We start from the raw sequence: 70,992 nt of genomic DNA, 5'->3' as shown, positions 1-70,992 counted from the left end.
ACTCGGCTTAGTTATGGAGTAGAAGCCTGCAAACCCGGGTCACCAGCTTGTACGCTAGGGAACAATCTGGCAAAGCACCTTAGCCTGTGACCTACATCTTTCTTTACATGTTGTTAGAAAGCGGTTCCTTAAGCTAGTCAGTCTCATGCAACTTTCATTAAAAAAAAAAAAAAAAAAAAACAGAAAAACTCGCTCTTGGAAACTTCCCTGATGGTCTAGAGGTTAAGATTTGGCACTTCCAATGCAGGGGGCCTGGGTAGACCCCTAGTGGAGGAACCAAGATCCCACATGCTGTGGGGGCCAAAACAAAACACCAGTGAGCATCCACTGAAAAATATTCAAAAAAAAATTTTTTTAATAAAAATATTCTAGTTTTGTAAGAAATAACACAACAGCTCCTTGACCTGAGAGAGTTCTGGAGGTTATGAATAAGCTGGGAGGGAAATGAGGGGCAGGTTGGTGACCCTCGGAAGGGCTCCGTCTAGTGAACAAGAGCCCTGCACTGTGAGTTTAGGCAAGTCACTGAACTCTGGCATCCTCATTTCTTCATCTGTTAGAGGGAGAGATGCCTATGCCTTCCTCACAGGGATTAAATGCAGACCGGACTGATCTCTGAAAGGTGCTTAGCACCATGCCCAGGACCTGGTAAACTCCTGATGAATCATAGCTCAGAAAAGGACAGACAAGCTGAAGGCTGAGGGATGGGAATGTACAGTGCTCGTCAGGTCACCCTTCCATACCTGTAAAAGGGGGGCTGGCCTGGGCCCCAGGCCCTTGGCTGAGGTCCCGCTTTGCAGGGAGGGGATGAGGGTGTGTATAGGGGTGAGGAGAGAGCCAGTTCTGTGGGAGATGAGGGTAGACATTCCTGTTAGCTCCCCTTTGATGTTCTTGTCTGGGCCCCTCGACACCACTCAGTCCTGCCGTGTTCCTGCTCAGCCGTGATGCTGTGTCCGGAGCAGGACCAGGATCCAGTCTGATCAGCTGCAGAGTCCAATCTCAAACTCACAATCCAGGTGTCTAGGAGAAAACTGGGAACTCCCAGGGAGTAAGTTCCCCTCAAATTAGGATTCCTCCCCCACCATCTAGGTTCACGAGCTCAGACCCCTCATGGTGGCATCTGCGTGCTTTTGCTTTTCCAAGCTACGTATGTACGTATGTGTTAGCTCAGTCGTGTCCGACTCTTTGTTACCCCGTGGACTGTAGCCTGCCAGGCTTCTCTGTCCATGGAATTCTCCAGGCAAGGAGGATTCCCTCCTTTGATCCTCACGGTAGCCAAGTTAGGAAGGTACGCCTGGAACTGTTACCGCGTTTGTTAAGTAGACAAGTGAAAGCTTAAGGTCAAACAGGACACCAGTTGCAGACCAGGAAGCAGCGCATCCTCCTGGGCCAGGCTCTTCCTTCTCCTGGGCTGAGTCGGGGTGCTGGCTCTCCACAGGCCAGGGGGGTGTCCCTGCTGCCAGGCTGGAGGAGGAGGAGGAAGCCCTGCAGAGGTCAGCCCCCCACACTCAGGATGCCCCAGGCAAGGACGTGCCTATTTCCTGCACCATCTACGGGGAGAAGCGGCCGTCAGAGGCCCCTGGGGAAGGGACTGGGCCTATGAAAGCCTGCCAGCGCCCCAGCCCAGGAGCTCTCCACAAAGACAGGAGCCTGGCCTCGCCTAGACCCCAGCCTCAAGGGCAAGGGCCTCCCTTTCCTGGGACAGAGGGCAGGCTGGGGAAGAGGCCCTACTCTCCAGCCGCCGGCGAGCAGAAGAAGCCTAGGGATGTGGGTCCGGCCTCGACGGCATCTCCCAGCAGCGCTAACCCGGCTCGGGCCACATACAACCCAGGGCCTTGTGGGTTAGGCCGGGGGTCCTGCCATGTGGCCAACCTCCTCAACACACTGGCCCAGAAGAACCAAAACCTGGACCAGGAGAAGAAGTCCCCGGAAGTGACCTGCCAGGTCCGGAAGAAGACTCGCACCCTGTACCGCTCGGGTAAGTCCCTGAGGTGAGAGGAAACCAGAGGGACCTGGTGTCAATCTCTGGGAACGTGGCCCCAGGAGACGGGAGTGCAGTTAGCTTATGCATCACCTTGGCTGGAACGTCTCTTGACCTCTGCAAGGCCATGACTTCTGACCCTAAGAGGGAAAGTTTGCGTTTTCTTATCAGAACATGGAAGAAACAGGAAAGTAACCCACCACGCAGCTCCCTGCCACAAAGCCCAAGCCAGAGGAGGCCCCAGCCCACTGGGGGAACTTAGCCACCAGGCTGTGGGAGGCCCTTGGGTTGGGGACAGTGGTCCCGCCTGAAAGGCGTGTGTTTCTCCTCTGCTTCCTCATTACTGGTGTTCATCCTCAAAGCCAGTGTTTTCTTCTTCTAGACCAGCTGGAGGAGCTAGAAAGGCTCTTCCAAGATGACCACTATCCAGACAGCGATAAGCGCCGGGAGATTGCCCAGACAGTGGGGGTCACCCCCCAGCGCATCATGGTAAAGGGTGCTGACTCCCCCGGTCTAGGATTGGAGGGGAGCCCACGTGCCGGGACTCTGGGGGAGCTTAGCAAGTACTCAGCAGCTCCCCAACAGGGGCTGGAGTGAGGCCTCAGCCAGGGCTGTGTTCTTGCCTGTTTCCACCCAGCCTTGGCCTTAGATGACGCAGGGAGGTGACTCAGACCCCATCTAGATGAACCCTTCATACCAGTCTGAGTGGTGCAGGGACCTCCTCAGTCACAGCCATCATGGGCCAGCAGGCCCGAGCCTCAGGCTCTGCCCTGTTCCTCAAGCTCTTCAGGTGTCTCTTCCCCTACAGGTGTGGTTCCAGAATCGCCGGGCCAAGTGGCGAAAAATGAATGGGAAGGAGAGTAAGGACGCACCTGCCGGTCCCGCCCTTACCCCAGCCCCCGCCAGCAACCAATGCAGGTAAGACTTTCTCCTCTTCCTGGCCCCTTCCCGTGGGCAGGACGTGGGGTCTAAGCTGGGATCCTGGGGTCTAGAAGGGGGAAGGTGCTGGAAGGCTGGGCACATGATGGGGCATGTGTGTGTGAGTCGCTTAGCCAAGTTCACCTCTCTGCAACCCGAAGGGCTGTAACCTACCAGGCTCCTCTGTCCGTGGGATGTCCCAGGCAAGAATACTGGAACGGGAGGCCATTCCCTTCTCATGGGCTCTTCCTGACCCAGGGATCGAACCTGGGTCTCCCACGTCTCAGGTGGCTTCTGTACGGTCTGAGCCAGAGTTGTTGGCTAATATTTAGAGGGATTTGGACCAGGTGGGATTGGGACTTGCCAGTGGAGAAGGTAATGGCACCCCACTCCAGTAACTCTTGCCTGGAAAATCCCATGGACGGAGGAACCTGGTGGGTGTCTGTGTCTGGTGTCTGGTGGGAGCCTGGTGCAGTCCATCGGGTCGCTAAGAGTCGGACATGACTGTGCGACTTCACTTTCACTTTTCACTTTCACACATTGGAGAAGGAAATGGCAACCCACTGTTCTTGCCTTGAGAATCCCAGAGACGGGGGAGCCTGGTGGGCGGCCACCTATGGGGTCGCACAGAGTCGGACACGACTGAAGCGACTTAGCAGCAGCAGCAGTGCCTTGTAGGGAGACAGAGCTTGAACGTGTGGGTCCCTTTCCCTACATGGAAGCCCCATTCATAGACCAGGGACCCCTTGACCTGCAGTCTCTGATCTGTCTGCCTCCAGCTCTGTGGCCGAGCTGCCACCTACTGAGTCCACGATGCTGGAGCCTGGGACCCTCCCTCAGGATTCCCTTCCAGGTGAGCCGACCCCCTTCTGAGGGTTGTCTGGGGAAGACAGCAAAGTCAAAGGGCTCTATCTTGGAAGACCTGAGAGTGGCCAGAGCTCTCCATGGTTTTGTTCAGTGGAGCCCCTTCGGGGAGCCCAAGCCTCTTGCACTCTAACCCCCTCCAGCACTGCCAAGGCTGCGTCCCCTCCCCGTTTTCTTACTCTCACAACCCCCCGTGGACTTCTGTTCCCAGAGCCGTCCATGCTGCTGACATCTGACCAGACTCTGGGCCCAAACCTGCAGAATGAGGGCCCCCAGAGAAGGCCTGTGACCCCCCCACTCTTCAGCCCCCCACCTGTCCGAAGAGCCAACCTTCCCTTTCCCCTCGGCCCTGTGCATGCCCCCCAGCTGATGCCACTGCTGCTGGACACCCTGGGCAGTGACAGCAGCCACAAGGATGGCCCTTGTGGGTTGTGGGGAACAAGGTACTTGTCTGCCACTTCACGGGGGGCCGTATTGAGCTATCCCGGGGGAGGCACAGACGGAGGAAAGATGGATGGAGCTTGGGAGGTGAGAGGGTAAGTGAGAGATGGGGTTTCCCCACCCCCCCAGACAAGAATACTAGAGTGGGTTGCAGTTCCATCCTCCAGGGGATCTTCCTGACCCAGGGATCGAACCTGGGTCTCCTGAATTACAGACAGAATCTACCTTCTGAGCCACCAGGGAAGCCCTGAGAGAAGCAAGGAGTTAGTAAATGTAGTGAGGGTTAAAGGGTGAGGGGATGGGGAGGGAAAGGATCAGGACATCACAGCTGTAGAGGAGAAGAGGGTGAGAAGCTGAAGCAGGAAGAGGAGGAAGCAGCAGGCCTGGGGTTTGTGGAGAGGCAGGTGGTGGGGGAGGGCGTGGTAGGAATGAAACCATTGGAGCCTCAGGAAGTTCTTCTCTGTCCCCACAGCATCACTCCACCCCCTGCCTGCTCATACTTAGAGGATCTGGAACTCCAGGAGTACCAACCCAGCAGCAGCCAGCCAGGATCGTTCCCCTTCTCCCAGGGGCCACAGACCCAGTTCTTCCAACACCCACAGCCCCAGTTTCCATACCTGCACCCCTTCCCTTTGCCCAGCTCGCTGACTCCACCACTGCCCGAAGACCCTCTCTTTGCCTTGTCCTGTGGCCCCGGCGGGGGCTCATCCCAGGGCTATTTCCCAGGCCCTCCGTCGGGGCCCGTCCTGCTGCAGCCGCCGGCCGGGAATGTGGGTGAGTCGGGGCTGGAAGAGAAGGCCCCCCCAACCCCAGTGTTTGAGGAGGGTGAGAGGGGAGAGATCCCCAAGACGGGGCTATCTTGGTGAAGCTCTTCGTCCTCCAGTTTCCTGGAGGTTTCAGAGCAGAGTAAGAGAGAGCTTTGGGTGTGTGTTAGTTGCTTAGTTGTGTCCTACTCTTTGCAACCCCAGAGACTGTAGCCCACCAGGCCCCTCCGTCCATGGGATTCTCCAGGCAAGAACACTGGAGTGGGTTACCATTTCCGTCTCCAAAAGGAACTATAGAAAGAAAGAAAGTGAAGTCGCTCAGTCGTGTCCGACTCTTTGCGACACCGTAGACTGTAGCCTACCAGGCTTCTCCATCCATGGAGTTGTCCAGGCAAGAGTACTGGAGTGGGTTGCCATTTCCTTCTCCGAGAGAGAGAGCTTTGGAGGGAGGCAAAGCCAAGCATGGAGTCCAGCTCAGTCATCACTAGTTCTGAGCTTCCTGGATTCTGAAGTGGGAATAGTATTGCCATCTCTTTGAGGGCTTGGTGAGGACTAGGAATGACGGGCGTGAAACACTCGGTGCAGAGTAGATGGCAGCTAAAGGGAGTGTCCAAGGGGCCACCGGGACCCCGGATATGCTGGAGTTATCGTCCTAGGAGACTCAGGAGAAGAAGAGGGAGAAAGACTCTGGTTCCCGGGCTCCTTCCACATGTGTGAGGGGGCCCCAGCCCGACCTGCAGTGTGCTCTGGGTCGCTGTGCCCCAACCCCAGGCCCTTGAATCATGGGGGGCGGGTGCCTGGTCCTGAGGGGAGACCCACTCTGGGGTCCTGACCCGTGTCTCTGTGGAGCAGGGAGGGGCTCTGTTGCAGAGACCGCGCTGGGGCCCCTTCATGCCGTGCGCTCTGTGCTGTGTGCTTTGGCCCCACAGGTACGGTGCCCTGGGCCGACCCCTGCCTGCCAGACTTGCCATTCCCCAGTGCCTTCTGCCCGCAGTCTCTGGGGGGCCCCCCGGGAGGGGATGGCTGCTTCCTGGACCTGTTTGCCGCCCCCTACGCACAGGCTTCAGGTAGGCCGCCTTCCCCGGGCCTCACCCAGATGCCCGAGAGCACCCCACCTGCAGCAGGAAAAGCCCCGCTCAGCCAGGCCCAGGAGGAACCACCGGCTGCCCCCAGGGAGCAGCCCCCAGCCCCCGAGGAAGAAGACAAGAGTGGCCATGGCCCCTAGTCGTGGAGCCGAAGAACCAAGAGGCTGTCCTGCCGGAGACGGCTGGAGCACCCAGAGGAGACAGGGCTCGAAGTTGAAGGAAAGACTGGACTCCAGGGCTCATTTTGCCAAATGCTGACTTGAGGAGGAGGAGGCCTGGACCACCCGTCCTTCCCCCACAGCTCCAAATGGTGGTCCTGGAGAAATGGAGTGGGGCCGTGTCGCCTCTGACGGTTGCTTCCGTTTATGTTATTTGCTCTCCTTGCTACACAGCCGCTCCAGTGGCCACCATAAGCAGTAAACTGCCTCCTCTTGGGTTTCTCTCTCTGTAGTAACGTGTCTCCCTTCTCACGCTAGTGAAGACCCCCCCTGCCCTTCATTGCCACCCACTCAGCTGGGCAGCTGTGTACTGAGAGGCTCAGGAGGGACTGACCCTCTGGGGCAGGATCGTGTGGAGCCTGGCATCCTTCTGGGCCCCATCTCTCCTGCTGGGCAAGGAATGGGGCCTCCTGGGCCTTGTCTTTAGTCCTATCTTTAAACCATGTTCTCGTCTCAAACCCAGAAGTGAGCCTGAACAAACCTGAGCCTGGGACTTTTTCTGCAATTTGGGCCCTGCAGGGATGGAAGCTCTCAGCCCGTGAAGAATCTGCCTGCAAGGCAGGAGACCAGGGTTCGATCCCTGGGTAGGGAAGATTTCCCCCAGAGAAGGGAATGGCAACCCACTCCAGTATTCTTGCCTGGAGAATCCCATGGACAGAGGAGCCTGGTGGGCTACAGTCCAGGAATTTGCAAAGTGTTGGACATGACTGATGCAACTAACTCTTAACTAGGGATAGGATGATGAGAGAAGCTCAAGGCTGTTTAGGCCAAGTCTCTAGAATTGTGAACCATGATTTATTTTCCCAAAGCTCTTCTTTTTCTGGGTTAAGAAGGGATTGGGTAGGAATGAGGGGTGGGAAGACCAAGAAGAGGATGCTCTTATTTATTTATATATATATATATATATATATATATTTATGTATATATATTTAGTACCCACATCTGATAACCCTGCAGGCTTCCCTAGTGGCTCAGACAATAAAGAATCTGCCTGAAATGCAGGAGATGCAGGTTCGATCCCTGGGTCAGAAAGATCCCCTGGAGAAGGGAATGGCAACCCATTCTAGTGTTCTTGCCTGGAGATGTCCATGGACAGAGGAGCCTGGCAGGCTACAGTCTATGGAGTGGCAAAGAGTTGGACACAACTGAGCAACGAGCACACACACTTCTGATGACCCTACAGTGTCCAAATAACTAGAATTTCAGGGCTAATGACTCAAGCCACCATGCACTTGAGTGTATATGGGGTGTCATTCTGGACCTCCAATGCTATGATTATTGGAAAACACAGTTTTAACTTATGTAAACATAAGTTAAAACATAAACATAACATAAACATAAACACATGTATTAACATATCCATCATACTAGTTCTAGGGTCATGGCCCATAAGAACTGAAAAGGGAAAGTATTGAGAAATGGAGAGGAATCACCTTAGCTACACAAACACATGTCTGGGTATCTGTGTAGGATTTTAAAGAAATTCCATGGACAGAGGACCCTGGTGGCTATAGTCCACATGGTTACAAGAGAATCAGACACGACTTGGCAACTAAACAACAATTGTGATGTAACTGGGTCTTTTAAAATATACCTCTCTTTTGCTTTCACATTTGTCTCATGACACCCATGAAATGAGCAGGCTAAAAACAGTGTAAGGGGAAAAAATTATTCTACATAAGGGGTAGAAGACAGTAACTGTTCAATTCCATGCTGTTTTTCCTCTCTTGCCATCAGTTACCACAAGATACTGCTGCTTTCAAAGCCTGCAAAGAGGCTGGACATTTTCTCGTCCAGATCTTTACGGATTTAGGCTCCTGCCGCTGAGATGAGTAAGCACTTCCCTGGTGGCTCAGTGGTAAAGAACCTGCATGGCAATGCAGGAGATATAGGTTCCCTTCCTGGGTCTGGAAGATCCCCTGAAGAAGGAAATGGCAACCTACTCCAGTATTCTTGGCTGGGAAATCCCATGGACAGAGGAACCCCGTGGACTATGGTCCACAGCTCCTGAAAGAGTTGGGCACAACTTAGCGACTAAATGATGACAACAACTTAGATAAGTAATGCCCTGTACTTTTAGCAAACAGTAGATATCTAAAGCCAAGAACTGGAGGGTGATGGGCTTTAAGATCTGTGCTTATACACAAAGTCAGGCAGTCTAATAGTATACTGAAAACAAAGTGTGTGAATTGAGAATGAATGAAAGATCAAACCAAGGGAAAACGGTGAAAACATTTTAGAAGCACAGAATCCTGGGCTGACACGTCCAACCAGTTGGCAGATGCAGGAATGAGCTCTACACCACCCCTGATGGAGCATCATTCATTCTTAACTTTCCAGTGGGGCTGCAGGGTTGAGGGGGAGCTAACGCCTTTACATAAGAGCCTATAGAATGTTGAAAGCTTTAGTTGTAATGAAGTTCTTTCTTCTTCTAGGAGGAAGTCAACATTGTTTAACTGAATTTGAGTTTTGCTTTGCATTGTGCTACGAAGAATAAACCTAGTTTCACAAGAGCTGAGGACTGTGTGGCATTCCTCAGAGCCCTGGCCTCAAGGGGCCTGGTCTCACTCTCACCACCTTAAGTGCCTCTATTCAAGAGAATATGAGCTTGCACATGCTCCTTATAAGAGTGGTGCCCATGGAACAGGATAAAAAATCCAGAAATAAATTCATGTATGACAAAGGGGGTGAAGATATACAATGGAGAAGACAGTCTCTTCAATAAGTGGCTCCTGTAAAACCGGACAGCTACATTAAAAAGAATGACATTAAAACATTCTCTAACAACATACACAAAAATAAAATGGATTAAAGACCTAAATGTAAGGCTGCTGCTAAGTCACTTCAGTCGTGTCCGATTCTTCCCTGCCCCTGGGATTCTCCAGGCAAGAACGCTGGAATGGGTTGCCATTTCTTTCTCCAATGCATGAAAGTGAAAAGTGAAAGGGAAGTCGCTCAGTCATGTCCGACCCTCAGCAGACATTATAAAACTCTTAGAGGGAAACACGGAGAAGGCAGTGGCACCCCACTCCAGTACTTTTGCCTGGAAAATCCCATGGACAGAGGAGCCTGGTGGGCTGCAGTCCATGGGTTGCTAGAGTCGGACACAACTGAGCGACTTCACTTTCACTTTTCACTTTCATGCATTGGAGAAGGAAATGGCAACCCACTCCAGTGTTCTTGCCTGGAGAATCCCAAGGACAGGGGAGCCTGGTAGGCTGCTGTCTATGGGGTGGCACAGAGTCGGACACGACTGAAGCAACTTAGCAGTAGCAGCAGCAGAGGGAAACAGGCAGAACACTCTAATATAAATCACAGCAATAGTTTTTGAATCCACCTTCTAGAGTAATGAAAATAAAAACAATAAACAAATGGAACCTAATTAAACTCAAAACCTTTTGCACAGAAACACAAACCATAAATAAAATGAAAAAAAAAAAGCAACCCATAGAATGGGAGAAAATATTTGCAAATGAAGCCACTGACAAGGGATTAATCACCAAAATATACAAACAGCTCATGCAGCTCAATATATATCTAAAAAAAAAAAAAACCCAATTAGAAAATGAGAAGAAAATCCAGACAGTTTTCCAAAAAGCACATACAGATGGCCAACCAGTATAAGAAAAGATAGTCAACACTGTTAACTGTTAGAGAAATGCAAATTGAAACTGCAATGAGATGTCACTCACACCAGCCAGAATGTCTATCATCGAAAAATCCACGAACACAATACATGTGGAGAGGGTGTGGAGAAAAGAGAACTCTCCTATATTTGTTTGGTGAGAATGTAAATTGGCACAGCCACTATGGAGAACAGCATGGAGGTTCCTGAAAAACTAAAGCTAGAACCACCATGTGATCCAGGATTCCCAGTCCTGGGCACATATCCAGAGAAAACCATAATGTGAAGAGATACGTGCACCCCAATAATCACTGTAGCTGCTTACAATAGCCAAGATGTGGAAGCAACCTAAATGTCCATTATTGAGCTTGTTAAGGTAGTTTGGGGTCCTTACATAAAGTCGCCATATATTTGCAATTTGGTTCTCTCTGTTCAGTATGTTTTATGACTTTTATAATCAAGCCATTTATTATTAGTAAACAAGATACAAATAAATATGGAACATTTTGACTTAACTCTTTGAAAATATTAAGCATTTTTTTTTTTTTTGAGTACAGAGTTAAACTAGCTAAAATCTTCCTTAACTCTTGTTGCTATCCAGGGCTATCCTTTGCCATATCTAGGATTTTGGGGGAAAAATCTTTGCTGTATCAATCACTAAAATAAAAAAAAATTCTCTTTATAGCACCCCAATAATTTAATATCCTTGGAAACCTAACAACATTAATTAGTTTCACATGAGTCATTCATAAGGAACACCTATTGTCTTTTATGATTATTTTTAATCTAAATGTTCACAAACCATCTTTCAATGATCTCTTCTAGCAATTTATGAAAATATTGCATTAAATTAATTCTCCTTTAGTTTCTACAACTAATCTCTGAAAATTAGGGTGACTGCTTCTATTAAATTTTAGGCATCCTCTCCTGTTCTGCTCTGGAAGACATAGAGAATTGTTTAAATCAGCTATAAGCATCCTGTTTGGGTTTTAAGACAATCTTGTGTTTTCTGTCCAATCCTTTTCATTTCTAGAATGTTATCCTTTCTGGAGAAGCCCGGCTAAAGTGGGAGTCCTTTGTTTTTGCTTTCTCTGAATTCCACGTTTACCTGATAATGCCTGCCTCAAGAAGCATACTTATTTTTTCCTTTCTCCCTGTCCCAAGTTTGGTTGTATTATTATTGCCACTGTTGGTCTTAATGTTAGTATTGACTTTTAGCGTGGTTTGCAGCATGGAGTTTCTTCTGAACTCTTTGAACACTTCGAGATAATATCCTTAAAATTCCAGGATGTGCTTCCTTTTAACTTTTACATCTTTTTAGCTTTTTACCTTTTAGACGACTTCTTTCATTCTTTGTTGTAATTATCTGCGATTACACAGAACATCATAGTTCCACATTCCTCTGAGCCATCCCCACTTGGAAGGCTCTTGAGCAAGTTAGCTCTAGCTGTTGTTTTGGATCTGGGGAGAGTGAGTGAGCTGACATGGTATGCTGGGGCTCCAGGGCCAGGCAACTCCTCCTTAGATTTGCAGGACATGCGCCTGTTAGTCATGTGAGGGCTTCCCTGGTGCCTTCGTGGTAAAGGATCTGCCTGCCACTGCGGGAGAGGAGAGTTCTATCCCTGGACCAGGAAAATCCCCTGGAGAAGGAAACGGCAACACACTCCAGTGTTCAGTTCAGTTCAGTCGCTCAGTCTTGTCCAACTCTTTGCGACCCATGGACTGCAGCACACCAGGCTTCCCTGTCCATCACCAACTCCCAGAGCTTGCTCAAACTCCTATCCATCGAGTCAGTGATGCCATCCAACCATCTCATCCTCGGGCATCCCCTTCTCCTCCCACCTTAAATCTTTCCAAGCATCAGGGTCTTTTCCAAGGAGTCAGTTCTTTGCATCAGGTGGCCAAAGTACTGGAGCTTCAGCTTCAGCATCAGTCCTTCTAATGAATGTTCAGGACTGATTTTCTTTAGGATTGACAGGTTGGATCTCCTTGCAGTCCAAGGAACTCCCAAGAGTCTTCTCCAACACCACAGTTCAAAAGCATCAATTCTTCAGCGCTCAGCTTTCTTTATGTTCCAACTCTCACATCCATACATGACTAATGAAATACTCCACTATTCTTGCCTGGGAAATCCCACAGAGTAGATGACGGGCCTTAGGGGTTGCAAAGAGTTGGATGCAACTTAGCCACTAAACAACCACCCTCTCCCATCATCAACCCTCCCCAACCATCACCAACCCTGCCCCCCATCACCAACCCTCCCCCAAATCCCCTATTCTCTGGATCTGATTACCCTCCAACAGTGCAATCTCAGAGTGTGCAGCTGGCTGGAACAGAATCCTTCCTTGTAGACTCCAGAATAAAACTCTCCTATGCCTCAAGCATAGGAAATTTCCTTGGAAGGAAAGTTATGACCAACCTAGATAGCATACTCAAAAGCAGAGACATTACTTTGCCAACAAAGTTTCGTCTAGTCAAGGCTATGGTTTTTCCTGTGGTCATGTATGGATGTGAGAGTTGGACTGTGAAGAAGGCTGAGCTCTGAAGAATTGATGCTTTTGAACTGTGGTGTTGGAGAAGACTCTTGAGAGTCCCTTGGACTGCAAGGAGATCCAACCAGTCCATTCTAAAGGAGATCAGCCTTGGGATTTCTTTGGAAGGAATGATGCTAAAGCTGAAACTCCAGTACTTTGGCCATCTCATGCGAAGAGTTGACTCATTGGAGAAGACTCTGATGCTGGGAGGGATTGGGGGCAAGAGGAGAAGGGGACGACAGAGGATGAGATGGCTGGATGGCATCACTGACTCGATGGACCTGAGTCTGGGTGAACTCCGGGAGTTGGTGATGGACAGGGAGGCCTGGCGTGCTGCGATTCATGGGGTTGCAAAGAGTCAGATATGACTGAGACTGAGCGACTGATCTGATCTGATCTGATGCCTCAAGCCTGCATGCTCACAATGTTTCCACTAGATGGCGATCCACCACCACTGTAACCGTGGCCCTGAAGTATCCTGGCTGTACACGGTACCAAAACCCATAGTAATTTTTTCTCTAAAACACTCTAGAGCCACTGAGATCAGGTTTAAAGATACTCAGGTCATTTGGGTTGCAACTTAGTTTGCCAGATAAATATAGAGTGTTCAAATTAAATTTGAATTGCAGATAAACAACTAATTTTTTTAGTGTACTTCCTGCAAGAGGTGGGTGACCTCTTGCAGACTCTACTCTGTATTTTCATTTGCTAAATCTGGCAGCCCTAGTTGTAGTGCTTTCCTAGGGACAGCTACATCCACCATAGCTTCACAACTGAGACTGTGCAGGAGCCAAGAGCCGGGACCTGGCCTCTGTATCTCTATTCAGCTTTCTTGCATTTCAGGCTCTGAACAGTCCTGTTCACTTAGTATTTTCCTTCCTCCTGCCATCATAACCCTAAATACAGGCTCTGCACATGTCTGAAAAAATGCTCTAAAATCTTTTGGAATCCTGCTCTATTTTCTGATTCTGCTAGTCACATTATTATTCGTTTATATATTTCTGCGATAGTCTATTTGAATGTATTTTGAAATGCATATTTTAACATCACTTGTACTCACAGAAGACAGGAAAATGGGCTGCAAAAGACAATTTGGCTTTTGTTGATGTCATTCCAATTCATAAATGGTCTTGACTAGTTAAGAGTAAGTCTTTCTTAGAGGTGAAGACTTGCCTTCATTCACCTAGAAGTGGTATCATTTTAGGCCAGAGAGAAAATCTGGGATAGTTAGCATTCTTATACTTGCATTTTAGTGTATAATGTTCTTTCAAAAATACCCTCCCACTAGAATTTCATAACAAAGTCCTGAGAAATGAAGGCAGATGTTCATTCCATCATTCAGTGGGGATTTACAGGCAGCAATAGCACCAGGTACATGAACACAAGATTAATAAACTGTCTTTTCAAGTTTCAGGGAACTCACAGTCTCGCTGGGGAGTCAGAGAATACACATGACCAGTTACACTATAGGTGGGCGATGCTGTGTGGGAACTCAGCCATGAGAACAAGGTGAGATATATGTACAGAAAATGCAGCAGCCATGTCCACTGTGGCTTAGAAAGCTTCAGCATCCAGGGCATTTCTCTTAAAGGAGAGTGGGAGTCGGATAAGCAGAGGAGGAAGGGCACTTCAGGCAGACGGGACACCAGATGGAAGGCCATCGAGACTGGGAAGACGATTAGGGAGGAGGTCACAGTGGCTGCATATGTATGCAGAAGAGGCCAATGGGGGGACTGTGGCAGAGGAGGCTGGTAAAGGACAGAGTGAGACTGTGAAAGTGAAACTCACTTAGTCATGTCCGAGTCTTGCGACCCCATGGACTGTAGCCCGCCAGGCTCCTCTGTCCATGCAATTCTGTCCAGGCAAGAATACTAGAGTGGGTTTCCATTTCCTATTCCAGGGGGAAAGGCCCAAATTCAATGCTGAGATGCTTGAGCTGTATTCTCCAGGCCATGAGAAAGGCAGTGACATTTTTCACTCATTGCCCAAATTTGGGTTTTAGAAAGACAAAGAGAGCCCAAGATTGGAAGGCTTAGAGAGGAGATGCAGAGAAATAAGACCAGGCTACTTACGGAGTGAGTCTAAGTGAGAAACGAGAGGCTACAGAGAGCTAAAGAAAGAAGAGGGTCAGGTCTGAGAAATATTTCAGAATCAGAAGCACTGTAATATGACATGATATGAAATGAGTTGAAAGGACTCAAGGAGTAAGAGAAGAGGAAAAAGACTTTGGTAATTAAGAAATGCTATTGATCGTGAAAGGAATAATGGGGTTGGAGCGAATACCAGGAACAGGGAGGTCATTTAGTTTGTGCACTTTGAGGCTTTTGTTCTGTGGTTGTCAGGGTGGACATGTCTAGGGAGAAAATGGGGAGCTAGGGTCCGTGAGAAAGACTAGAGGTTACTATTGAGATTCTTCAGCACAGAAAACGCTGGTTGAGGTCAAGAGACCATGCAGAATGGCTCAGACAGACAGAAAGAAAGTGATCTTAGGATGGACTCAGGGAAATGCCACTGAAAGGAAAAGTAGAAGAAGAAAAGGTGGCACCGAGACTGGTGAGGAACGGGTAAGGGTAAAGAATCTGCCTGCAGTGCAGGAGGCTTAGGGTTAGGGTGGAAAGATCTAGAAGAGGTGCTGGTGAGGAAAGATGCAAAGCCCATGTGCGTCTGGAGTGGAGGTTGGACAAATAATTGTGCAAATCAGATCACTTTATCCCAGTCTACAGAGGAGGACACTGATATTTCAATGATTTCCAAAGAATGCCTTGACTGCGAAGTCTTTTGAGTTTGTTTTATTTTCCACCTCACTAAATGCAGATAGAGACTCTTGCTTCCTGAATGCCAGTGTATCATCTAAAAGCTGAAAACTCTGAATATGTTAGACACGATCAGTGATGGGCAGTTCTGTGTATATTTTATGAGACCACAGGAACAACTGAACTAGCTCACTTACTCAGAAATTGATCCTCAGACAAAATATGAATGATGGTGGTGGCCATTTATTTAGCATTTATTGTGTATCTAGCCCTTTAATAGGGAATTTAATTTCATAACAACCCCAGAACGTATCCTTCAACAGATGGAAATCAGAGACACAGAGAGGTTTATGTATTTGTCCAAACTTGCAAAATAAGTAAATTTTAGATGGGATGTCAGGAGGTGCCAACCCTAGAAGCAGTGTGTTTTGATAGCTGTGTGTGTGTGTGTGCTCAGTCATGTCTGACTCTTTGTGACCCCATAGGCTATAACCCACCAGGCTCCTTTGTCCATGGGATTTTTCCAGGCAAGAATACTGGAGTTGGGGTAGATAAATTAATAAAAGGAGGTCAGAAGGTAAGGATGAATGTAAGAAAACAATGGGTGTGATCTAGATTAGATTTAGAATCAAATCCTTCCATAGACCCTTGGTCTGTACTTAAGTAACTTATCCACTCAGTACTGTCTGATTTAAAAAGAAGTAGGGACATTGTAGTGAGACATAAGATAGAGAAGACAGCACTGTAAAAAGGGGAGAGGAAGCTTCATATTTCAAAGCTGGAGAGGGACAGGCCTGGAGGGGAGTGAATCATAGATAAGGGACCATGTGAGAGGAGGGAAGTGGGGCTGGATGGCTGGGGTGGATCCAGACTTGTTACCTGGTAGCTAATCAGAGGGGTAAAGAGGATACAGTCAAACCTGAAATCGCAATAAGGCACTCTTCCACAAAGATTGACAGTGAAAAGACTGGGAGTAGATAGATCAGTGGGGACATGATGCTAGTGTCCAGGAATGAGGTATTGAGATTAAAATAGTGATTTGTCAACAAAGGTCCGTCTAGTCAAGGCTCTGCTTTTTCCAGTGGTCATGTATGGATGTGAGAGTTGGACTGTAAAGAAAGCTGAGTGCCAAAGAATTGATGCTTTTGAACTGTGGTGTTGGAGAAGACTCTTGAGAGTCCCTTGGACTGCAAGGAGATCCAACCAGTCCATCCTAAAGGAGATCAGTCCTGGGTGTTCATTGGAAGGACTGATGTTAAAGCTGAAACTCCATTACTTTGGCCACCTGATGCGAAGAGCTGATTCATTTGAAAAGACCCTGATGTTGGGAAGGATTGACGGCAGGAGGAGAAGGGGACAACAGAGGATGAGATGGCTGGATGGCATCACCAACTCAATGGACATGAGTTTGGGTAAACTCTGGGAGTTGGTGGTGGACAGGGAGGCCTGGTGTGCTGCGATTCATGGGGTCACAAAGAGTCGGATACGACTGAGCGACTGAACTGAACTGAACTGTGGAGAACAAGGGGGCTTCCCTGGTGGCTCAGATGGTAAAGAATCTGGGTTGGGAAGACCCCTGGAGGAGGGCATGGCAACCCTCCTGTATTCTTGCCTGGAGAATCCCCACGGACAGAGGAGCCTGGCAGGCTACAGTCCATGGGGTCGCAAAGAGTTGGACAGGACTGAGCGACTAAGCACAGCACAGCATAGGAGAACAAGGGGGCTTTCCTGGTGGCTTAGTGGTAAAGAACCTGCCTGCAATGCAGGAGCTGCAGGAGACATAGGTTTGATAGCTTGGTTGGGAAGATCCCCTGGAGGAGGGCATGGCAACCCACTGCTGTATTCCTGCCTGGAGAATCCCATGGACAGAGGAACCTTGGTGGGCTACAGCCCATGGGATTGCAAAGAGTTGGACGTGACTGAACGACAGAAAAACAATAACAAGGAGAACAAGAGGGAAGCAATCAGTGAGAGTGATGCTGGGAAGAAATCAACAGAACTTGACTGTTTGGGTAGGAGGGAGAGATGGTGAAACTGACCTCCGGTTATGGTGCCCAGGCATCTAAGAGGAGAATGGTTCATAAAATACGAACTCCAGAGGAGCCGGCTGCTGCCTCAGCCTTAGCGCTTCTGTGTCTTGTGTGTCCCTTTCACATTTTGTTTCTTAGCCTCATTGCTCTGGTCGAGTTGCCTCAAGGACATCCCTTCCTGTGCAGTGTGTTGTCTGAGAATGGAATTTCCACCCACAGAGATTCCACCCATCCTTCCTGGGTGGAGTCTTTCGCCCTGCTGTTGCTTACATCATCCTTTCCATCCAATTCTGCCCAACGTGTACTTCCCACTTGACACCCTTGTCCCAGTCTGTGTACCTGGAGCCGCCAAGAGTGCAATCTGTTATTCAGAAGTCCCCTCCGAGCCACCATCGACGACGAGCACTGAATCTTCCCAAGCGCTCCAGTTCACCCATTTTGTTATTTTGCCTTCTTGTCCATTATTCATTTTGGTTTGACTTTTTATTTCCTGTGGTGCTCAAGCTCAATCATTCAGTCGTGTCCGACTCTGTGACCCCATGGAGTGTAGCTTGCCAGGCTCCTCCATCCATGGGATTCTCCAGGCAAGAGTACTGGAGTAGGTTGCCATGCCCTTCTCCAGGGCATCTTTCCAACCGAAGGATCGAACTTGCATCTCCGGCGCCTCCTGGGCTGGCAGGTGAGTTCTTTACCACTAAGCCTCCAGGGAAGCCCTGTTATTTCCTGTAACGCTTCATTATTTGAATCAGTGAAATCAAGTACATTTTCATACGTAGGGAAATAAAATGTGTCCCCAGAACTTATTTAAAGGACTATTGTCAAATGTTTGAAAAAAAAAAAAATTTATCCATTCATTTTCTTGGATTTTCAACTGGAAAACTACTCCTTCATCTTTTGTTCCCTTTTATTTGCTAATGCCAGTACAACTGATTCCACGGAGGAAGTCCAGTGTTTCTGCACACATTCCGTCTTCTATCAAGGATCCTCCTGTCCTTTCCTCCCCTAAAGCTGAGGACACACACACACACACACACCACACTCAGGAAACTCTTCAGTTCACACACACACCGCACTCGGGAAACTCTCCAGTTCACACACACACACCACACTCGGGAAACTCTCCAGCTCACACACACACCACACTCGGGAAACTCTCCAGTTCACACACACACACCGTACTCGGGAAACTCTCCAGTTCACACATACATCGTACTCGGGAAACTCTCCAGCTCACACACACACTTCACTTGGGAAACTCTTCAGTTCACAAATACCTCACTTGGGAAACTCTTCAGTTCACAAACACCTCACTTGGGAAACTCTCCAGTTCACACACACACCACACTTGGGAAACTCTCCAGTTCACACACACACCGCACTCGGGAAACTCTCCAGCTCTTAAGGCCCTGCTGTGCAAGGATGATGAATGCCTGCAAAAGCCACACCTTATCTTTCTTTCCAGTCTGTTGCCTGGCCAAGCTTAGTCCAATCACTAAAGCCTGTTTATTAACCATTCCACAAGTCTGACCGCCAGCTCCTCTCACTTTCTCAAGACTTATCTGCCTCTCCATATTCTGTTTACTCAGCCTTTGCATTTTACAGCAAGTCACCATCAACCTTTTGTGAGCCACACAAATGCCGCATGTCACAGATCACGCGCTAAAATCCTAGAAGTAAACAGCAGGCTGTTCGGATTTGCAGTTTACAACTCCCTGGCTGTGTGGTATTAAGCCAACTGTCCCCCTTTCACAAGCTCCTGTGTGACCAGCAGGGAGTTAGACACAAAGAACTTTGGGGTCCTTTCCACTCCAACAGCGGGTGATTTTTCTCATCCCCAGTGGTGGATCTCAGAAAGAAAACACTCTGTAGCTGGCCGGATGCGTCCCATCCACGGGGCCCTCTTTCCTCCCGGCATTATCCTTTTCTTCCCAAGGCTGCCTCCATGATGGCTGGAATCTCTTACAGACTTGTGGACTTGTGGACTCCTACAGACTCTACCAGGGTCTTCCCTGGTCTGTGGCCCTCAGCCACTTTCCCCAGCACTCTGAACTCTCTCCCTGGCGTTTTGGGGCCCTGAGGCCCAAGAGCAGATTCAGAACCTCCATGTCATTCAGTGCAAACTAACGCAGCTCCTGCTGTCCTTCAGGCTTTCCATCGGCATTGTTCAGAGGTAATTGCTCAGGTAAAACGCCAGGAAAATATCTATCTGCCCATTGGTGCTTCTGGGGAGCTCGTGGGCCAGACTCAGGCCCCTCCCTGTAGCAGGCTCTGCCCTCAGGGCGGTGACTCATAAACCAGGCAGCTGGGATCAGTCACTCCCTCCCAGCTCCCTTACCAGCTTGGAAAAAAAAAAGTTTACAGCTCACACCAACCCAACCCCTTTGCTTCCCCAGTTCCCGGAGCCCAGCCTTCCCGGAAAGAAGAGACAAGACACCCTCTTTCACTTACCTACGCTCCCCAAGGGTTCTTCCTTCGGCCCTCACCTCACTCTGGGAATGTTTCCCTGGAAATTCTGCCAAGTGAAGGGATGCTGTGCTTCACCCTCTTCCCAGGAAGAGGCTGGAGAAACTCCCACTCCATAATTGGCATTGGAAACGGGTGGGATGGAAGAAATGGGTCGAAAGCCATTAGGGATAGAGAATGTTTTCAGTCTACCTGAAACATGACTAACTCTGGCGTCTGTCTTCCTTTAGTTCATTTGCTTGTAACCTTTGGCCCCTTGGCACACCTGATTTCAGGAGATTACGTTAAACAGCAGGCTTTGCGCCGCTGCAATCACGCAGCTCCTGAGTCATATTTATAGCAGATGCGGCTCTAAGGTAACTGAGCTGTGTGAGTGATAGGGTCAAGTCACCACCGGCAGAAGGATATTTACCTAGAGGTGTGGACAACCAAGTGCAAGCTCGCCCAGGCCTCAGTGATGTGTCTCCGGGTGGGTGGGTGAGGTTCCGTTTTGTCTATAAACGGCTGCTGCACCAAAATACTGCATTTCTAATCTGACTTCACAAACCAGAAGTTATGATAAGGAGAGCATCACTAAATAGAGACAATTATGGGTCCAAGAGGACACTGGGTTTATTTCAGGGGGATAAGTATGTGTGTGAAAGAGAGCCAGGGAATGTAACTTCTTTACATTTTCAAAGACTTTTAAACAACTTCTATCCCAAAGACTAATAAAAACAAAACAGGGACCTCCCTGGAGGTCCAGATGTTAAGATTTTGCCTTCCACTGCAGGAGGTACGGGTTCAATTCCTGGTTGGGGAGCCAAGATGCCATGTGCTTCGTGCCCAAAAAGCCAAAACATAAAACAGAAGCGATATTGTGACAAATTCAATAAAAAACTTTAAAAAATGGGCCACATTAAAAAAAATCTTAAAAAAAAATCAGTCATCCTAGGACCAAAGTCCATTTTACTTTGTGTTGTGGATATAGGAGTTGTTTAAGAGAAAATGAAATCAGGGGAAATAAACACATCTCCAACTGTGAGCCTTCCAGATACTGACATGTAAGCTGATCTTATTAAAGTCATTATAAATGACCGTGACAGCGTAAGTGCTGAACTCTAAGAATCATAACATCACAGTTAGCTCTAAATGAAAAGCTGATGGTGAAAATAACCTTTACAAAACAGCTTTCTAAGTCGTGTGAGTGGATAAAATTGACAGACGGAAATTCAGTGGGGTCAAGAGCCCAAAGGAAGTGACTCAGCATATATCTATAGGATTTTTAAGCTCCAAGCTTGATACAGTTCAGCAAAGGAGCAGTAAATAGGACTCCTAAAGACACTGTGCACGCTTTTCCTCAAAAAAAAATGCCAACAAAATACCATCTATTGTCGTATGCGCCTCAAATGCAGTCTGTCCAGAAAGTGCTGGTTAAGAGTTGTTTTCATAATTTCTCATAAGGAATTGCTAGGTTTCTAATGCACTGATGCCAAGGAGGGGTAAAGAAGAAGAACTTGAGTTAAATTCTGAAAATCTGAAGAAGGAAGGGACAATATCAAGAACTGTGCCCAACTGTTTGAAACCCAAAGTATAAAAATTTAGTAATTCAATTCAGGAAACATTCTTCACACCTAAGCTCTTTTGCTGTTGTTGTCGCTTGTTTTTTGTTTTTAAAACAAAGGATCTAAAGACAAGTGGAAATCAATTGTCTCTTAATTTCCCAGATTAGGTGAGGAGAACCTGATTAAACAAACATCTATTAAATACCTCAAGACAATTTCAGCTTTAATAGAAGTCAGCCTAAGGGGACTCAGAAAGCCTTAGCAACTTCAAGCAAAGAAGCAGTCACTTAACTAAAAACATTTTTTTTAACATGTATATCATTCAGAAGTTGACATTTTATCTCCCTGGGAAAGTAAAGGAGAGTTTGCCTAGAAAATATAAGGTTGGACAAGGCTCTCTTTGAGTCATACGGCCAGTGTTCAAATACTGGTATGAACAAAGGATCTGGATAAAAATTACTGTTATTGCTATTAAGAAGAATCAGTTGTTAGTTTACATATAATATATACATTTAACATATATTAATACTTAAAAGCTAGCTTTATGAAAAGATGTAAAATCTCAATTGAACTTCTCTCAAGTCATGTCTATTTTAGACTTTTTAGCACTGTCAGACTGTTTAGGATAAATTAGTATTATTCCGAACTTAATTAACTTAATAGTGATAACTTTTCTAAAGATTAAGTAAGCTAACTTACATTTTAGGATGGATTGTAAACAAAATGTGTTATCAAAAGTGATACTGTTATGTCATATCACAGTTAATTGGGTATGAGACCAAATTTAGAGTATTATTCTTACCTTTGTATAAAGCTGCAGTGCAATTCTACCCTGAGGGCCTCTAAAGATAAAGCATGGCAAAGGAAGAGGCAACCCACTCCAGTATTCTTGCCCGGGAAAGAAATCTCATGGACAGAGGAGCCTGGCGGGCTAGAGCCCATGAGGTCGCAAGAGTTGGACATGACTGAGCAACTAAACCACCACCGCCAAAGATAAAGCCGAGGGGTAGAATGTCCAGGATGGACCACAATGTGCCCACTTAAAAGATGACGGTACCATTGCTGTGTGACGACTCGATATGAGGAAAAAGATGTAAGCAGGGATGTTCTCCACCTGAGAAAGGCAAACTGATGGGAGATAGAGAATCATGCATCACAGAGTCGGATGGGAGTCTGGAGGTTACGTGGCTCAATTCTGCATTTTGCATTTAAGGAAACCAAGAAGTAGGCAGGCTGCGTCGTGGTGAGGCAGTAACTGGAAGTGAGGTCTTGTGACCTGGATTCTAGGATTCTGCACCATGCTCTTTCTCACACAGAGGATGACGCAGCGGTGATGACACCCTTCCAGTATCTAAAGTCAAAATATAAAATCATGGAGGGTCTGAGTAGCAGTTCCACATCCACCGAAACTAGCTTAAACCTTAACTTGTGGGTTCAGTTAAAAAAAGGTTTGGAGTTTTTATCACCCATCAACTCATTCTACTTTCTGATACAAACTCTGAGGCCATAACAAGCAGAAAAATTCCCCAAACTCTCCACAGTCAAAGAAAGAATCAGCCACTGATGTAACCCAGTCAGCATCGTGGTCTTTTATAACATCTGAACCACGGGATCCCATGTTCTGAACCTCACTCAATGCTCAGGAGTCTGGGGAGAAAACACTCGGAGAAGTGCCAACTTTATTAGAGTGAGAGCGTATCACCTCACATAGCCGACGACAGACCCCAGAGACCCAGGCACTGACCTTGCCCAGTAATTATGGGATATCTCCAGGGTTGGAAGATACCTTAAAAGGTCACCGGGTTAACCCTCCCATCTGATTTGTCCATCCTCCTTAAACATCTCCCTCCAGATTCTGTTTAACACACGGCCATGATGGAAACTCTGGTCAGCTCTGAATCTGTACTCTGAAAGCGTTTAGCTGCAGGGCAGGAGAAGTAAAGTTCCTTGGCTTAGGCCCCATGGATCCCTTTTTCTATGAGAAAAGGTTCTCAGAGTCCAGTGCAAAGTCCCTTAAAATCCCCGCACCAAGTACAAAGCACAAAAAAAGAGGAGGCTTGGGACTAGCTCCTGGCAGCTGGGTGTTGTCCTTGGGCTTTAGAAGGCCTAGTTCCTGACGCACAGAAGGCCTCCACCACCGTGTCCTGGGCCAGCCCTGTCCAGGAACATCTTGTCCTTAAGCTCGGGGGTTTCCTCCCAGAAAACAGCTAGGTCTGCTGCTCCACCAGCTGTAGCTTGGCAGTCTTGACTCGGTGGGCTTCCTTCAGGTTCCGTGCGCGGACCTCTGGGTTGGAGATGAACTCTACTTGTTGTAGAGGGAACCAGCCTTGCTCCCCATCGGACAGTCTCACGCCTTCCAGCCAGCCTATGGGCATAGGGTGGGTGGGAAGAAGAATTACCTGCAAAAGACTCACAGTAATTTCCCCCGGACCTCCTTCCTGGACGCACTTGTGAATTGAAGGCTAAAGGAACTGGAGAGTCCCCAGCATGGGGAATTCAGCCTCCCGGTGTACTCGCCCCGGCTGCTCTAGGTCTGATACAGTCTGTAGCTGCCCACTTCTGAGCCTTCTCCACTCTTATGGGTGAGCTGTATTCCCCCAAAATATATGTTGAATGCTAAGCTCAAGAGCCTCAGAATGCAGTCTTATTTGGGAGCAGAGTTGTGGCAGGTATTATTAGTGAGGTTAAGATGACGTCATACCTGAGCAGAGTGTGCTGTTCATTCAGTATAATTGGTTGTTGTTGTTTAGTTGCTAACTGTGTCCGACTCTTTTGTGACCTCATGGACTGTAGCCTGCCAGGCCCCTCTGTCCATGAGGATTCTCCAGGCAAGAATACTGGAGTAGGTTGACACTGCCTTCTCCAGGGGATCTTCCCAACCCAGGGATCGAACCCAGGTCTCCTGCATTGGCAGGTGAATTCTTTACTGCTGAGCCACCTGAGAAGCCCAATCTAATTGGTATCTTTATTAAAAGAGGGAAATTCGGACACCTACACACACACAGAAGGAAGAAATAGAGCTTGGACTGATACTGCCAAAAGCCAAGCCAGCTGGGGCCACCAAATCTGGAAGAAGCAAGGGAAGACCTTTTCCTAGTCTTCAGAGGGAGCACGGCCCACCCAGCACTTTGACTCTGGACTTCTGGCCTCCAGAACCATGAGAGGATACATTTCTACCCATTTAAGCCACCCAACTTGTGGCACTTTGTTAGAGCAGCCCTAGGAAATGAGGCCGTCCACCCACACCATCCCACTTTCCATACCCAGCCTGTCCCCTGTGGATTCCTCTCTTACCATCACTGCTCTGCTGGGTCACCATCACCACGTCTGCCTTCTCGAGCGCCAACTCGTCATTCTCTCGGGGTTTGTAGGCTCTAAGGCACTGCACTTGTGGGGAGTCTTGGAAGAGAAGACCGTGAAAGGGGTAAGGAAAGGCAGGAACTAGAACATGAAGGAGGACCCGCAGGGGTGGTAGCTTGAGAGGACTTGGAGGAGAGAGAGTTTAAACTGTTGAAAGTTACACACAGAGAGACAATTGGAAAAGTCTCCATCTTCTCCCAGGGAATGAGATGGGTGATTAAGAGATAGAAATGCCATCACTGAAATGAATCAAAGATTCTCTCTAGTAAAGATGAGTTGAGAAACAGGTTGTGACCGCCTTTTAATAACCACTGTTACAAAGAACTGAGATTCTGCTAAGCACTGAAATCCTCCCTGTGCCTTTCATCTGCATTGGATTCTGAACTCCTGTAAAACTGTCTACGACAAACCATTTATCTTTTACCTAATTGTTCCAAGTTTGTGTTCTGCCTCTCCAACTCCATTGTAAACTCTGAGACTCATTTTTCATTCTTCTCCATGGTACATGTTGTGGGACTAAATGAGACTTATCCAGTGGGCTTCCTGGTATAATCTAAGCACCGCATGCCCTCTCGTTTTGGTTTCCTTTTCTATAAATGACTGAGCTGATCAAGATGACTCAAGGACATTCTGGATTTTCTGTGGTTTTGTGATCCAGGGGAAATTTCCGAAGTTTTGAAGTTCAAAATTGAGAAGCCCCAGAGTATGCCTGACCCACAGTCTTCTATCTTACATGGGTTTATAGCTCTTTACACTTTACCACACTGCATTGGTTCTCTTAGAGACTAAATAGACCATGCACTGTTACCTGTACTTAGCTTGTCTGTATCTCCCATTCACAAGATCACAGCGATGCAGCAAGAATTGTCTTGTTTTCTTTCTCTTCTGAGAAAGTGAAGTGCAGCAGATGGATTGCACACTGAACAGAACTCCATTTATATCCTAGTTCTCCTACATCCTTTCCCAAAGTGCCCTGTATTTGTTTGTTCTTTGGAGTCACTAAAAGCTCAGTGTTCCTTTGAGTTCAGTTCCTCTCTGGATGTAAATTAGAGTCCTTGCTGGAGGACAACTATGAGGCTTAACACAGACACTTCCTAATGAGTGGGTCTGCGGGTGCCTGGGGGTGCCTGGAAGCCTAGGGTAGAGGCAGGGTCTCAGGTCGTCCTGTACAGGGGAGGGGTGCTCAGGACATATCTACTATATTGCTATACCCCCCAAACCCCACTCCACATGGACTTTCTCCCCCTATTTCCCCAAGACCTTCAAGTCAGTGAAATTTAGGCAAACAAGTAGCAGGATAGACTTAAAGGGATGAATATTCAAAACGAGTGAACTACTATCCAAGACAAGGAGTGTATGGGGGGTGGGGTGGGGCACTGCCACGGCCATGAGCAGTTTTAAGCAGATGCCTCTTGGTACCACCCAGCCTCCTAAACTGCATCCACAGCAGACTTCTGACCACCCCTCCCTCTCTCTTGGACTCTAACCCACCGTAACACTCCAGAAGGTCCAACTCCTCCCTCGGCATAGCCAAGGCTGAGATCCAGCGAAGCTTTTCACTTCTGAGAAAACAAAGCAGGGGCACGCTTCAGCAGCAGCTCTGGGGGTACAGGACAGGGGCAGGTGATGGGGAAGTGGAGGGACCGTGGGAAAGACTTGTCTAGTTCAGCAATATCCAGGACAAAAATCAGTGGGGCTCTGCTGGGATGGAAATTTGACCAGATCATGAATTACACTTTCATGTGTCTTGTCACCATTTCTCTTTCTCTTTCTCTTTCCAAGCTTACCCGCTTAAGGACATCTTGTGTCTTTCAAGTAGAGGCATAAAGTCAATGTCAATTGTGCGTATGTAGATTTTCCATTCGGGGAAGTCTACTGAGTGAAATGTTCAGCTCAGTTGAGCTTCCCTCTGCCACTCTACATACTTTTTGACACTCTGCCCACCTTCCTTCAGTCAAGATCTCAGAGACGAAATTATTCTGTAATCATAACTGGGTCAGGTAGCTGTATCTACCTTTTTTTTTGGTCATGTAATAATGGGTTGGTCAAAAAGATTGTTTGGGTTTTTCCATAAGATGTTATAGGAAACTCCAAATGAACTTTGTGGCCAACCCAATATGATCTGAGGCTAATTCTGTAATTATCCGAAGGTTTCTGTACTATCTGAGCCTCTGCCTCCAACCACGCTGGAGTAACTGAGAGCTGACACTATCACTGTTCCAGGAAGATGCTACCCAAAGCAGTAGACAAAGAATGTGAGTCTGTATCCGATGATCTGGCTTTGGTGATATTTTGCACCTGTACAGCCCCTCTGTCCTGTAAGTGAGGGTAGGCATTACTGATCCTACCCTGAAGTGTCTTCCAATGGGACAAAATCGTAAAGCATCTACAACGTGAGGATCCTCGGACCATTAGGTGTCAGGTCAAACGTTTCAAAGAGGAGGTTTCTTATATCTTCTGTAACAGCTGTAATAGCTACAACTGTTCATTATGGTAGGTACTGTGTACCAGACTTTGAGACATTATTTTGAATACTCTTTGCACTGCAGGCATGGGTGAATATATTTTATTAATATTATTATTATTAAAGAGATGAGCCAATCATGGTTCTCAACACTATGAATTTCTGTTCAATAGAGGACTGGATGGGAAGATGGGAGCAAAGAAAGCTAAAGGCACCCAGTGCTTATCTAATTCATGGCTTATTCACGCATACACCCTCCAGCCGTGGGCACTGAGGAATTTCTGGCTCATACACATTCAGTCATGGATGTCAGTAAACCAATTATGCACTGTGTCTTTCTTAGCATAACAGATGCTAAGCCTTGGCGGTAACAGCGACTTAACACCTTCTCTCACCCCAGGCTCCTCAAAGTCATCTATCAGCTCTAGGAGTTTGGGTTTAGGCTGGTCTGTAGATGCTCCCTGGTCCAAAACGGACTGACTGGTGCTGTAGCTGTTTTCTGGATATGTTTTCTGCCCTGATTCCCTTTCCTTGCCCGGCTGTCTTCCCTCCCCACAGCTCCCCTGAGCAGCCCCAACTCACTGGGTCTCTGTGCGGAGGAGGAACTCGGCCTGGGAGCCCTGGGCGTTGCGCCGCAGGAAGAGTCGGAAGAGGTTTTTGTGAGCTCCATGCAGCTTCATTTCACACTTTTCCCCACGGACGGCAGAGAAGGGAGCATGGTCGAATACCAGGAATCGGCTACCCCTGAAAAACACAAGGCTTTTCAGCCTGACGCTGGGGTGCTTGGACTTCATCCACTCGCTTATCTTTACAATTCAAAATCCCTTTCCTTAGCATGTTCAGCCTGTAAATTCTCATCTCCTCATGCTAAGATGGTGTCAGCGTGCCCCTGGAAGGGATCTGTCAATGGCTTGGCAAACTACGTAGCCAGGGCAATGGATGTTCACCACTATAACGAGTTGAAGAAACAGAACCAATATAAAGTTTCTAAGGACCAGAGTTAGGATCTGGAACTGGCTAAGTATTGCTAAGCTAGTAGGCTGAGCTCAGCCCAGAATGTGTGTTAGTTGCTCAGTCGTGTCTGACTCTTTGCAACCCTATGGACTGTCCACCAGGCTCCCCTGTCCATGAGGATTCTCCAGGCAAGAATACTGGAGTGGGTTGCCATTTCCTTCTCCAGGGAATCTTCCCGACCCAGGGATCGAACCCAGGTCTCCTGCATTGTAGACAGATTCTTTACCATCCGAGCTACCAGGGAAGCCCAGAGATAACATATTTATTCAAAAAAGTGATAAAGCCTAATACGCTGCATTTTGTCATGCCTGTAACATGGTCGAGGTCCTCCTGGGTGATCTTGGGATATAATTCAGTGGGATCCCCCTCTTTGGCTTTGGATCTTTCTTCCTCTTCTCTAGGTCATGACCAGGACTCCATGGGGCAAACCATTGAGAAGGTTCCTCTATAGGACCAGGACCCTTCTCTGTCCCCTTTAGCCCTTCCCTCTCGCCTCATCCCACTTCCCCCTCGTGTTCTGGCCTCCCATTCCAGTCACTGACTCTCGGGGCCGAGACAGCAACAGACAGTCGTTGAAGAGGTGCAGGTGGACCGGGCGGGTGGTCAGCTTCCTCCGCAGCGCCTGGGAGACGCTGAGCTCCAGGGCCGTCAGCTCCCCACTCTTCACCAGCCAGCGCGACTGTGAAATGAGCGGGAATATCTATACGGAGCAGGAAAGAGAAAGAAGGTGGCGTCACATGCAGGATACGCACGAGGCTTTCTCCCAGGCCGGCCTTCATCACCGTGCCTCTTCCTCTGAAGTCCCACCACCGACAGTGATCCCTTCACATCTTCCTCCTTGCTCACAGCCCATCCACTTAAACTCTGCTTCTCTCTGAAACATCTGACTGCCGCTGTCTCCTGACTACTGCTGGGTGGCTCCCAGGTCCCCAGCTCATGCAAATGGAAGATGCCCTAAGGTTCAACCCAGGAGAGTGACTCCATGAGACCGCTCAGCTGTGGAAACTAGAACTGAAGAAGAGATGGGAGAATCTGACTGGGACGGGGGGACGATGCCCCAGAGCTGAGACCAGTATATGATGTGTCTCGTAGAAGTTAAGGGTTAGGGTGCTTCTGACGTCTGTTCTTTCTTTGATTATAACCTGAGACATGAGAGGAGCAATCAGAAACAGATGTGGATGAGAATACAGAGAACTCAGTGGGGTCTGCCTGGAATTTGCATAACATTAAGGGTGCTGGACACCGATGAACATGTAGATGAGGGATTTTCCTCTCCTATGGGGAGGTAAGGATAGTATCTGAATCGAAATTTGAACGTGGAATGTCTATTTTAAATCTGGATTTGGATGCCAGATTTTAGCCCTATATCTGGATTCAATTTTATATTGCCTTGGTTAGACTAGATGGAGATGTGATAAAATACTGAATAATTCAACTACCAAAAGTATATCCTTATAAAGGTATACATTGATAAGTTCTCTCTCTTCTGCCCAGGTGTCAAAGGTACTCTCTCCCCATCCGGTAACCACTGTCCTTTATTTCTTAGTTATCTTTCCAGAGTTTCTTTATGAATACACAAGCAAATACATATAGATTTTTATCCTACTTTTTCACCAAAAGTAAGATACTGCAATACATATACAGCTGCATCTTCCCTTTTCCCCTTAACAATATTATCATGGAGATTGAACTTTGCTGTGTGACTCAGGGAATTCAAACCAGGGCTCCGTAAAAACCTAGAAGGGTGGGATGGGGCGGGAGAATGAAGAGGGAGGGAACATATGTATACCTACAGCTGATTCATGCTGATGCTTGGTGGAAACCAGCACAATACTGTAAAGCAATTATCCTTCAATTAAAAATAAATAAGTTATACATATAAAAAAAAGAAGTAGGCATGCGGGTATTCCAGAAATAGGGCAGAAGAGAAGGTGTGCAGCAAGGAGCTTAGAGGCTGGGATACTGTGAGCGAGACTGGTTCTGTGTTAGAAGGTGACCCATGGGGACCCGAGGGACGAACTTACTTTGCACTCAAACTCAATCTTCTGGCTCAGGTAGATCAGCTCCTCCGTCCGTCGCATCCTCTGGACATTGTTATTGCAGTCTCGGATCAGCTGTGTGTTTAGCAGGGCAAGGAGAGAGGAAGAGAACCATGTTAAGGGGCTTTAGCTTGAAGTCCCCTGCAAGAAATCTGGAAACTGGCTGTGATAGCTCTCATCGTTCTACTGGCCTGGAACTGAGCAAAGACAGGGCAAGGATGATGGCCTACTTTGTGGAGACCTGCTAGAACATTCCTGGCTGTGTCAAAGGAAGATGTAAACTGGGGGTTGTCCCTCCGTGTGGACTGTCCTTGCAGCTGGCAGGCGTGAATGCTTGGAGGTTTGGTGGGTACAGTGAGGCAGCTGAGCGATTGCATTGGCCAGGATCTGTGCCTCCTGGTGTCATGGGCCGGGGCGGGGGCAGACTTCTCTGAGAAGGACAATCAGGGAGTCTGAGCAGGGATGGTGGCCGCCTACCTCCTCCAGGGCATGGTGTGCTTTCGTGGCCTCTGCTTCCTCTGCGGAGCCGGGCTGTGTTCTCTTCAGAATGTTCTATAGAACAAGGCGTAGGCAGGAGGCAGGTGGAGAAAGGGATGGGCAAAGGGGAGGAAGAGGTCAATGGAGACGGTCAGGAACCAAACTGTAGCAGCCAACCTTTCTGGGAAAGGAGGGAGGGGGCCGTGGGGAGATGGCTCACTGTCCACCAGGCGTGGGAGCATGGCACAAGGAGGGACCAGCCTTTGGGTTCAGGGGAGCGGGCTGAGGGGGGATTTGCAGTACCTGGAGCAGGAGCTTGAGACGGGTGATGCGCTGGAAAGGCAGAATCAGGAAGGACTTGAGGGAAAGGCGCTGGCAGATGGGGGCACTCTCCAGCTTCTCCAGGACCTCTCGGAAACTGCTGTTGCTGTTCCTGCAGGGCAGGGAGCCTCGGGTGAGGAGGGGCACAGGGCATATGCGGGACACAGTGAAGGCACGAGGCGTAGGGGCTCAATGGAACGTCTGTAGGTAGAGAAAGACCAGTGGGGACCCAATGCAGAGGAGACCCACGGGGGATGGCTGGGGGAATCCTGGAAGTCAGGTGGGGGGGGGCAATCGCAGGGTAGGCACAAGAGCATGTGCTCTCAGGGTGGCACGCTGGGCTGGCTACTGGGGGTCACTGCAGGGCCCTCGTGGGGACCGAATGGGAGAGCAGGTCTCACAGCAGGCTTTGGAAGGTGCGTTCCTGGTAGGTCTGGTTGGTGACATAAGGCAGGTAGACCCGACGGAAGTTGGGGGCATGGTTTAGGACCACATCACACACTTGGAAGGTGAAGATGTTGTTCTCAAAGTTCTCTTCCAGGTCAGAAAGGAACCTGCACAGAGTTGAAACAAGTCTCGTGAGACCTGTGGGTCTCAAGTGAGGAGTCGGCTGACCCCTGTTGTAGCTTGAGCTTGGAACTTCTTCTCTCCATCAATCAATAACGTCTACTGACTGTCCTTAGCTCTAGAGTCCTTGTCACGCACCAGGGTTCTCTCTGTTGCTACTCTGCCCCTGATCTAAGTCTCTGGTTCTAATAGTCCATGTCTTGTCCTTCTTTTCATCTGGTTCTGATTTTCTGATTGTCAGCTGTTTCCCATCTCATCTCCTGGAGAAGGGAATGGTTACCCACTCCAGTATTCTTGCCTGGGAAATCCCATGGATGGAGGAGCCTGGTGGGCTACAATCCATGGGGTTGCAAAGAGTTGGACATGACTGAATACGCAGGCGCTTCATCTCCAATGCTGTGCACACCCCCAGGACATCCAAAACCTCCATCCAGGGAGCATTTCTTACTCATTTATCCATTAATGTTCCCATCCACCTGCACTCCTTCTCCTCTCCTTGCTCTCCCTATCCCTACAGCCTCTGGGAATCATGCAGGGAGCAATGAGAGGGCTCTGAAAATGGAAAAACCCAATGAGAGGTTTACAGGCTAAGAGCATGAGGCTGAGTGAGTGGTCTCTGGGAGAAGGGGATGCTCACATGGTGCTGACGTCACGCACATCCTGCAAACGAGAGAAGAGCCATTGGTGATCCTGGTTGGAAAGGGTGGCCCGGAGCTGCTCTGAATGTTGGAAGTGATCCACAGCTATATGCAAACTGCGCAGGTAGGAGGCCTCTGACACAATCAGCTCAAATTTGGCCTAAGAGGTTAGGGAGGAGGAAGACTAATTAGAAACATTTATTGAATCCCTGGCGCATGTTAGCCACTGTGTAATATTTTAGGGATAGAGCGGTACACATGACACATCTTATTAGAGTTCACAGTCAATACCAGAATCCAACCTGATCTCAAGAGACAGAGCATTTGAAGCTGAGTGAAAGACATGTGCAGACTCTCAGGTGGAAGAGAAAATGCGGCTTTCAGGAAACTCAGATACACTGAGTATCAGTGAAAGCAAGGGTATCAAAGGAGAGGACGCTGGAGAGGCAAACAGTGAGGAGGTCTGAGGATTGTCTAAACGAGGTAAGACATGACAATGGGGAAACGCAAAGAGCCTTTATGTAGGGGGATAACTTAGTCTAATTTGTTTTATATGAAGATATATCTGAGTACACCATGGAGAAAAGATCAGAAGGGGCAAGAAAGACACATGAGGAAACCGTGATAGTAACTCCAGAGGAGAGATGAAGGCTTAAAGAGCCATGAGGATGGAGAGATATATGCCAATTTCATAATGATATAGGAGGGGGATTTGGAAGCACTTGGTTATCTGCTAGAAACAGAGGCCGAAAGAACAAGAAGAGTCACAGCTAATGCCTGTTTTTGAGTTTGGTAACTGGGGCTTCTTCCCTGGGGACTCAGAGGGTAAAGAATCTCTCTTCAATGTAGAAGACCTGGGTTTGATCCCTGGGTCAGGAAGATCCCCTGGAGAAGGAAAGGGCTACCCACTCCAGTATTCTTGTCTGGGAAGTCCCATGGACAGAGGAGCCTGGCGGGCTACAGTCCATGGGGTTGCCAAGAGTAGGACATGACTGAGAGACTAACACACTTCAACTGGGTGAGTGATAGAGTTCCTAAATGATCTAGAGATCTCTGGAAGAGGAATAGATTTAGGTGATGAAGGTAACTTGGGGTTTGAGGAGCAATGGAAGGAAGCAGGATATTTGAGGTTTAGATGGTGCAATTGTGGTTTAATGGAAACATTCCAATTGTTGGGAAGTTCTAGCAGGAGGCACAATGACTCACAGCCCTGTTCTCTAGCTGGGCTGCTCAAGTTCATCACCCAAGCATGCAGCTTCAAGACAGATGCATGGACAGAAAAGAGAAAGGGCACGCACACACCTGGGAGATGACGTGGATAACTAATGGCATGGCTGGAGGCCACTCACACACAGCACTTCACATGCATCCTGGCTCAAATATTCACTCATTCATTATATGGCTTTGGGTGGCTCATTTAACCTCTCTGAACCTCAGGTTTCTTGTCTGTGTTGATACAGTGGCCCCCTCCTCACAAAAAAAAAAAAAAAAAAATTGTGACAGGCAAAAGAAATGGAGTCAGTGAAAGCACCTTTTCCCAGAAGTGCTAATTCAGGAAAGGAATGCATGTGTATAAGCACAGAGGCTTTTCTTCTCAGAAACGTGAGGCCCGCGCTGGCCCAGGAATGCTGGCAGACTTCCTTGAATTCTGGTGTTGGTGAAAGAGCTATAGGGTTCATATCACCTGCCCACTCACTGGCCCATACATATGGGCCAACTAGTGATTTTCTAAATATCTCCCGCATGCTTTAAAAGTTGGGGTCAGCACAAGGCGCTCAGGTCTGAGCTTCAAAAAAACCTAAAAATGTTTACCTATTTAGCTTGGTAAAAGCACTGTTATTATAAGTCCTTATAGCCAAAATTTTACTCCTTCCCACTTCCCTTATAGGGGGAAGACTATGGTACTAACATGTATCAAACTATGTACCAGATGGGCTTCTCTGGTGACTCAGGGTTTAAGAACCCACCTGCCAATGCAGGAGATGTGGGTTTCGATCCCTGTGTTGGGACGATCCCCTGGAGAAGGAACACTCCAGTATTTTTGCCTGGGAAACGCCATGCACAGAGGAGCCTGGCAGGCTACAGTCCATGGACTTGCAAAGAGTTGGATACAGCTTGGTGACTAAACAACAACAATGTACCAGACACCATGCTCAGGGTTATATGAGCATTCTTTCACTTAAACCATTCAGCAACTCTTCAAAGTAGTCATTATCATCCTTGATTTTTAGATGAGGAAACAGATTTACTCATTATATAACTTAAGGTTATACTGCTGCTACTGCTGCTGCTGCTGCTGCTAAGTCGCTTCGGTCGTGTCCGACTCTGTGCGACCCCATAGACGGCAGCCCACCGTCCCTGGGATTCTCCAGGCAAGAACACTGGAGTGGGTTGCCATTTCCTTCTCCAATGCATGAAAGTGAAAAGTGAAAGTGAAGTCGCTCAGTCATGTCCGACTCTTAGCGACCCCATGGATTGCAGCCCACCAGGCTCCTCTGTCCATGGGATTTTCCAGGCAAGAGTACTGGAGTGGGGTGCCATCGCCTTCTGCTAGTAAATGGTAAATACAGGATTCAAACTCAGGTCAGTTTGACTTGAAACTAAACAGTACATATTTTGTATATAGTGTCAGGAAATGTCCTAAGCTCATTCTTTTACGTGGAGCTGTCCAGTTTTCCTAGCATCACTTGTGAAGACACCACTTATGTCTTTAACTCCATTACATAGACTCGCCTCCTTTGTAATAGATTAATAGACCATAAAATAAAGGAAAACAGTGACAGACTTTATTTTCTTGGGCTCCAAAATTACTGCAGATGATGACTGCAGCCATGAAATTAAAAGGTGCTTGCTCCTTGGAAGAAAAGCTATGACAAAGGTAGACGGTGTATAAAAAAGCAGAGACGTCACTTTGCTGACAAAGGTCCGTCTAGTCAAAGGTATGGTTTCTCCAACAGTCATGTATGGATGTGAGAGTTGGACCATAAAGAAGGTTGAACACCGAGGAATTGATGCTTTTGAACTGTGGTGTTGGAGAAGACTCTTGAGAGTCCCTTAGACAGCAAGAAGATCAAACCAGTCAATCTTAAAGGGAAACAGTCCTGAATATTCATTGGAAGGACTGACGCTGAAGCTGAAAACCCAATACTTTGGCCACCTGATGTGAAGAGCCTACTCATTGGAAAAGACCCTGATGCTGGGAAAGATTGAAGGCAGGAGGAGAAGGGGAAAACAGGATGAGATGGTTGGATGGCATCACTGACTCAATGGACATGAGTCTGAGCAAACTCAGGGAGATGGTGATGGACAGGGAGGCCTGGTGGGCTGCAGTCCATGGGGTCACAAAGAGTCCAACACAACTGAGCAACTGAACAGCAACAACAAATAGGCCATAAGTGGATGCATTCAGTTCTGGGCTCTCTACTCTACATTGATCTATGTATCTGTTTTAGTGCCAGTACAATACTGATTACTGAAACTTTGCAGGATAGTCTGAAATCAAGGAGCATGACACCTCTAGCTTATTCTTTTTTCCTCAAAATTCCTTTGCAATTTGGGGTCTTTTGTGGTTCCACATAAATTTTAGTCTATAGAATAGACTATAAAAAATAAATTTTAGCATTATTTATTCTAGTTCTGTGAAAAATGTCATGGGTCTCTTGATAGGGATTACATTATATACCAACTCAAAATGAATTAAAGACCTAAATGTAAGACCAGAACCCAAAAAATGCCTAAAAAACATAGGCAGAACACTCTTTGACATAAATTGTAGCAATATGTTTTTGGATCTGTCACCTAAGGCAAAATAAATAAAAGCAAAGATAAACAAATGAGGCCTAATTAAACCTAAAACCTTTGGCATAGCAAATGAAACCACTGACAAACAAAAAGACAACCTATTGCAAATTATGTGATTGACAGTGGCTTAACACCCAAAGTATATAAACAGCTCATAAAACTCAATACCGAAAAAGCAAACAACCTGATTAAAAAATAGACAGATGACCTGAATAGACATTTCTCCAAAGAAGATATACAGATAGCCAACAGGCACATGAAGAAATGCTTAACACTGCTAATCATCAGAGAAATGGCAATCAACATTATAAGAAATCACCTCACACCTGTCAAATGGCCATCATCTAAAGGTCTACAAATAACAATTATTGGCAAAGATTTGAAGAAAAGAGAATCCTAGCACAGTGTTGCTGAGATTGTAAATAGGTGCAGTCACTATGGAAAACATTATGGTAGTATCTCAAAAAACTAAAAATAGAACTAACATATGATTCAGGAATTCCACTCCTGGATATATATCAAAGAAAATGAAAACACTAATTCAAAAAGATTAATGTACCCCAATGTTCATACCAGCTCTATTTACAAGAGCCAAGATATCAAAACAACCTAAGTGTCTATCAACAGATGAATGGATAAAGAAGATGTAGTATACATACATACATACAAATACACACACACACACACACAATGGAATATTACTTGGCCATAAAAATAATGAAATCATGCCATTTCCAACAACATGGATGGAAAGAGTATTATGCTTAGTGAAATAAGTTAGAAAGAGAAAAACAAATAGTCTATGTTCTGTAGACTACTGTATGTGGAACCTAAAAATAAAACAAATATATGTATATAATAAAAAAGAAACAGACTCGCATATATGAGAACAACTAGGATCACCAGTGCGGATAAGGAAGAGGAGAAGGGCGAGATAAGCCTTTGAGATTAAGAGGTAAACACTATTATGTATAAAATAAATAAGCAACAGGATATATTGCACAGCACAAGGAAATATAGCCATTATTTTCTTATAACTTTAAATAAAAAATAACCTATAAAAATACTAAACCACTAATATAATACTGTAAATCATTTATACTTCAATAAAAAGAGAGACAAACATCTTTTGACTGATTACTATGCACTAGGAACTTTTTAAAAATTATTTTTCAATTGACGTATAGTTGATTTACAATGTTTCAAGTGTATAGCAGAGTACAGAATTCAGTTACACACACATATATATACACATGCAAAATACATATGTATATACATACATATTTCTGCTTTATTGACTATGCCAAAGCCTTTGACTGTGTGGATCACAATAAACTGTGGAAATTTCTCAAAGAAATGGGACTATCAGACCACCTGACCTGCCTCCTGAGAAATCTGTATGCAGGTCAGGAAGTAACAGTTAGAACTGGACATGGAACTACAGACTGGTTCCACATAGGAAAAGTAGTATGTCAAGGCTATATATTGTCACCCTGCTTATTTAACTTATATGCAGAGTACATCATGAGAAATGCTGGACTGGAAGAAGCACAGCTGGAGTCAAGATTGCCGGGAGAAATATCAATAACCTCAGATACGCAGATGATACCACCCTTATGGTAGATAGTGAAGAGGAACCAAAAAGCCTTTTGATGAAAGTGAAAGAGGAGACTGAAATAGTTGGCTTAAAGCTCAACATTCAGAAAACTAAGATCATGGCATCAGGTCCCATCACTTCATGGCAAATAGATGGGGAAACAGTGGCCGACTTTATGTTTCTGGGCTCCAAAATCACTGCAGATGGTGACTGCAGCCATGAAATTAAAAGACACTTACTCCTTGGAAGGAAAGTTATGACCAACCTCAGTTCAGTTCAGTTCAGTTGATCAGTTGTGTCCAACTCTTTGCAACCCCATGAATCGCAGCACACCAGCCGTCCCTGTCCATCACCAACTCCCGGAGTTCACCCAGACTCACGTCCATTGAGTCAGTGATGCCATCCAGCCATCTCATCCTCTGTCGTCCCCTTCTCCTCCTGCCCCCAATCCCTCCCAGCATCAGAGTCTTTTCCAATGAGTCAACTCTTTGCATGAGGTGGCCAAAGTACTGGAGTTTCAGCTTTAGCATCATTCCTTCCAAAGAAATCCCAGGGCTGATCTCCTTTAGAATGGACTGGTTGGATCTCCTTGCACTCCAATGGACTCTCAAGAGTCTTCTCCAACACCGCAGTTCAAAAGCATCAATTCTTCGGCACTCAGCCTTCTTCACAGTCCAACTCTCACATCCATACATGACCACTGGAAAAACCATAGCCTTGACTAGACGGACCTTTGTTGGCAAAGTAACGTCTCTGCTTTTGAATATGCTATCTAGGTTGGTCATAACTTTCCTTCCAAGGAGTAAGCGTCTTTTAATTTCATGGCTGCAGTCACCATCTACAGTGATTTTGGAGCCCCAAAAAATAAAGTCTGACACTGTTTTCACTGTTTCCCCATTTATTTCCCATGAAGTGATGGGACCAGATGCCATAATCTTAGTTTTCTGAATGTTGAGCTTTAAGCCAACTTTTTCACTCTCCACTTTCACTTTCATCAAGAGGCTTTTGAGTTCCTCTTCACTTTCTGCCATAAGCGTGGTGTCATCTGCATATCTGAGGTTATTGATATTTCTCCTGGCAATCTTGATTCCAGCTTGTGCTTCTTCCAGTCCAGCATTTCTCATGATGTACTCTGCATATAAGTTAAACCAGCAGGGTGACAATATACAGCCTTGACGTACTCCTTTTCCTATTTGGAATCAGTCTGTTGTTCCATGTCCAGTTCTAACTGTTGCTTCCTGACCTGCATATAGGTTTCTCAAGAGGCAGGTCAAGTGGTCTGGTATTCCCATCTCTGAGAATTTTCCACAGTTTATTGTGATCCACACAAAGGCTTTGGCATAGTCAATAAAACAGAAATAGATGTTTTTCTGGAACTTTCTTGCTTTTTCCATAATCCAGCGGATGTTTGCAATTTGATCTCTGGTTCCTCTGCATTTTCTAAAACCAGCTTGAACATCAGGAAGTTCTCGGTTCAAGTATTGCTGAAGTCTGGCTTGGAGAATTTTGAGCATCACTTTACTAGCATGTGAGATGAGTGCAATTGTGTGGTAGTTTGAGCATTCTTTGGCATTGCCTTTCTTTGGGATTGGAATGAAAACTAGACAGCATATTAAAAAGCAGAGACATTACTTTGCCAACAAAGGTCCGTCTAGTCAAGGCTATGGTTTTTCCAGTAGTCATGAATGGATGTGAGAATTGGACTATAAAGAAAGCTGAGCACTGAAAAATTGATGCTTTTGAACTGTGGTGTTGGAGAAGACTCTTGAGAGTGCCCTGGACTGCAAGGAGATCCAACCAGTCCATCCTGAAGAAGATCAGTCCTGGGTGTTCATTGGAAGGACTGATGCTGAAGCTGAAACTCCAATACTTTGGCCACCTAATGCGAAGAGCTGACTCATTCAAAAAGACACTGATGCTAGGAGGGATTGGGAGCAGGAGGAGAAGGGGACGATAGAGGATGAGATGGTTGGATGGCATCATCGACTCAATGGACATGAGTTTGGATAAACTCCAGGAGTTGTTGATGGACAGGGAGGCCTGGCATGCTGCAGTCCATGGGGTTGCAAAGAGTTGGACATGACTGAGCGACTGAACTGAACTGACTGATACATACATATGCATACACACCTATGTATTCTTTTACAGATTCTTTTCCATTATAGGTTATTACAAAATATTGAATTAGTCCCCGATACACAGTTAGTCCTTGTTTATAACTTTATATATAGTAGTGTGCATCTACTAAACCCAAGCTCCTAATTTATACTCTTTCTTGGTAACTATAAATTTGTTTTCTATGTCTGTGAGTATGTTTGTATACACACCACATCTTCTTTAGCCCTTCATTTGTTAATGGACATGTAGGTTGCTTCCATGTCTTGGCCATTGTAAATCGTACTGCTATAAATACTGTAAATAGAATTTAGAATTCTGATTCTCCCAGAAATTCTTTGCAACCAAGTTTTACAAACGAAACAGAAGCTTGGAAAGATCAAGTATTGGGCTAGCCAAAAAGTTTATTTGGATTTTTCCTTAACATCTTATGGAAAATCCTGAATGAACTTTTTGGCCAGCTCAATAATTTGGCCCAAGTTAAATAGCTAGTATATATTAAAGTGGGTCCAGGTCATTTAAGCCAGAACTGAAATGCTTAAACATTGTTCCATAATGCCTCTCCATTGTGCCATGTCATCTTTCCAGGAAGAAAGGTTTAACCCATATTTTAAATTGATTTTTAAGATAAGCACTCCATGTAAAATATATTAATGACAGTAACTTAACATGAGACCAACAGCCTTTACTGTAGTCTTGCTAATGGAAGGAAGGACCAAGCAGAGCTTGATGGTCATTCAAAAGCTTCTATGAAACCCATGAACCACAGAACAGCTGCAAGGGCCACTCACCAAGGCAACACCAAAAAGCCCCTGCATGTGTCTTGGTTGAAGAGGAAAACTTCAGTGTAGGCTGAACCTTTGGTTGAAGAGGGAAATTTAAGTCTAGCCTGAAGCTAGACTAATGAGATTGAGTGTATACTTCTCCCATCAAATTCAGGGGCATGGTCACTTTGTATGAGCTCAGACCAATAGCACGGAGCAGTAAATGGTTGATGGAGTGAGGAGGAGGTAGATAGGAGGGAGAGTGGTGATGTTCACAAAGCAACTCGAACCCAGCAAGCTGGGGGTGACCCAGTGTCACGGTGGTGAGTGTGGTAGGGACACCCCGGTCATGGTGGTGGTGGTGGTGGTGGTGAGTAGGAGACATGGACGTGAACAGAGGAGACCCTGCTTTCCCTTCTGCAGCCCCTGCCCCACCCCACCCTGGTGGTACCTCCTGGAGCTTCTGGTCTTCATGGGTCATGGAGAGCAGCACAGTGCTATTGCGCACCACGGGGATCTCCTGCCACAGGGAGCCGCTGGAGGCCATGGAGAGGCGACGCAGGTAGGACTCCGAGGAGACCAGGGCCTTTCGGGGCTGCCGGGGCGAGATGGGCCCCGGTGATTCCGTCAGGCTGTCCAACCGCTGCTGGCTCTGAATCTCCTTGTTCAGAAACACATCACTGTACTCCTGGTAAAGCAGCTGAGCTACAGGGGTGAAGAGGTGCAGGAGAGGGAGAGAATTAGGGAGATAGGGAGTTGAGGCTCCGAAACAGGTCACCAAGCCCCGTGGCTCTCCTGGCATGTCTCCCTACAGTTGGCCAAGTCCCACTGCTGATGACTACGAACCCCTCTCCGGCTCAGGAAGAACACTCACGCAGGTCCACAGTCATATTTCAAGGTACTCACAGGAGTTGATAAGCTTGGAGCACCGTCTTGAAAAGTTTCCCATCACCTCCTTTGGCTTTTTCTCCCTGTGGGATAAAGAAGGGCTCCATGGTGTTTGCTGGCCATCAGACATGGAGAAGCCCCAAGTGACGATAAATAAGATAATCTCTGACCACTGGGACATGTGCTAGAATATCAAGGCCAAAGCCTCTGGAGAGGCAAGCTGTAGCCTGACACACTTCTGCATAGTTCGACGCTCTTATGGATGTCAGGTTGAACTTTTATGGCGGGGTTTAGTTCACAGCCAAAGGGTCTAGATGGATAGGAGACCGGGATTCAGCTGCAAGAACCAGGTAGACGAAAGATCTCCCTACCCTGGAATCCTGGTGTCGGTCCCTTCCCCTCCCTACCCCTGGAAAAGACATGATCTCAGCACCTTTGCCAGCTAATAAAAATCTCAGTATCCTAGGAAAGAGAGAAAACTGTACCCATTGGGAGAGAGGGTGACTCACCGGAAAACAATGGCGTCCGACAGGCCAGGGGATCCTTCCATGGCGGGACCTCTTGTGTCTGAAAATGGAAAACGGATAAAGTAACCGAGATTTCGAGGGGGTGTTCAGACGGAGCCAAGGAACCTAAGACCTAGAGTGAGACATGTAGGCATGGGGGTTGGGTTAAAGGTTCAACTGGGCATCTGTGAGAAAGGGAAGAGCCAAAGTCAAAAGCATTTGAGGACACTGGTACCAGATCTGCTCCCATTGCGTCAGAATGTGAACCAGACAAGTAGAAGATGCCTTCTCTGCTAGTGGAAGGGCATCGAGCAAGTGTTTGTAACTGGAAAGTACTCAGGGGTGGGGGAGGGGAAGGTTCCAGAACAATGTTGGCAAACAGAGATGCACCATAAAAGTGCACCCCACAGTAGAGCGAGAGAGACGGAAGGGGAGAAGAAAGAGCCTCGCCATGAGCTCAGAGATGTTTTAGAGGACTTTCCTCTGCCTGGGGCTGGGTACATGGGTGAGGGAAGCCAGCAGGGGGACCAGTAGGAGCCTGGAGGACAGAAGACAGATGAGGAGGGGAGAGCCGGACAGAGTCTGCTCTGAGGCGAGGTACCGCGGTCCCGGCTCCGCACTCACCTACAGGGCTCTCGGGGAGGATGGAGGGTCTTCGCAGGCCCTGCCGGTGCCAGTCCTTGTGCTTACTTGACCCTTCACCGGGGACCGCCGCCGCCTCACTGCCGCCCTCCACTGGCCTTCTCGGGTCCCGTCGATGGGGCCAGCTCGATGCCTTCTCCAGGAGGATGTGGCCCGATTTCTCCGGCTGCCTCACCGGGCCTACCTCTGACCTCCTCAGGCCATTGCTTCCTTCCTGGGGGGCTGTTCTTCTCCAAGACCCTCTGGCAGGGGCGTCAGACTCTTCTGAGAGCCCGGGTTCAGAGGTGGGTCGCTGGACCTCTGGAGTCCATGGGGTGGTCGGGGAAGATGGGTGTAGAAGGGCCGTCATGTTACTGAAAGCCAGGCCCGGGGGCGTATCACTCTTACACCTGCCGACGGAAGCCAAAGGGTCGGTTGACCGGCCTGTGGCTGGAGGCCAGGAGACCCGTCCTGCAGAAGGTGGGGTGGAGACGGTCCACTCTTGACAAACAGGCCTCGGCCTGCCTTGATCCCCTGAGTTCACGAGTCCTCCCTGCGAGCTCCTGCCCTTCCCCTTGGACTTTGGGGGCAGAGGGGGTGGTTCAGTAGGAGAATCCAGGATAGGGACAGGAGGGAGAGGCTTGTAGATCCTTGAGATGCTCGACAAGACAAGGGGGTGGTGGGGCTGGGGGGCGTCGGGGGTGGGGGGTAACGGCTTGTTGTATCTCTGCCTGGAAGAGACAGAGTGCTGAGTGTGGGGTGGCGCGTCCGGCGTGGAGGGCAGCGGTCGGTGCTCCCTCGCCACCAAGGGGTCAGGAATGTGGGCTGGGGGTACCCTGGGGGGGCCGTGGAGCCCCGGACCCAGGGTGAGTGGTGGAGGATGGCTGTACCGCTTCAGCATGGGGATCACCGCAGGGGGATGGCCGTCTGGCTCCACCGTGGAGGGCTGGACGTGCCTTCTCTCCAGGGGAGGCAGGGGCGGAGGTTCATGGATCATCAGGTCCATGGGGGCTGCAGGGGCTGGGGAGGAGCCACAGGCAGGAGACCCGGGGGCAAAGGCCCAGTGCTTCGTGGGTCCCCACGGCTGACTGTCAGGGGGGCTGCCGGCCGTGGCTGGATTTGAAGCCGGTTCTCCAAAGTCCTGCCCCAGAGCGGGTGGTGAACTCGAGGCTTCCGGAATGATGGCACAGTCCCTTAGAGTTCTCCTGCCCCTTCTTGGGAGCACAGAGCCATAGATGACAGGTTTGGGAGGCCTCTGGGGCAACTCTGAGTGGGAGGAGGACAGGGATATTCCCGCCAGGTGTGGGGCTGGCTCTGTCCCATGAGACCCGGGGAAGGAGTTGCTCCTCACGGGCTGGACCGCTCCGGTGGGGCTGCCCAGGGACCCCGGGGGGTTGGCCCGGCCCGCCAAGGGGAAGCCGTAGCAGGCTGCTGGGGGAGTCTCAGGAGCCCCACGGGGAGATGGACTGTCAGTCGGGCAAGAGGCTCTGGAGGTTTCTGGAGAACAGGCAAGGACAGGAGGCTCCCTCCTGGGAGAGGCAGCCAGGGGACGGGCCAGCGGTGTGGCAGCCGTGCCAGGGGGCCCTTCAGGAGGACTGGGTGCAGCTGCCTCTGGGCTCCTTGGAGGGGTCGCAGAGGGACTGTAGGCAGAGACCACCTCTGCCCCCACGCTGCGTGCGGTCTCCTGCCCCAGCTCAGAGCCCTCTTGCTGGTGGCGATGAGCAGTTTCTGGGTCCAGGGACTCCTCGGCAGGACAGGAACCAGGTAAAGAAAAGGGCTGGTGGGAGCATCCTGTGGGTTCTGGGGCAGGACTCGGAGCTATGGGGGATGGAACCTCGGCTCCAGGCTCTGTTTGAGTCCCCGGGATCCTGCTCAGGGGAGAAGAGGCCTCTAGAGACAGGTCACAGGGAGGAGAGACCTCAGGGGCGACCAGAGCCAGCGCAGTGGGACCCTCACGCTCTCCTTGTTCTATGCAGCTCTCTTCTCCTCCTCGGCTGGGTGTGTCCCCCTCCCCGCCCCCTGGTTCCTCCTCCAGTGACCCCACTTCCTCCTCCTGCCCCTCTGCTGCCTTGGCTTCCCACTGTGCACCCGGATCTTCGGGCTTTCCACTTCCTTTCTCTGACTTACTTGCTGAGCTTTGATTCTCCCCGTCCTGAGCACCCACCTCATTCTCCTCTGGCCCTGTTAACTCCCTCCCTTTCTGCTCCCCTTGTTCTGGATCCCCGTGGCTCCAAGTCCTCCAGTCCCACTCCCCATAACTCAGACCCCCCAACTCCTCCCCGCAGCACCACCCCTCTCTTTCTCCTGGATCTTCGAGCACCATGTCATTTTGCATCTGCTGCTGTTTCTGTCTCCCTTCTTCCTCTGCACCTTTAACCTGCTCTCCCATCTGCTCTGGAGCCCCGGAAAGCCCAGCAGAGCCAGCAGCCTCTCCTTGAGGTCCCCCTTCCTCCAGCCCCTCAGTTCCCTGGAGACACACGAGGCCTGGACTTTCCTGCCTGGCAGGTCCACACTCCGAGTCCTCCAGGGGCCGGCTGGTCTCAGCCGGGTGCTCGTCATCACAGGAAGGCCTGTGTCTGGTCCGGGCATAGGCGTTGGAGGATGTTTCCTCCTTCCCTTCTGCTTGTCCCGTTTCCAATATCAAAGACGTGAGCTCTGGTTTAAAGTCCACCTCCACGCTGGTGTCCAGATCCCTGGATACCGAGGCCGTGTCCAGACAGTCACCCTGGTCAGGGCAGGCCAGGAAATCCAGGGAAGCTGGCATCCTTGCCTGTCTATCTTCCAGGCTCCAGGGCCCGGCCTCCTGGCATGAGGGGGTATCATCACAGGCCTCAGCCATCAGGGTTTCCTGGTCGGTCTCCACCTCTGGAGAGGCTTCGTTGAGGAGAGAGGTCATGCTCTCAGCTGCACGGTCATTCTCATCCCTCACGTGTCTCTGCTGGGTCTCCAAGAGTGTGCAGCCCTCAGCCCACTGACACCGCGGGTCCTCACCCTCTTCGGCTGCAGGCTCCAAGGCAGGGGTCTTGCTGCTCCTCATGGGAGCTGCCCAGATAACAGGGAATTCTGCTCTGGCAGGGATGGGAGTCGAGGCTCCATGCTGGGGCTCCTCCGCCTCCATCAGCACTGAATCCTAAAGAGGAATAAGAGACCAAGTTTCCACCCCCTCTTCCGCTTTATTTGTTATTTATCCAGAGGGACAGACCATAAAGAACAAGCATGGGGCATTTCTTTGGTTCCATTTGCAGTCATTCTTTGAGACAAAACGTCCTTCACAAAGTAAGCAGTGGCTTCTATAAAATTTATCATTGATTTGTTCATTTAATAAATATTTGCCGAGTCACCCTTTCAAGGGTGGGGCATTCAGTAGCAAACGAGGCAAACAGACTGTGTCCTCATGGAGCCTGCAGTCTTGTGAAGGAAACAGATGAAAACAATTACGTTAGGGCACCAGACCGCTGTCAGAGAGCTCCCAGCATTCCCCAGTGGTCATTAAGCTCTAGGTGGTATGACGTCATGGTGTCTCCCTGTCGACTCTCTGGACACCAAGAGTGACTCAGGCCCATATAACTCCCAAACAGTGTGAGGGACACACCCTAGATCTTACAGCCCAGAGGAGCAGTGTCTGGAGGGGAATCCTCCTTCTAAACTGCTGACGGGATTAAAACAGGTCTGGCCATTATGGCCGGTGCCTGAGATACCACAGCACCGTATAATCTCCTTTATAGAGGGTCTGAATTTCACTCACCTTATTTTACAGAGTGTCTAGCAAAGCCTGTGACTAATTAACAACAACAAAAAAATTGTGTTTCAATTATATAACAGCTTTAGTAAAGTGGAATGATAACTAGACTTAGATGAGAACCAGATGAGATTAGACAAGAACAAGAGTAGATACAAAGGGTACCCACTCCAATGAGGGCCATCAAACTGGGGACCCCTCACCATCTTACGCCCCCCTTCTCTCTAGCATGAACTCATCTCATCACTTGTCATATTTTGATCTTCCCACCTCTCTTTGCTACTTTGCAAAGAATTTACAAACCAATGGAGAGGAATTGCTTCTGTTTCTTGCAGTTCAGAGCAACCCACACTTCCCTCTGTCCATCATCCCCCTCTGACTATGCCAGAGCACCCTCACCTCCAAGTGCCATCTTCTGTAGCCTGCCTTCTCAGGACCTGGTGCAGTGGGTTAGCTCGTTCTCTAGCACCTTCAGCTTCTCTGTTGGAACCATCCCACCAGCCTTTAAGCATGTTTGTGGCTTTCTTCTCTTTCCAAGATGTACTTGGAGTTCTTCACACCTGCTCTCCTCATATCCTTGCATCTCCTCTACCTCCAACCGAACTTTAAGGGCACCACTTTGCTCACCTCCCCTACAACCTTCAACGTGCTAACTCTAAACAAGACTCTGTGGATGCTTATTTTCAGTGGTTCTTGCCAGCATCTGACATTTGACACTGCAGTGGACACCAATTTGACATTACACATACAGGTAGTTATTTGTGAGACTACATTTTTTCCTCTTAAGTTTTCCCCAACCCTTTAATTGACTCATTAGAACTGACTCATTGGAAAAGACCCTGATGCTGGGAAAGACTGAAGGTGGGAGGAGAAGGGGACGACAGGGGATGAGATAGTTGGATGGCATCAAGGACTCAATGAACATGAGTTTGAGTAAGCTCTGGGAGCTGGTGATGGACAGGGAAACCTGGCGTGCTGCAGTCCGTGGGGTCATAAAGAGTCGGACACAGCTGAGTGACTGAACTGACTGACTGACTGAACCCTCTAACTGGGTTACTTTGCTCCTCTTTGTAGCACTTATCACCTAGAGTTCACTTTATTTCTCCTTTGTAGCACTTACGCAATTGTAATTATGTAGTTACGTGTGTATTTTAGTTTATCATCAATCTCAAACAATGAGCTTCAGAAGATCAAGAACAACATCTATTTTGCTCAATTGTCTATACCTACGACAGCTGACTCACTGGAAAAGACCCTGATGCTGGGAAAGATTGAAGGCAAAAGGAGAGTAGGCCAGCAGGGAATGAGATGGTTGGATGGCATCACCAACTCCATGGACATGAACTTGAGCAAACTCCAGAAGATAGTGAGGGACAGGGAGCCCTGGCAAACTGAAGTCCATGATGAGGTTGCAAACTTAGCAACTGAACAACAGAATATAATACGTGACCCATACTAAGCACTCAGTAAATATTTTTCCATGATGAAATAAAAATTCTTGTTTCCCTCCTGGCTGACATTCCCCATATTTAATTGAGCATTAACTCCTCTGGATCCTTCCTCCTAAATCTCACTCAAGTCTGTGCACTTTTCTCCATCTCCACTGCTAGAGTCTGGTCCATGCGGCTGCCCTCTCGTACCCAGTTCACTGCAGCTGGCCACTGGCCTCCACACAGCTTCTCTTGCCCTCTTTCCGAGGCATTCTCTCCTTAGTGCCTGAGTGATCAAAGGCCCCACTTCTGGTTAAATTTCTTCAGTAGTCTCTAACTATTGGAGTGAAACCCAAATATATATTTTGGGTAGCATGCCCTCCACAACCTGGCCTCTGTCTTCCCTACAGCAGCATCCTTGTCGGTCACCACTTCCCCCATCCCACTGGCTTCCAGAGCCTTCAGCTCCCCTTCCTGTCACCTGGAGGCCTTCACGGGTGTGGCTCTGCGACCTGGAGTCCTCTTCTCCTGCCCAGAGGACACTTGACTACTTCTTTCACACTTGGAGTTATGCATATAGTGTCTACTTTCTGGGCCAGACCATGAGCTTCAGGAAAACACAGATGCTGCCATGTTAACTGTTCAATTCCTTCTTCCCGCAGCTTAGCTGGCCCTCAGCAAAGATTTATTGCACAGATGAAGGAAGGAAGAATATAGACTTACAAGAATGTTGTCCAACTTTTAGTTCTGCCTTTTTCATATCTTACTAATTTTAACATAATTGTAGAAATCATGTAGTTGAACATTTTTTTTCTCTTATTCTCAGAAAGGGGATAATATATGCTGTTTGCAAAGAGTCCTAATAAAGATTAAAGAAGGCAACATAAAAAATGAAGAAAAAAAAAAGGATTGGTAACACTGGTGGTAGCAGACATGTCAGGAATTGTATGTGTCTTGGGAGAAAGAAAGTGTAAGAGGCAAATATTGGATTTATGAGCAGGATGGACTTTTGGAGACACACAGAAAATTTTGCCTAATCTACAGATGAGGAAACTGAAAGTCAGCTAACCTTCAAGTTTCCTGAGTACAGGTGAACTCAAAACATGGTCTCCTGACTTAAGTCTACCATGAGCAACTGGAAGTCCAGCTGTAAGAAAGCTGGCCGGTCACTAGTCTAGGGGAGACCCTGGGGCCCTATAGAACTCACAGCTCCACCTGGACTCACCCTTCCCTGTCTGGTCTAAGCTTAGAGAGGAAACCCACCACCCCCAATGCTGGCTCTCTTGCTGAGATATTGCACGTGCATAGACACTCACATAAGCACACACATGCATGCACACACACACACACAAAACACTAAACCACCCTTGCAGACTCTACAGGGACTGCTTGACATAACCAAATGAGCATGTCCCTCGCCACCCGGCAGCTGTCGCATGAGACAAGCTCCTGGTCACTTCACACAGGTACCATCTCTATGGGCTAAAGGGCCATGTCTAACACAAGCATACTGTGTACAAGGGCTTTTATGTCCTTTTCCAGTTAATTGACACAGTGTGTGATTTGCCCCCGACACTCAGCCTAAGTACAGAATAGTATAATCACTATAGATGATCCTGCAGTGACGTGACCTTCTTCTCCCAACCGCACATTAAATAATATACCTGCTCACTGTGAACACTTTCTGAAACTTGGCTCCTACCTGCCTAAGGCGACCCAGTGATTAAATCTGTAGTCTCGCCTCCCTGACATGTGTATTGTCCCGGTCCTATACCCATACACAGGCTTCCCTGGTGGCTCCGTGGTAAAGAATCTGCCTGCCAATGCAGGAGACGTGGGTTCGATCCCTGGGTGGGGAAGATTGCCTGGACAACTCCTTCCAGTATTCTTGCCTGGGAAATCCCGTGGAGAGAGGAGCCTGGTGAGCTCCACGGTGCTGCGAAAGAGTCTTCGCGACTGAACAACAACAACAGACCCAAACACTGTCACGTCCTCAAGCAAGCAGCCTCTAAATACATAAGCGTGTTTCTGCTACATTCAGGTTGTTATCTACGGACAGTATGTGCTGCACGAACATCTTCCGTTCCACTCTAGTCAGTGTCTCCCACTGACACTATTCTCAACACCATCTTTACCCCTTTGGCATTACTGGTGGTCACTGGCTCAGCCCTCATATGCCTCAAGGCTCCACTGCCACCTGCCAGCACATCCCCAGCCTGCCCTACTGTCCCTGAAGCCCCAGGGCCACTGCCTGCAGTGCCCTTGGAGCCATCACTGCTGTCTGGAGTGGTACAGGCCCTGCGAGGCCGCCTCCTGCCCAGCCTGTGGCCCCCTGGACCAACCCGGGCGTCACCTGGACCCCACACAACAGTCCTGTCCCCAGAGGATGAGGACGATGTGCTGCTGGTGCCACTGGCTGAACCTGGGGTCTGGGTGGTCGAAGCGGAGGATGAGCCACTGCTGGCCTGAGGTGACCTAGCTCCCTTGGGCATTCTGTTCACAGGGACAGCAACCCTATAGAGGGCAGCTCAGCTTCCTATCCACTACTTCCTTCCCTGTCCCTCAGTCTGAGGGGACTTGATGGGCCTCCTGTTGATCCCAGGTAGCTGCTATCAAGTTAGGTGTCCCTCTTCGTCCTGTGCTATAATCCTATGGGAATCAGGCATTACAAACCAAGAATGTATCAAAGCTAAAGGAAATCTGTAAAACTTGGTTTTACTCACATAAAGGCATCAAGAGAGAGATTTTTTTGCACTTCCCATTATCTTAAAGCCACCGCCTCATCGCTTTCTGCGCTGGGGGTGAATGATCATCTTTATCCGAGTACAGGCAAAGACAGAGCATGGCACCATGGTGACCTGGTCTTCCTCCAGGCCAGGGTCATTTTTGCATCTGCTGCCCCTGTTCACTTATGACTTCTTTCAGGACAAAACTCCAAGTCACCCACATGACAGTGTGTGACAGAACTCAAGAACTCAACCCTCCCCCCATAAAGCCCCCAATACCTTAGCTCAGGTCTATTTCAACTCACCAGATGTGAATTTGTATTTCAATGATATCCCTCCTCCTCACCTGCACCCCTCATCACACTACTGCTTCTTCAGTCCAACGCCAAGTACCAAGTGTACTTCTGGAGAGGATTTTTCAGCAGTGTTAGTTTCAAATATCCTGACTTACACCACAAATCACTGAAGTACTCTCGCGATTACAGTACTTCTGCATTTACACTGTGTCATCTGTATTCTATTTTAGGAAAATACCAACCAAATCAAAAGACACATTCTCATTTTGTTTTCAAAACTAAGACCCATAGATGGATGCCTTTATTCACTGTTTGACATTACTGGCCTCGATGCTACATCAAAATAAGAGTAGCTTTCTGGACCGTTATCTGCTAAGACATGTGTTCTACCTATCCGAGGAAGATAGAACCCCCATCATTGACGTGAAAAACTGTAATGCTGCTGCTGCTGCTGCTAAGTCGCTTCAGTCGTGTCCGACTCTGTTCGACCCCATAGATGGCAGCCCACCAGGCTCCCCCGTCCTTGGGATTCTCTAGGCAAGAACACTGGAGTGGGTTGCCATTTCCTTCTCCAATGCGTGAAAGTGAAAAGTGAAAGTGAAGTCACTCAGTCATGTCCAACCCTCAGCGACCCCATGGACTGCAGCCTTCCAGGCTCCTCCATCCATGGGATTTTCCAGGCAAGAGTACTGGAGTGGGGTGCCATTGCCTTCTCCGGAAAAACTAATAAACACCTCTATTTCCTAATGTCTAAAAATATTGCATCATCCACTGCTTTGTAGCATTTACAGTGTCATCTATATTCTATTTTAGGAAAATGCCCACCAAATCAAAAGGTATGTTCTCATTTTGCTTTCCAAAATAAGACCCATAGATGGATGCCTTTATTCACTGTTTGACATTACTGTCCTTGATGCTACATCAAAATAAGAGTAGCTTTCTGGACCACTAACTGCTAAGATCTGTGTTCTACATATTTGAGGAAAGCCCCACCATCCAAGTGGAAGCTGTAATAAACACCTCTATCTATTCCCTAATGTCTGAAAACACCACATCATTCACTGCTTTGTAGCCCCAGTGGGCTTACACAGACCATCATTAGTGGCAATGCTAACACAGAGCCCACAAACCCACCGGTGGCCCTGGTGCCATCCACACAGAAGTGTGAGTGACCTGTTTGTGTCCTTAACATAGACCCTGACGGTCACCTTGTTGACACTGTACGTGACCTGTTTGTGTCCTTAACATAGACCCTGATGGTCACCTTGTTGACACTGTACGTGACCAGCTCCAGTTTACTCCACAGACGTGGTGAGTGACTCACCCGTCTGCACCAAATGCTGTAAATCATCTGCTTGGGTCTACACCACTTGAGTAAGCCGGATCCCGTCCTTGTCCACACCACAGTGTGACTGACCACTCCAGACACCACGAATGACATACTCTTTGTCTATCCCACAATCACTATGCTTAATGAGGCCGCAGACAACCCCAGACAGACCACATTGTGGACAGCCATACACTCCAGGAACCCTGAAATGATGCAGACTCTTGACTAAGAACCACCGTATCCTTCTGATAAGAGATTCCTCCTCTCATCTCCTGCCTGCTCTTTCTGCCCCACCAGGACAATGACCTACATTCCTCCTGTGGGACAGTCTCATTTGATTGACGCCCCACATCCCTTCCCCTCCCCAGCCCCCCAAGAACCCCCTCCAAGGACATGGTTCCAATTTCAGGCCCACAGACTGGCGAACAGATGATCCCCATTTTGCCAGGGCCTGGGGTTGGGGGGTGGGGGGGCGGGTAGGGAGCTAAACCAGGAAGTCTGAACAAGAGGCCACATCAGGAGCTCTTTAGTCAGGGGCTGGGAATTCTGGAGTCGACACAGGATGCAAGATCCTGGACAGCAGTAGGGGAACAGAAGGGGACAAAAGACAGAAAACTCACCCTATCTCCCTTGTCTGTCAGACACACCCTTCCCCTCAATCTGACAAGAGGCTTGGCCAGAGTTCACGTCTAGGCAGACAGGAGGGCAAATCTGTCTTGGGAATCCCAGATTCAGGAAGGCGAGCAGGGGCTTAGATCTGAGAATTGCGGAACGGAGTTGGGAGGGATGCTCCGAATCGGGGCTCAGAAGGGTGTTCTAGCACCCCCGCCCCCACCCCAGCTCTGAACAGCTCCCTTCCTACCTCGCCGGGTTCTGAAGGCAAAGCTAGGATCCGCAAGAAGCTTTGGGAGCCCTCCCCGGGTGTGGGGAAACAGGGGAGGGGGGCAGGGCGCGAGCCCTTGTTTACAGGTTGAGGCACCTCCTCGGCTCCCAGCGAATAGCTTAGACACACACACAGTAGGCGAGTCCACAGGCAGATAAGCGAAGGAAGGCCCGGCCCGAGTAGGAAAAAGGAGACGGCAAAAGACCTCCAGGGACGGCGTCCGTCCACAAAGGGAATCTTGGCTACATCTTATTACAGGAGCGGGCTTTCCCCAGGGCCTGGACTTGGAAAAAAGAGCCCTGATTACCGGCCCGCGGAACATCTTAGGGGCAGGGTGCCCATTTCCGAGGCGGGGAGCAGGCCGGAAGCAAAGTTTTCCAGGCAGGAGCCCTTCCTCCCGCTTCTCTCCCCTCTCCCAGACCAGGTGCTCGGGCCCCGCACCCCACCTCCGCCCACCTGCCCGGCGCGCTCCCCGCCACTTTGTGGAGCCCGCGCCCCGGGAGCCCGCGGGGGCTGCTCCCAAGGTGAAGGCCTCGATTCCCGGGCTTCCCGCTCCCTCCCTTCCCCTCCGCCGGGGCGCCACAGCCGCCCGCCCGGAGCCGGGCACCGGGCACCCACCTGGGTCAGTGTCACATGCTGTCCGGGCGCCCCCCCGCGTGCCCTCGGGTCCCCCGCCGGCCGGCCGTCCCCAGCGCAGGCCCCGGCCGCCCCGCCCGGCCGGGAGGGAGGGATCTGGTTCTCCTCGGAAGTTTCAGGTGAGGAAACCAGGGACACACCTTCCTGGGGGAGGGCCGGGGCCGGTCCGCGCCGCGGCCTCATTGGTGTGAAGGCAGCGCCCGCGTCAGAGCTGGGAAGTGCCGGCCGGGCCGGGCGGGGAGCCCTGGGCCCGCGGGCGGGCCCGAGGGCGTGGGAGCGGAGAGCGGACCGCGGGGCCTTCCCTGGGCCGGCTAGGTCTCTCAGATCTGCCTGGTTTCTTCTCCCGGGTGTTTCTCCAGGTCTTTACCTGAGCTGGCCCCTGACCGGCCCCCGCTTCGGTGTTCTTCTGATGCTCACCTCTTGGCCAGTCTGTGTCTCTTGAGTTTTTCTGTGTTCGTCTGTATTTGAGTCTTTATCATGAAGCCTCAATGTTAAGTTCTCTTCCTTGATGGCTACCAGTCTCTTCCTACATGAGGAAGGGTGTATCCGGCTCCTTTTTCACTTTTCTGCCTGCACTCCTGCCCTCTACTCCTCAATCCCCCAGTTCCCCATCTTTCCCTTTCCTCCTGGCTTTTGACTCCCTAGGAGACCATTTCTCCCAGTGCCAGGCCTCTCCAAAATAGTTTGTCCATGTCTTTTCTCTTTGTATGATCTGAGTTCACATCTCTCAGGATATGGGTTCCTTCTGGCTTCTTCCCAGGACAAGTATGTGTGTTGGTATGTAAGTATCTAAGCCTACATCTCAGGCGTGTGCATTTTCTCCTGCCTATATTTTTTTCCTCTGATGTTTTCAGGGAAACTTTGTGTTTTCTGGGTCTCTGAGACCAAGGTTGAGTGGGTCTGTCTTTATGCCTCTTCACAGACTTCAGGGAGGACTTCCTTGGTAGCTAGCTCAGCTGGTATGTCTAAAATGCGGGAGACCTGGGTTCAATCCCTGGGTTGGGAAGATCCCCTGGAGAAGGGAACTACTACCCACTCCAGTATTCTGGCCTGGAGAATTCCATGGACTCTATAGTTCATGGGGTCACAAAGAATCAGACTCAACTGAGTGACTTTCACTTTCATAGACTTCAGGGAACCCATAACATTCTATGGTATAGTCCCCTATGCACGTAGGGTAAGAATCCCTCATGTAGGGGACAGAGATTTTTGGTATGTTCATTTCAATTAGATCAGCCCCTAACCTCACTCCTTACTCCAGGGGTTTCCATGAAATAAGTCCATGAAATTTCCATGAAATAAGTCAAGCGTGTTAAGTTGCTTCAGTCGTGTCTGACTCTGAGTGACCCCTGGACTGTAGCCCACCAGGCCCCTCTGTCCATGGAATTCTCCAGGCAAGAATACTGGAGTGGGTTGCCATGCCCTCCTCCAGGGAATCTTCCCAACCCAGGGACTGAACCTGCCTCTCCCGTGGCTCCTGCATTGACAGGTGGATTCTTTACCACTAGCATCACTTGAGAAGGTAAGTAGAATCTTAATGGGCTTTCTGACTGTTTTGTTCTTAGGACTGCCATGGTCTATAAGCCCAACAGCTAGTTGGTTAGACCATTTCCAGATTACTGTGCCCATTGGCTACTGCACTGATCCCAGCTGACCAGGCCTACCAGCATTGGAACAGGCTTTAGGACAGAATGCCACTTGGTCTCTTCTCCAATAGGGTCCTGATACATCTCTATAATTAAAGAATGTGCTACTTTGGCTGTATTACTCTGAGGAGTTAAGCCCTGAGTAGTCCAGAAACCTTTAACCTACTCTGAGCTGCTGTGTAAGGTGTGGGTGGACATGGGGAAAACCAGGACTCAGAGTTAAGGTGTGTAAGCACAGGTCTCTCACTTGCCATACGCTCAGCAAGAGGAGAAGATTGGGGAGTGCAGTTAGTCAAAAAGTTTAAGCTAGAACTGTCTATTTCTCAACTGGGAGAGAGAATTCAGTCCAGAGTGTGAGATAGCCCTTGATTTCTAATGGCTGAGCTGAGCCAGTTGGATCCTGGGCAGAAGTGACTGATCTCTGCTGTTTCGTCCTATCTCCTGGGAGTGGGTAGTGTGGTCAGAGGTGCTGGGACTGCCTTCTTCTTTAATCTTTTGGCTGCGCCATGCAGCACATGGGATGTAGGATCTTATTTCCCCAACCAGAGATCAAACTCATGCTCCCTGCATTGGAAGCACAGAGTCTTATCACTGACCCACCATGGAAGTTCCTGGCACTGCCTTCTAAACCAGCCTGATTATTCTTCCTGCTCCACTCTGACTTCCCTTGGTACTCCTTCTAGCCCTTCATCTTCTCTGAGTGTCAAGTCTCAGAGACTTGACCTTCTCTTAATCTGCCAGCTTTGACCTATCGGCGTTTTTTTTTTTTTCTTAAGTCACTACCCTTGAGTCAGTGATCTTGGGGTCATTGAGAGTTAGGCATACAAGGCTTGACCTGACTTTTCAACTAGTAGTAAGATGTAGGAAAGCTGAAAATTACCACTTAGGGGGTTGATTCTCCCCATGGAGCAACACTGTCTGCAGGGTATTTGCAATGTGGGAATCACCCAGCACTCCAGGTTTCTCTTCCCTTCACTGTGCATAGCATTCTTCTTCCTTTTCTCTTTTCCATGTTCTTGGTGAGTGGGCTTCTTAATAAGGCCAGTCATCCTATTCCAAGATCTTGATATTTTGCTTGGGCCGTTTCCTCTATAAAGGACCAGAAACGAGAGAGAATGATACAGTAGAAAGAGAATGGAATTTAGATTCAGATACAGGTGGATTTGAATCCCACCTTCACCACTTTTCAGTGGCTCAGCAGGTATAGAATCCACCAGCAAAGCAGGAAACACAAGAGACATTGGTTCAGTCTCTGGGCCAAGGAAGATCCCCTGGAGAAGGAAATGGCAACCCACTCCAATATTCTTGCCTGAAAAATTCCATGGACAGAAGAACCTGGTGGGCTACAGTCCAGTGGGTCGTAAAGACTCAGACATGACTGAGAACACGCAGCACAGCTCACCACTTACTTAATGCAAAAATTTGGCATTATTAACCTTCCTGTGCTTCCTCTTTGTCCTTCTATGCTTCGTTTTTCTATTGTCTTATGTGGGGAAAGTAATATTTAATAATACCTACCTCCCTAGGTTGTTGTGGTGATTCACTAAGCGAATATATAGAATCACCTTAGTACAAGGGTAGAAGGTGATTGATATGGGCTAGTTTTCTTTCCTAACAGTGCCTGATAGTTATGCATGTTAAATGCATTTACAATAAGAAAGCGATAAGAGCTGGGAAAGGTAAACTAATTCAAAGTAAAGTTATTTTAAAATGAGAGATGTATTCAATGAGGGAAAAAAAAGGTTCTGGATTTGGGGAAGGTGGTGCATTTTAACTGGAGTCAGTGCCTTTGAAATCCAGCACGGTGTGGGAAGGACAGGGAACTGTCCTGTGTAGTTCTAGGTTTTGAGAGCAAAGGGATTATTATAGTGACCTTCTGGAGCATCGGATTTCTCCCCCGGGCTGTCGCTGACCTGACCAGATGTCCTTCCGGTCCCACCATCCCACAGTGTTGGCTCTGTGGCCTCCCATTTAGTTAAATGACCCTCAGCTCATCCAGGATCAGTTCTTTCTATACTTCTCTGGCCTTTCTGATTCTGCTTTCTACCTGATCCCCGACCCACCTTTGAATGATTTTGAACTCAGTTCTTTTCTTAATTTGACCAACTGTGGTCTCTCCATCTTTCTCCTTTAAATCCACCCTGACTTGACCAGTGTGGTTCTTAACTATCCTGTTCTATTCTGATGAACGTGTTTTTCTTTCTCACCCTTGGTTCCCCTTTATTTCTTTTCTCAAACTTTGCACATTGGCTCTAGCCTGAATGTAATGCTATTCAAGGTGTAAATAGTGATTGCCTACACTTTTTTTCCCTTCATTTACTTAATATGCATTTTTTTTAGAACTCAATATACAAAACCCAACTCTCTGCCCCAAAAGAACTCTCAATCTAATTGAGGAGAAAAAGTAGCGAATAAGGATAACAGAATGTGAGGAGTATTATGTTGGGATCCACACAAAGTGTGATGCACGCATAAAGGAGAGAGTACTGCTTGGAGAGTAGGAAAAGGCTTCATGGATAAGATGATGTTTGAGTTGACTTGTCTTTAAAAAGTATTCTGTTTCATGGTGGAGAGGAGGAAAGGCATACCAATAGCAGGAATGGAATATGCCAAAATAGAAGCATAAGCCCCAGGGAAGCCCCTTTCACCATGAAGTGTGGTAAAGAATTAGCAGAGAAGAAAAAGAAAAAAGAAGTGGTAACTATGTAAGGTGATGAACGTTAATAAGCTGCATTGTGGTGATCATTTCATAATGTGTATGTATATTGAAACATCAAGTTGTGTACCTTAAACATATACAATTTTTATTTGTCCATTATCCTCAATAAAACTGAACAAAACCCTTTAGAAGAGCCCCATCTCTGGAAGCATAAAGTCCAAATTCAGTAGCCTGTATGACCTTCAAGATCGTTCATGGCTTGACTTCACACTCTCCTGAGGTCTCTAGAGGTTCACAGTTCTTGAAATTTTACCTATAGGTATTTTTAGCTTGGGCACATATATCATAGGATAATATTAATATATAGACCTCTGCGTCTTATTTGGGTTTCCTCAATGGCTCAGCAGGCAAAAAATCCACCTGCAATGCAGGAGACACAGGAGATACAGGTTTGATCTCTGAGTTGGGAAGATCCCCTGGAGGAGGGGGATAGCAGAGACATTACTTTGTCAACAAAGGTCCGTCTAGTCAAGGCTATGGTTTTTCCAGTGGACATGTATGGATGTGAGAGTTGGACTATAAAGAAAGCTGAGCACCAAAGAATTGATGCTTTTGAATGGTGGTATTGGAGAAGACTCTTGAGAGTCCCCTGGACTGCAAGGAGATGCAACCCATCCATCCTGAAGGAAATCAGGCCTGAATTTTCATTGGAAAGACTGATGGTGAAGCTGAAACTCCAGTACTTTGGCTACCTGATGCAAAGAGCTGACTCATTTGAAAAGACTCTAATGCTGGGAAAGATTGAGGGCAGGGGAAGAAGGGAACGACAGAAGATGAGATGGCTGGATGGCATCACCGACTCAATGGACATGGGTTTGGGTGGACTCTGGGAGTTGGTGATGGACAGGGAGGCCTGGTGTGCTGCAGTTCAGGGGGTCGCAAAGAGTCACACACGACTGAGCAACTGAACAACCACCACCACCTGGAGGAGGAAATGGCAGCCCACTCCAGTATTCTTGCCTGGGAAATCCCATGGACAAAACACCTGGAAAATAATATCTGAGAATGACCCCATCTTTTCCTAGAATGGTTACAGTGTGTTTTATTCCGTTGTAAATAATATACAAAGTGAAAGTGAAGTCGCTCAGCTCAGTGGTGTCCGACTCTTTGCGACCCCATGGACTGCAGCCTACCAGGCTCCTCTGTCCATGGTATTTTCCAGGCAAGAGTACTGGAGTGGGTTGCCATTTCCTTCTCCAGGGGATCTTCCCGACCCAGGGATTGAACCCGGGTCTCCTGCATTGTAGGCAGACTCTTTACCATCTGAGCCATCAAGGAAGCCCAATAATATACAGGTACTTTATAATATAGAAAACAGATATTTAAAATAATGAGATGAAAATAAATATAATGAAAGGTTCTAATATTTTCATCCCATTCTCCCAGTAGATCCACTGAGCATCCTGCTGTGGATATCCTTTCATTCCTTGGTTGGACCTCAACTCTTGGAAAGAATGGGGTCAATATTTCCTTGGTTGGACCTCAACTCTTAAATTTTACCATCTCCAATAGTTAGTCTACAAGCAGAGTCACCCTCTTCAACCCAAGTAGGCACTCTCATTCAATTATTTAATTTCCTCAATTATTCAACATAATATTTGTTGTGTTTCCATTTTGTGCAAGGCATTGAATAAGAGGCTAAGGATATTATGGTCCACATACTCCTTACCATGTCAGTTTATATTGTTGTTCTTGTTCAGTCGCTAAGTCGTGTCTGAACAGTATGAAAAGGCAAAAAGATACGACACTGGAAGATGAGTCTCCGAGGTTGGTAGGTGTCCAGTATGCTACTGGAGAAGAGTGGAGAAATAGCTCCAGAAAGAATGAAGAAGCTGGGCCACAGTGGAAACAATGCTCAGTTGTGGATGTGTCTGGTGGTGAAAGTAAAGTCCAATGCTATAAACTCCATGAATTAATGTAAATTGGACGTGTTCAAGCAGGAGATGGCAAGAATGAACATCGACATCTTAGGAGTCAGTGAACTAAAATGGACGGGAGCAGGCAAATTTAATTCAGATAACCATTACATCTACTACTGTGCGCAAGAATCCCTTAGAAGAAATAGAGTAGCTCTCGTAGTTAATGAAAGAGTCTGAAATGTAGTACTTGGATGCAATCTCTAAAACAACAGAATGATCCCGTTTCGCTAACAAGGCAAACCATTCAACATTGCAGTGATCCAAGTCTCTGCCCCAACCACTAATGCTGAAGAAGCTGAAGTTGAATGGTTCTATGAAGACCTACACGTTCTAGAACACCAAAAAAAAAGATGTCCTTTTCATCATCAGGGATTGGAATGCAAAAGTAGGAAGTCAAGAGATACCTAGAATAACAGGCAAATTTGATCAGCTTATATTATGACAGCACGTAAACATTAAACAAGTGATTACTTAATGGCTATTATAATTTTAATTCGTGCAGAATGTTTATATGTTTAACTTAAGAGAATAAGTCTGTGGAGTTGGAGAAATCAATAGTTTGGGAGTAATACTTCAGCTGACTCTGAAGGATGAATAGAAAGGAACTAGGCAAAGAAGATGGGGAAGAGGGTTTCAGGTGGTGGTGAAGGAATTGAAAACCCCGAGGCTGGAAGGTCACTGGCTCATTTTAGGAACTGAACAAAAGCTAGAGTGTTTCTGATCTAGAGGATGGGGGCGGGACACTGGCACAAAATGAAACTGTGATGTGAGTGGAGACCAGAGATCCTGGGGGTCCTGGCTGGACCACAGTTAGGATCTGAGTCTTTATCCTGATGGCAGGGGAAGCCATTGAAGGATCTAAAGCAGGGATTAAGGGCCAGATCTGCATCTCAACATGGTCACTTAAGAGTATAACAAACTGAGACTTCTCTGGTGATCCAGTGGCTAAGACTCTGCACTTCTAGTGCAAAGGGCCCAGGTTTGATTCCTGGTCAGGGAACTAGATCCCATAAGCCAACCGACTAGAGATCCCACATCCTACAAACAAGATCGGAGATCCAACGTGACACAACTAAGCCCTGGTGCAAATAAATATTTAAAAAAAAAGAGTATAACAAATGATCTCTAATCTTTCCTTTCTTATCTTTTAATTGTACTTAGAAACCTGCTTTTCCATCACCCTCAGCTTATACTTTCCTGTAAACTTTTACACTCACTTCAAGATTCAACATTAAGGTCACTTTATTTGGTGAAGTTTCCCTCTTCTCTATCCCAAACTTCCACACCCTTTGGAGCTAATCTCCATAATGGCACTTCCTAAGTTTTTTTTTTTTTTTTACTATAATTTACCTGTTTAACTTTGATTTGGGGTGGGCAGGTGCAGAAAGTGGATTGATTACACTCTTCAAGGCACACTGTCTCCTCTGGTTCCTTTGGTTTCGAGTTTCCTCCTTTGTTTTGAATCTTTACTCCTTGTGTATTATAGAAATGAACTCTGTATTGTTGGTATTTTTAGTTTACATAAATGCTGTTGTGCTATCAACTCTTTATGACTTTCACTTTTCCCAATCAGAATAAATTTTGAAGGTCTAGTCATTTTTCCTTGTGAACCCTTACACCACTCTTATGGCAGAAAGTGAAGAGGAACTAAAGAGCCTCTTGATGAAGGCGAAAGAGGAGAGGGGAAAAGTTAGCTTAAAGTTCAACATTCAGAAAACGTAGATCATGGCAGCCAGTCCCATTACTTCATGGCAAATAGATGGGGAAACAGTGGAAACAGCAGCTGACTTTATTTTTTGGGGCTCCAAAATCACTGCAGATGGTGATTGCAGCCACGAAGTTAAAAGATGCTTACTTCTTGGAAGGAAAGTTATGACCAACCTAGACCTCATATTAAAAAGCAGAGACATTACTTTGTCAACAAAGATCTGTCTAGTCAAGGCTATGGTTTTTCTATTGGTCATGTATGCATGTGAGAGTTAGACTATAAAGAAAGCTGAGCACCGAAGAATTGATGCTTTTGAACTGTGGTGTTGGAGAAGACTCTTGAGAGTCCCTTGGGCTGCAAGGAGATCAATCCAGTCCATCCTAAAGGAGATCAGTCCTGGGTGTTCATTGGAAGGACTGATGTTGAAGCTGATACTGCAATACTTTGGCCACCTGATGCAAAGAGCTGACTCATTTGAAAAGACCCCGATGCTGGGAAAGATTGAGGGCAGGCGGAGAAGGGGACGACAGAGGATGAGATGATTAGATGGCATCACTGACTCAATGGACATGAGTTTGGGTGGACTCTGGGAGTTGGTGATGGACAGGGAGGCCTGGTGTGCTGCGGTTCATGGGGTCGCAAAGAGTCAGACACGACTGAGCGACTAAACTGAATTGATCCCTTCTTCTTTTATTTTGCTCTAGCCCTATTTTCTTCTTTCACCCACCTTTAATTTTACCTTATGTATGAATGTGTGTGCATATATATGTTTATGAGCCATATTATATTCTTTTTGCACATGCGTACACAAATACGTGCTCATATATACATAAATTTTTATACAGCTCTTAACAGTGGCAGGATGAGGGACTTAGGGTCCCAAGAATTCCTGTGATGTGGGCTTAAAGTCAAATATTTCTTCTATCATTTTGTAGATATATATTTGATTTTTTTTTCTTATTTAGGAGAAGCTGGGAAATGTGCATTGTATCTTTTTTTGATATTTTGTCTTTTTTAGATGAAAATCTCATCATATTGAAACAAAGAGTTTGGTTTTTGTGTATCACTTCTCCTGACGGTAAAAACTGATAACCTTGTTATTGGCCTCATTCTTAATCTCAAGTCCTTAATGTCTAATTCTCGAAGTATCTTGCTCCAGGTCTCAAAGTCCCCAGGGATTGTCCTTAGGTGTAAGGACAATCTTCTACCTTTATTCATATTATTCCATTCTTCTTCAGAAGGCAGCCAAGTCTCCCTTAGCTGCACAGCAGTTTTTCCGTCTTACTCCTAAGAGCAGACCCAGAGCATCCTGTTGATATTGCACCCCTAGGTTCCCACTTATCTGCCTGTAACTCCCTGTGGGGGCAGAGAGGTTTCGGCAACAAGAGGGAGAGGGAGTGACCAGCCATGGATTGCTGTGTCCCAGTTTTGGTTGTCAAGGCACAGAATGGGAGACAGAAAAATGGAGACGAGAATAAAGATGGAGAGAGAGAGAGAGAGATGCTATTCACTTTAGCAGAAAAGTCCTAATTCCCTTATGATACAGATAGTTCTGCTTCCATGGTTCCCTCAGGACAGGGATACTGAAGCCATTAAAAATATAGAAATAAAACATTTGAGAGTTAGGTGGAGAGTTCAATCCTATCCTTTTGGTGATGATCAAAGAGTTCCAGAGAGGTTGTGACTTAAGACATCACACCCCTAGGGCCTAGGTAGTGGCCAGGTGGTTAGTATCTGCCTGATTACTCAGGCTACCAAGGCAATGGGGCACTTTCTTTAGATGGTCTGCATTTGTGATATCATGACTGCATGAATTCAAGGTAAGGTACTCACTGTGGGATAGGCAAAGGGCAATTATGACATGGACTGTGTCCCAGAAGAAGTTGGCGAATTTAGATGCAAATGATAATATTCTAAAGCAGCCTCTGATAAGCCCAAAGGGAGATTAAAAATACCAACCCAGGGAAACTTAAAGGAAAGTATGAGTAAAGTGGTAAGGAAAGGCTGAGTCTTGAGCTGCCCCTGGATAGAAAGTGTGGGTGGGTGTGGGAGATAGATTCCCATAATCGCTGACAATCTACACCACTCCTTAATATGCACATTCCATTCCTGACACAGGCCTAAGAGGGGTTAGAGCAGCATTTTGGAAAGGTGTGGGCAGCAGGTGAGCATGAGCCCTGAGACATTGACCCGGGTATGTGTGGAGGAGGTGGAACCATGATCATCTGAAACAACCTTCACCCTCGTAGCACACATCAAGCTCCACCAGAATGTCTTTCTACCAAGTATTTCTTTGAAAGACTCATCAACCAATTTGGTCCCCAGTCCTAGCATACTTAGGATTTCTAGTTCCTGAAGGAAACCTGAATCTTCTGCTTGGCAGAAGCTATAGCACCATCTGGTGGAAATAAATGCTTTAGGTCACAAGTCTTTCTGGTCACAGAAGCTGTCTTTGCACAGATCAATCTTGAAATGTTATCTTGGCTCTAAATCATGCTAGGAGCACACCATTTTTAAGTAACAAAAGGTTTCTCATATATTCTAAATCTTGATCTCATATATTCTAATGGTTAAGTTATCAGCTCTTAATCAGTGGCAGCTTTCTCATTTTCAGAATAATTCCATATAATTAAGGAAATGGCAATCCACTCCAGTGTTCTTGCTTGGAGAATCCCAGGGATGGCGGAGCCTGGTGGGCTGCCGTCTATGGGGTTGCACAGAGTCGGACACGACTGAAGTGACTTAGCAGTAGCAGCAGGGTATAATAATTCCATACCATAGTGTCCACTATACTCTTAGCTTCCCTCATAGCTCAGTTGGTAAATAATCTGCCTGCAATGCAGGAGACCTGGGTTCGATTCCTGGGTCGGGCAGCCCCTGGAGAAGGAACTGGCAACCCACTCCAGTATTCTTGCCTAGAGAATCCCCATGGACAGAGGAGGCTGGCAGGCTACAGTCCATGGGGTCGCAAGAGTCGGACATGACTTAGCAACTAAACCACCACCACCACCACCATACTCTTATCTCAGAATTGTTTCTTTTAGGCTCTGCATCCTCAGATTTGGGTTTTAAACATATCCCAAGGGATCCTTTTCATTGTGTTCATGGGAAAGATTGAGGGCAAGAGGAGAAGGAAGTGACAGAGGATGAGATGGTTGGATGGCATCACCAATTCAATAGACATAAGTTTGAGTAAACTCCAGGAGATAGTGAAGGACATGGAAGCCTGGAACGCTGCAGTTCATGGAGTCGCAGAGTCAGACATGACTTAGCCACTGAACAACAAGGGATCCTGTCCTCTTTGAATTTACCAAAGCAATTCTAAATCCCCAAAGAAAATAAAAGGAAGAAATGCTGACTGAATGGCTCTTTTCAGTCTTCTCCAGAGGAGTTGGAAAAAGGAGGTCCCTTATAGTAAAGGAGCTAAAACATTGTGATGGTGAGCTCAGGGAAGAATTAATAGTTGCCAGGAGCTTACAGAATCATTTTCTAGAAATTTTATTGGTTCCACTAAAAAAAAAAAAAAAGTCCCTGGGACTATGTTTTAATTCAAATAATAAATGCATTGCATCATTGAATAACTACTGAGACTTTTGAATGTGAGCATTCTGCTTCTCAATCTCTCTTTACTCTGGTTTGGTCTACATCAAATATGGATTTGATTCTCCCTGTGAAGATTTGGGACTTCAATAGGCTGCCCTCTGAACAGTTTCAGGCTGCTTTAGAGTTTTAGGTTAGGTAGTGTGAATTTTGTGTAAACATCTGTCTTAACTTTCTCAAAATATGATTTTTTAAAAATCATGTTTTACACATTGACATGTTTTGAAATTTAAAGGTATAAAACTTATCCTTTGATATACTTTGCATGCTAAGTCGCTTCAGTCATGTCCGACTTTGTGCGACCCTATGGTCCGTAGCCTGCCAGGCTCCTCTGTCCATGGAATTCTCAAGGCAAGAATACTGGAGTGGGTTGCCACGCCCTTCTCCAGGGAATCATCTTGACCCAGAGAGGGAACCTGCGCCTTTTATGCCTTTATGTCATTGGCAGGCAGGTGCGTTACCACTAATGGCACCTGCAAGCCCCTCCTTTTATATAAGTCCTGGTTAAATGACCAGGAGTGGGGTTGCTAGATTACACGGTCGCTCTATTTTTAGTTTTTTAAGGAAACTCTATATTCCTATAATCCACAGTAGTTACAGCAGTTTACATTTTCACCAACAGTGGAGGAGGGTTTCTTTTTCTCCATGCCCTCTCCAACATCTATCATTTGTAGACTTTTAGACTCGATAGCAAGTCTGATTGATGAGGTGATACAGCATTGTAATTTTGATTTAATAATTAGTTGAGCATCTTTTCATGTGCTTTTGGCCATCTGTACATCTTCGAGAAATATCAATAACTTCAGATATGCAGATGACACCACCCTTATGGCAGAAAGTGAAGAGGAACTCAAAAGCCTCTTGATGAAAGTGAAAGAGGAGAGTGAAAAAGTTGGCTTAAAGCTCAACATTCAGAAAACGAAAATCATGGCATCTGGTCCCATCACTGCATGGGAAATAGATGGGGAAACAGCGGAAATAGTGTCAGACTGTATTTTTTTGGGAGCTCCAAAATCACTGCAGATGGTGACTGCAGCCATGAAATTAAAAGATGCTTACTCTTTGGAAGGAAAGTTATGACCAACCTAGATAGCATATTCAAAGCAGAGACATTACTTTGCCAACAAAGGTCCGTCTAGTCAAGGCTATGGTTTCTCCAGTGGTCATGTATGGATGTGAGAGTTGGACTGTGAAGAAGGCTGAGTGCCGAAGAATTGATGCTTTTGAACTGTGGTGTTGGAGAAGACTCTTGAGAGTCCCTTGGACTGGAAGGAGATCCAACCCATCCATTCTAAAGGAGATCAGTCCTGGGTATTCTTTGGAAGGAATGATGCTAAAGCTGAAACTCCAGGACTTTGGCCACCTCATGTGACGAGTTGACTCATTGGAAAAGATTCTGATGCTGGGAGGGATTGTGGGCAGGAGGAGAAGGGGACGACAGAGGATGAGATGGCTGGATGGCATCACTGACTCGATGGACGTGAGTCTGGGTGAACTCCGGGAGTTGGTGATGGACAGGGAGGCCTGGTGTGCTGCAATTCATGGAGTCGCAAAGAGTCAGACATGACTGAGCGACTGAACTGAACTGAACTGATATCTTCTTTGGAGAAATGCCTATTTAGGTCTTCTACCCATTTTTTGATGGGTTGCTTGTTTTTTCTTGATATTGAGCTGTAGGAGCTATTTATGTATTTTGGATGTTAACCACTTGGTTTCATTTTTTTGCAAGTATTTCCTCCCATTGTGTAGGTTGTCTTTTAATTTTGTTGATGGGTTCCTGTGCTGCGCAAAAGCTTATAAGTTGATTTGGTCCCATTTGTTTATTTTACTTTTAATTCTTTTGCCTTGGGAGACTGATCTGAGGAAATATTGCTACAATTTATAGATTGTTTTGTTAATTTAGCTGTTCAGTAGGTAAAAGTGGCTCAAATGGCAAACAGCTTTCAAAAGTTTTTCTTGACATTCTGCTTCCTTTACTTGTTTTAAGAGGTAGATTTATTGTGATGCTGGTAAAACTTAAGCTTCAGTGTCCCTACCAAGGGCCCCTTTCAAGGCCAGAACTAATTTTATAGTCATAAATGTATGTTCTTTTTCCTAAAGAAGTTGAAGTTTTATAAACTTCAGCCTAGTTATATTGTTGCTTGTCACCATCATTCTAGTTTGCAGCCTCTCTCTTTGGTCTCTTATGTATCCCTCTGGAGTTATTTTATGTACATATAAGCACATATGGCCATAGATTATCCATACCTCCTATTACTTGCTTTTCTTAATGTATCACAGAGATTTTTCTATATAAAATACAGAAGAGCATCCACATTATTTGTTTTATTTTTTGCCATGCCAGGTCTTATTGTGGCATGTGGAATCTAGTTCCCTGATGAGGGATTGAACCTGGGCCCCCTGCATTGGGAGCAGAGACTCTTAGCCACTGGACCACCAGGCAAGTTCCTCCACATTGTTTTTGTTTGCTGCTAACTGCATGACCTTCCATTGCATGGGGGTGGGGGTTACTGCTCTTTATGTAATTGGCCCCCACTTGTGAAACTTAATGGATATTTGTTTTGTGTGGTTTTGTTTTTGCCATTTTCTTGTCTTCTGGCAGGTTTCAGAGACTTTAGAGACTTCAGTTCAGTCACTCAGTCATGTCCAACTCTTTGCGACCCCGTGGACTGGAGCACATCAAGCTTTCCTGTCCATCACCAACTCCCGGAGCTTGCTCAAACTCATGTCCATTGAGTCCGTGATGCCTTCCAACCATCTCATCCTCTGTCATCCCCTTCTCCTCCTGCCCTCAATCTTTCCCAGCATCAGGCTCTTTTCCAGTGAGTCAGTTCTTCTAATCAGGTGGCCAAAGTATTGGAGCTTCAGCTTCAGTCCTTCCAATGAATATTCAGGACTGATTTCCTTTAGGATGGGCTGGTTGGATCTCCTTGCAGTCCAAGGGACTCTCAAGAGTCTCCTCTAATACCACAATTCAAAAGCATCAATTCTTTGGCGCTCAGCTTTCTTTATAGTCCAATGCTCACATCCATACATGACCACTGGAAAAACCATAGCTTTGACTAGATGGACCTTTGTTGGCAAAGTAATGTCTCTGCTTTTTAATATGCTGTCTAGGCTGGACTTAGATGGTAGCTGAAAATCTCCTGTGGCCACTGGTTTCAGATGTGAGGATCAAAATAGGTGAAATTGGCAAGAGGAGTGTCAGTCTCTAGGTATCCAGGACTGTAACTCTTATCAAAACAGATTCCCTAATACCTACTATTTACAACCTAGCATGAATATATGCATCTGCATGCTTATTTGTGATTGTGAAACAAAGGACAGTCTTGGTAAAGAAATTCTGGGTATCTGAAGGCAAGAGGAAGAGATCATTGTAAGCCTAGGGTGCCTCTAAAATCCTACTGGGTAGGCCTTGGCTTCATAAAAGGAAAAATAGCTCAGGAAGTCCATATTACTCTATCAGTAGCATTGCTGCAGCCCACAGAAAGATTCCCACTGCACACACACTAATATTTGTTCTGCTGAATTCCATGGAGAAGGATCCAGGCATGGAGTACTGGACGACTACTGCACACTGGAAGATTCAATCATTTAGCATCTTGACTTTTTACCAACTTCACTCTCTAGTCCCTTTCTGCTCTTCCAGTTCAATACAAACAACATGGGAAAAGCATTTTGGATAACTGGAAATGCAGACTTCTCCACTCTCTCCACCATCTTCAAGCATGAGTGTCCAATCTCCTATTATATCCTGCCTTCTGGGAAGAAAGTATCATTTATCTGTCTAATCAGATCAGATCAGTTGCTCAGTCCTGTCCGACTCTTTGGCACCCCATGAATCGCAGCACGCCAGGCCTCCCTGTCCATCACCAACTCCCAGAGTTCACTCAGACTCACGTCCATCGAGTCAGGGATGCCATCCAGCCATCTCATCCTTTGTCGTCCTCTTCTCCTCCTGCCCCCAATCCCTCCCAGCATCAGAGTCTTTTCCAATGAGTCAACTCTTCACATGAGGTGGCCAAAGTCCTGGAGTTTCAGCTTTAGCATCATTCCTTCCAAAGAAATCCCAGGGCTGATCTCCTTCATAATGGACTGGTTCAATCTCCTTGCAGTCCAAGGGACTCTCAAGAGTCTTCTCCAACACCACAGTTCAAAAGCATCAATTCTTCGGTGCTCAGCCTTCTTCACAGTCCAACTCTCACATCCATACATGACCACAGGAAAAACCATAGCCTTGACTAGACGAAACTTTGTTGGCAAAGTAATGTCTGTGCTTTTGAATATGCTATCTAGGTTGGTCATAACTTTCCTTCCAAGGAGTAAGCATCTTTTAATTTCATGGCTGCAGTCACCATCTGTAGTGATTTTGGAGCCCAGAAAAATAAAGTCTGACACTATTTCCGCTGTTTCCCCATCTATTTCCCATGAAGTGATGGGACGGGATGCCATGATCTTCGTTTTCTGAATGGTGAGTTTTAAGCCAACTTTTTCACTCTCCTCTTTCACTTTCATCAAGAGGCTTTTGAGTTCCTCTTCACTTTCTGCCATAAGGGTGGTGTCACCTATATATCTGAGGTTATTGGTATTTCTCCCGGCAGTCTTGATTCCGGTTTGTGTTTCTTCCAGTCCAGCGTTTCTCATGATGTACTCTGCATATAAGTTAAATAAACAGGGTGAGAATATACAGCCTTGACGAACTCCTTTTCCTATTTGGAACCAGTCTGTTGTTCCATCTGTCTAATGGGTTATCCCAAATCTAACCCTTTGCCCAGTTATAACTTTTGCTCAGACAATCTTCTTTGGATCTTTCCCAATATCTTTTATAGACTTGAATTATAGTGGGTTTTAGTTAAAGAGAGCACATTTTAAATCCTGTGTGTTTTATAAGGGGTCAGGTAAAAAGTACTGATGCCTAAAGCAGAGACATTACTTTGCTGACAAAGGTCTGTCTGGTCAAAACTATGGTTTTTCCAGTAGTCACGTATGCATGTGAGAGTTGGACTATAAAGAAAGCTGAGCGCCAAAGAATTGATGCTTTTGAACTGTGGTTTTGGAGAAAACTCTTGAGAGTCCCTTGGACTGCAAGGAGATCGAACCAGTCCATCCTAAAGGAAATCAGTCCTGAATATTCATTGGAAGAACTGATGTTGAAGTTGAAACTCTAATACTTCGGCCACCTGATGCAAAGAATTGACTCATCAGAAAAGACCCTGATGCTAGGAAAGATTGAAGGCGGGAGGAGAAGGGGACGACAGAGGGTGAGATGGTTGGATGACATCACGGACTTGATGGACATGAGTTTAAGCAAGCTCCGGGTTTGGTGATGGACAGGGAAGCCTGGTGTGCTGCAGTCCATGGGGTCGCAGAGTCGGACACAACCGAGTGACTGAACTGAAAAAGTACATAGAGAAAGTAAGGGGGGGAGAAAAGAAATAAGGTGAGAGGAGGGAACTGATGATTTTCAATTTCATAGATCTAAAAATAATGTTTAGTACTTTTCAGCTTAAAAATTGTTGATGTGTATATTCAGTTCAGTTCAGTCCAGTCGCTCAGTCGTGTGTGACTCTTTGCGACCCCATGAATACTACCATTTTGGAATTCCCAGCTCCTCTTTGGAACTGACAGGGTGGGTGGCATCTTATTAACACTTCAAAGATGGGGCAACCCCTCCACCTTCCCTCCCCAACCTATCATGGTACACCTGAACTCAGATCCATGGGATTTCCTACTATCTGAAGATTTGATGATCAAGGCTGACACCAGCCCTCAGGAAGTGATCTGGGGAGTATTAGCAATTCAGAACGTCTGCTGTAGTGGGGCCCAGAGGATTTGCCTTGAAGCTTTATTTGGATTGCATTTCACATAACATGAAACACAAAGCCATCTGTATCACTGGCAGTGCTGCTGCTGAGGACCTGGGAGGAGGCTCAAGTCTCTCTTCTCCAGCCTTTAGTACCACCAGGTCTCT

At 47.2% G+C, this 70,992-nt stretch overlaps 2 protein-coding genes across 2 annotated transcripts; one reads left to right on the top strand and one right to left on the bottom strand.

Moving 5' to 3' along the window:
• Positions 1-1,504: 1,504 nt before the first annotated feature.
• Positions 1,505-6,492, top strand: NOBOX (NOBOX oogenesis homeobox). The gene is made up of 7 exons (XM_061415010.1): positions 1,505-1,975; positions 2,361-2,467; positions 2,787-2,896; positions 3,676-3,749; positions 3,972-4,203; positions 4,674-4,975; positions 5,895-6,492. Exons 1-7 carry the CDS (start codon positions 1,597-1,599, stop codon positions 6,188-6,190), a joined length of 1,500 nt encoding a protein of 499 aa, XP_061270994.1. The 5' UTR covers positions 1,505-1,596; the 3' UTR covers positions 6,191-6,492.
• A 16,386-nt stretch (positions 6,493-22,878) lies between these two features.
• Positions 22,879-53,517, bottom strand: ARHGEF5 (Rho guanine nucleotide exchange factor 5). Its single transcript, XM_061415009.1, has 15 exons — positions 53,412-53,517; positions 42,393-45,519; positions 41,772-41,829; positions 41,281-41,345; positions 40,826-41,079; positions 32,097-32,257; positions 31,294-31,446; positions 30,875-31,004; positions 30,572-30,646; positions 30,080-30,169; positions 28,598-28,755; positions 27,624-27,785; positions 26,069-26,139; positions 24,512-24,616; positions 22,879-23,582 (listed from the first exon to the last, which is right to left on the bottom strand). The coding sequence occupies exons 2-15, from the start codon at positions 45,505-45,507 to the stop codon at positions 23,425-23,427; spliced, it is 4,755 nt and encodes a 1,584-aa protein (XP_061270993.1). The 5' UTR covers positions 45,508-45,519; positions 53,412-53,517; the 3' UTR covers positions 22,879-23,424.
• Between the last annotated feature and the right edge of the window lie 17,475 nt (positions 53,518-70,992).

This window comes from Bos javanicus, chromosome 4, assembly GCF_032452875.1.
Source record: "Bos javanicus breed banteng chromosome 4, ARS-OSU_banteng_1.0, whole genome shotgun sequence".
NCBI lineage: Eukaryota > Metazoa > Chordata > Mammalia > Artiodactyla > Bovidae > Bos > Bos javanicus.
This window is presented reverse-complemented; position numbering and strand designations above follow the sequence as displayed.

Coding starts and splice junctions, on each gene's coding strand:
- NOBOX (XM_061415010.1), top strand. CDS start 1,597: ATGAAAGCCTGCCAGCGCCCCAGCCCAGGAGCTCTCCACAAAGACAGG. Junction 3,750..3,971: donor CCCTCAGGATTCCCTTCCAG/GTGAGCCGACCC, acceptor TTCTGTTCCCAG/AGCCGTCCATGCTGCTGACA. Junction 4,976..5,894: donor GCCGCCGGCCGGGAATGTGG/GTGAGTCGGGGC, acceptor TTGGCCCCACAG/GTACGGTGCCCTGGGCCGAC.
- ARHGEF5 (XM_061415009.1), bottom strand. CDS start 45,507: ATGGAGGCGGAGGAGCCCCAGCATGGAGCCTCGACTCCCATCCCTGCC. Junction 41,080..41,280: donor CTCCAAGCTTATCAACTCCT/GTGAGTACCTTG, acceptor TCACCCCTGTAG/CTCAGCTGCTTTACCAGGAG. Junction 31,005..31,293: donor CGCACCTTCCAAAGCCTGCT/GTGAGACCTGCT, acceptor CCTGCCCTGCAG/GAACAGCAACAGCAGTTTCC.